Genomic DNA, 71,025 nt, shown 5'->3' on the forward strand with positions numbered 1-71,025 from the left:
TTGTAAACACATTGTACTGGCTGGTTTTGTGTGTCAGCTTGACACAGGCTGGAGTTATCACAGAGAAAGGAGCCTCCTTGAGAGAAGGCCTTCATGAGATCCAGCTGTAAGGCATTTTCTCAGTTGTTGATCAACAGGGGAGGGCCCCTTGTGGTTGGTGCCATCCCTGGGCTGGTAGTCTTGGGTTCTATACAAAATCAAGCTGAGCAAGGCAGGGGAAGCAAGTCAGTAAGAAACATCCCTCCATGGCCTCTACATCAGCTCCTGCTTCCTGACTTGCTTGAGTTCCAGTCCTGACTTCCTTTGGTGATAAATAGCAATGTGGAAGTGTGATCTGAATAAATCCTTTCCTCTCCAACTTGCCTCTTGGTCATGATGTTTGTGTGGACAGGAATAGAAGCCCTGACTGAGACACAGATGCATACAGCTCCAGGAGCAGAGGCCCAGCCTTTATTTGTCACATGGGCCTTTGCCAGATATCCAACATCTGGACTATAGCAACATCGCACTTCCTTCTGAAAAATGAATGAGTTTGCTTATCCACATGTTCATTCCGATATTCCTGTCTACAAACATGGTCTCTTCTGGATTTGCTTTTCAGCCTATTAAACATCTACCTGGTTCACTCATTTGCTAGTGAGAATCAAATAATAAATGGGAAGCATTGTAAAGTTCATGATTACTTTTTTGAGATAGGGTTGTATTATGTAGCCTTAGCTATGATCTTACCTCTAAATTTAAAAAAAAAATGTCTTTTGCTGGGTGTGATAGCACACGCCTTTAATCCCAGCACTTGGGAGGCAAAGGCAGGTGAATTTCTGAGTTCGAGGCCAGCCAGTTCCAGGCAAGTGAGTTCCAGGACAGCCAGGGCTACACAAAGAAAGCCTGTATTGAAAAAAAAAAATCTTACTCATCCCACCTCATCACATTTATGTTGCAGGGCCCTATGTTCACTGTGACTGTCAAAACTCTCACCCTACTAATGCCTCTTATAAAATTAATGTGTGCCTTTCATATATCAAAAATATACTTAGATGTGATGTAGTGGAGGCTCATTGGTTAAGAGCATGCTCTGCTCTTGTAGAGGACCAGAATTTGATTCTGAGCACTGATGTTAGCCAGACCATAATCACCTGTTAATTTGAGGGAGTCTGATGCTATGTTTTGACCTCTATGTGTACCTGCAATAAATAACCCATACCCGTTAAAAAAAAAAAATCTTTTAACATTAAACACTCATGAAAGTCTGGCATTCCAGAACTGAGAAGGCTTCTTCATTGAGACAGAAAACATGTGGCCTGGCTTCCTCTGGACTCTCCTGGAGATGTGTACTTCTGTGTTATGGTCCCCACAGAGAAACAGGTATGTGCCATGAAAACAAAGTTGTGACTTTTTCCATAAGTTTGAAGAAAGGTACACACACACACCACACACACACACACACACACACACACACACACACACACGGGGGCGGGGGGGGGGGGAGAAGAGATATCAATTTGACCAATTTGACCCCCGTATCTACACATTCACTTTCTTACTTCTTACTCTGGGATGGTGACAGTGGACACAGGGAAAGGTCTGCTTGGGTATCTGTTGGGGACAAACAATGCAATCACGGGTGGCTTAAAGACAACTGCCCATTACAGAAGGTTGTGAGCCACCATGTGGTTGCCGGGAATTGAACTCAGGACCTCTGGACCTCTGGAAGAGCAGTCAGTCCTCTTAACTTCTGAGCCATCTCTCCAGTCCTTGTGTTTCATACCTTATTGATGACATGTAATCATTTCATATTATTGCCAATAAGTTTGTGTTTCTTCTATGATTTTGATATTCATAACTTTCATGCAGTTTTCTATAAAAATATTTATTCTTTTTTTTGGTTTGAAAAAGCAGTTTTCAAGTTAGGAACTTGAACTCTTTTTCATTAAGGGGCCAAGTAGCTACTACCCCCACTCGGTTATCTAGCCTTTCCATCATGTAGGTGGCTCAGTGATTCTTCAAATGCTTTTGAAAACAATATCCTATCTTGCTTTCCACTGCTGTGATAAACACTGTGACTGTGGTGCTTTGAATGAGAATGGCCTCAGTAGGCTCGCATGTGCAGATGCTTGCTTCCTGGCTGGTGGAACTGTTTGAGAAGGATTAGGAGGCGTGGCCTTGTTGGAGGAGGTGTGTCACTGGAGGTGGGCTTTGATGTTTCAAAGCTCTTCTTCCTTTTCAGTTTCTCTCTCTTCTCTCTCTCTCTCTCTCTCTCTCTCTCTCTCTCTCTCTCTCTATTTCTCTCTCTCTCTCTGCCTTCTGGTTGTTGTCTCACCATGGCAGTGCTCAGTTACTACTTGAGCACCGTGTCTACCTAACCGCTACCATGCTCCCCATGTACCATGTTTACATAATGGTCACAGACTAACCCTTTGACTGTAAGCAAACCTCCAATTAAATGCTTTCTTTTAGAACTTGCCTTGATCGTGGCACTTTGTCACAGCAGTAGAAAATTAACTAAGACAATAAACGAAAGCAACTTGGGAAAGGAAAGGAAGGGAAGCCAGGGCAGGATCTCAAGGGAGGAGGTTAGCGGCTGGAACTGAAGCAGAAGCTGTGGAGGAGGGATGCTTACCAGCCTGCTTCCTCTGGCTTGCTCAGCTCCTTTTCTTTTCATTTCTTTTTTAAAGATTTATTAATTTTATGTATATAAATACACTGAAGCTGTCTTCAGTCACACCAGAATCGGGCATCAGATCCCATTACAGATGGTTGTGAGCCACCGTGTAGTTGCTAGGAATTGAACTCAGGGCCTCTGGAAGAGCAGTCAGTGCTCTTACAGCTAAGCCATCTCTCCAGCTCCCTTAGCTCCTTTTCTCATACAACCCATGCCCACCTGCAGAGAGAGAGCACCACCCACAGTGGGCTGGGTCCTCCTGCATCAGTGAGCACCACCCACAGTGGGCTGGGTCCTCCTGCATCAGTGAGCAACCAAGAAAACATGGCCACGGGGCAATCTCACTCGGACAATTCTTCAGCTGAGAGTTCCTTTACCCACGTGACTCTAGGTACGTGTCAGTTGGATAGCTGAAGCCACCTACTAAAACAGCCTGAAATCTATTAATATTTTCTTTCCTGGTTTTTTTATTTTGTAGCAAAATTTGAAGTCCTTCCCTTCTCTTGATTATTTTAAAAAGAAAATTACACATATTTTCTTCTAGTCTTTTCATTTCATTTGCATATGTATTTGCACATATATGTGAGCGTGAGTATGCACACTCTTGGGGAGCACGCACGTGCAAGCGTGTGGGTGTAGAGGTCAGACTCAGGTGGTGCCCCAGTAGCTGCCACCTCTTTTTAAGACAAGATCTCTCATTACAACCTGAGGCTCACCAATTAGTCTAGGATGGCAGGCTAGCAAGTTACAGAGATCCTAAGTCCCAAGAATCCTCCTGTCTCCACCTCCTTGGTGCTGGGGTTACAAGCGAGTACTGCCACACCTGGCTTTTCACAGGGATTTGAACTTGGATCCTCATCATTGCACGATCAATACTTACCTGACTAAGCCACCTCCCCCATCCCCCATAATTTTATATTTTTAAAGTCAAATCTTTTATTTATATGGAATGAGTTTCTCTGTGAGAACTTGCCCTACTATGTGCTGTGGTTTACGGTAGCAAAGTACATTATATAGAACTTTTGGGCCTCCACCCTCCAGAGAGCTTTCCCTCCGAAGGCATCAGCTGCCACCAAGAGGACTTCAATCCATGTCGCACACCACAAGACTTCGGCACCAGCAGTTTTGTGATTAGAAGGCATAAAACTGTGGAATGAGGAATGGACTAGAATCCTTCTGGGTGTCATCTAATCAGACAAGAAGTCTCTCATTCCTAGCTTTACATGCTTGTGTTTAGATATTTCCTTGGGAGATGACAGAGGGCTATGGTTTCTTAAGCAAACGTACCACATATGCCCACCAGAGGGCGCACTTCATCTCCCCATTCTCAGTTAATCTAGAGCCTTTGAGACATACATCCTTTAGCAGCAGAGATCTGCAGGTGGCATTTCAGAAGTGAAAAAAGAAGGCTAAGGATGGCTACTCTAATTTTCTGCCCTCTTCATGTGGTGTAAAGACAAGACGTAAAGTCAGGGGAAGTGGGAAGGTGGCATGGAAATGGGTAGGTCCAGATGCCCTGGGTAGGCTGTAGACTGCTCTTTGATATCCACCTGCCTAATAGTTCTAGCCTGGTCAACCATACAGTCTTCTGCTGTTCCATTTGGGATCTGTTTGACTCTGTGCTGTCCACCTCTTGAGCACCTTGAAGGCCTAGACCAAATGGTACCACTTAGATCTGTTCATCTCTGTCACCTGTTCCTGTCACCTGTCATCTGTTCATCTCTGTCACCTCTGTCACAGGTTCCATAAGCACCTATCCTTTAGGATAGTCATTACTTATAATCAGTTCCTAATGTCTTGCAAAACATGAGCTCCATCCAAGATCTGCTGGGCTGTGCATCCTCCCTGTGAGTGTGAAGCCTAGCACAAAGGGAAGACAGGTTTTGCCTGTGCGATGCCCTGTCTTCCCTTCCTACGTTCCTTAAAGGGACCCTCGTTACTGCCATTCTTGTTTGTTTCATTTTTGCAGGGCTGGGGATTGACTCCCGTGTCTTGATGTGCTAGGCCATCACCACGCCTCTGGGCTGCATCCCCAGACCCCAGCAACTCTCGATGGTGGGCTCTTCATCTGATTGTTGTCTCTAATCCTTGTACTGTCCAGCACCAGGCTGATGAAGTAAACCCTCACACTTCACATATTAAAATTGTGGCTTTTATATATGCTCAAGGCTGAGGCAGAAGGATAGGATTCTCAAGGCCTGCCTGAATTCACAAAGAGGTCAAAAACAGTCTGGACAAGTTTAATGACAAATCTGTCTCAAAGTAAAAAGTTATAGCTCAGTGGTGGACTATCTGCCTGACAGGAGCAATGCCCTCCCTGGGTTCAAACTCCAGGAACCTTCTGTACAACTTGAGTTTCAGAGAGTCTGCCTTAGGTTTCCTCACACAGAAAACGAGAGGGGAGCTGCAAGGAGGGCTCAGCAGTTAGGAGCGCCTGCTGCTCTTGCAAAGGCCCCAGATTTGGTTCCCAGCACCCACATCAGGTTGCTCATAGCAATTATAACACCACTCTGGAGAAGCCAATCCCTCGGCTGACCTCTAGGGGCATCTGCACACACGTGGCCTACTCAAATAGATATATACACATACTACGAAATGTTTAAAAATAAATCCTAATTTACTTTTGTGAACTGTGTCAAGTAGTAGATTTGTTCAGCTTGAGTGTGGCCGTCCTTCCACAGAGTATATGCATCAAGTCATACGTCACACTGTGTACCTTAAATACATGCCATTTTTATTTATCAAAAAGCAAAGGAGGGGGACAGAAGAAAGATCTCACAGCAGAGTCCCAAGGGCAACTTAATGTTCATCTGTTGAAAACTGATTTTACGGGCAACAGATCACAGCAGAAGGAAAGGGTTTAACTTGAAAGTCGATTGACAAATTGAGCTGGGAATTTTGATCTTCTGCCTTCTTGCTTCAGATGCGGTATACTTATAGAGTTTGCAATGTCACAGCTGAATTGGGGACCCCAAACAAAGCAAAACCACTGGATAAATCGAGCACAAGCCAAGAACCACAGCTCTGCTAGTCGAGGCTATGCTAGCCCCACAGGAGCTCTGGCTAACTTCTCAGAAGGTAATTTTAAATTTGCTGTTTGAAAGGTAGGGCTTTTGCATGTTTTGAGATAGGCTTTCACTACATAGCCCATACTGACCCTGAACTGGAAGCTATCCTCCTGCCTCTGCCTCCCCAGTGCTGGGATCATAGGCATGCACCACCATGCCTAGCTTAGGACAGCTTTTGAGCAACTAAGTTTCAGCTGAGTTGAGTAGGGAAGAGCACCGGATTTACCTGTGGACAGGTCTGCGTTGAAGGTCACCTCCCCAGCGTGGACAGCTGAGTCCATGGCAGAACTCCCGCAGGCTTCAGTATTCTAAGAAATGAAGGAAATAATCCAATGAAGTGACGATCTGTTGAGATAAGGAATGTGAAATGCTGGTAGAGTCCTAGCCCCCAATGCTCAACAATGACTGCTAACAACAATGCTGTTGGCCCAGAAGGCTTGGGAGAGAGAGCTGCCTGTGTGCACTTTCTCCCCAATTCCAAGTTCCCTTGATGTCATGCTATTTTGAAATTGGCCGGGGTAGGAATATTTACACCATAAACACCAGTGAATCCTACAGGTGGGCATCTCCTGGGCAGGTGGGGGAACCTTTCCGAGTCACTTCGGTTGTTATCATTGTTCCTGAGTACCAGAGAACCCCTCCCCTGGAGGTGGACGCGCTGCCCCGAAGTGACTGGTCATCTCAAGCAGGTGCTTCTGCAACGCAGGTAGTGTGTTTCCTCCCCCCAAACTTCCATTTTTAGAGGCTATGAGCGTCACTGGGAACTCTGTCTCACAGTGTGGTAGGAAATGACTCCATTCAATTAATACTGTCCACTCGCCAGGTGTGGCAGCCTGCTCCTGTAATCTGGTACTTGGGAGGCAGAAGTAGGACTATCACAAGTTCAAGAACAGCCTTGGCTATACTCTAGGCATCACCACCATGCTCTCTTAGAGACCAGCAGCGTCTCTCTGACTCCTCTGAACAGAACTTGGGCCAACGGGGTTCGAGAGCCACTCCTGTGGGATGGTGCATCTGTCTCCCATCTCCCACCATGCATCTCTGGGCGGACTCAGGGCCCCGTCTCTCTTCTTGAGTCCCACGCGACCATGCTCAGGAAAGTTCAAGGGAGACTTCCCTCTGGAGCCTGGTCCCGTCAGGACCTCCTTCCACACCACCACCAGCTAAAGGGCAATAGGAAGGTAGCTTTAAAAAAAAAAGAAAACTGGGGTAGTTAGCTTCAGTAGAACGGGGATAACTGCCATGGGCTGACCAGAAAGAGGAAGTGTGGTCAGGCTGGGGCCTGTTGCCTCCAAGGGTGAGTGAGGGTACGTGGGCGATGAAGCCTCTCCCCAGTTGTGCTTAAGGAACGCCCTCAGTCCACAGCTGTGTCCACAGCTGCTTCAGCGAGCACCCTGGCAGTCTAGGTAAGTGCTTCAACTTTCCTGAGAATGGTTTCTTACTTTTTCCACCACAGTCGTCTGTCTGTGTGGCTGTTAGACGTGTGGCCAAATAGGCAACCTCACAGGCACGGGCTGAGGACACTGTCACTTGAGGCTGTAGTACACAGCCTGGGTACAACTGGAGAAACAGAGGCCTTGAAGAGTCCATTTGACATTGCTGCTGAGCCACCTCAGTCATCTTCTTACTCCTCCAGTGTGTGTGCCAGACATGATAAGTTTACCTCCAAGGATGTAGTCACACTTGGGAGTGAGCTGTGTAAAGTGAATGTAAGGAATTGTCAGGGCTGAGTGATGTCTGTAATAGCTGGTATACAGTTGGTAGAGGACTCTCAACTGCTCTGTGCTTCAGAAACTCGGGCTGCCTCTCGGTGCTCTTGGACGAACGAATCAGAACAGCGTGGCTCTTGGGACCATTGTCGCTCAGTTTCTGGTATCTGGGGTTTATAAGGCGCCTGCCGACCTTCAGAAGTCTCACGACTCAGAGGTGCTCAGCTGGTGTGAGACCTTAACGAGCCTCTGGACAAGCAATTGCTTTTGACCTCTGGAAAATCAATTTTCTCAATTCTTTTTTATTTTTCCTTATAGAAAATGTTTTCTGTGTTTGGGAATTTTCCCTGCATGTATGTCTATCACATACAAGCCTGGTGTCTGTCTTTAGAGGTGAGATGAGAGCATCAGATTCTTGAAACTGAAGTTACAGATGGTTGTGAGCCACAGTGCGGCGTTGGGAAAGGAACTTGGGTATCCTTTCAAAGAGTAGTCATTGTTCTTAACCACTGAGCCATGGCTCTAGCCCTTCAAAAATCATTTTTTTTTAATCCATGTATTATGCCACAGACCATGTGGGACGGTCAGCCTCTCCAGAAGTTTGTCAGGATAGAGTTCCTCCTGCTTCTCCCTTATCTCCCCTCTCCCACCCTTCCTTCCTCTTCCCTCCTTCTTCTCCTCTCTTCTCCCTACATCTTTCTCTCCCTCCCCCTATTCCTCCCTTTTTCCCCCACTCCCGTTTCCCTTTTTCCTAGCAAATAGATGTATTTCCTAACTGTAGGCAGACAAATTTGCTAGGCAAGCAATAAGCTATGAGGACGGAGTGTGTATGAATAGAATTAAGTCCTTGATAAAATAAATCAGACTCAAGATTAATGTGTGTCTGTCCCGGCTTGATACGCTATCATGCTGAGACACACATGCAGCAGTGTGACGGTGTGGGAACTGCCAGTCAGTTATTGGCCCAAACGCTGTGTTAACAAGTGCAGCTATCACAGCTAGCCTATAACGAATTTAAATAATAATGCAGAAAGCCATTCATTATGCATAAGTACCCTCGCTTTGTTAGTTCTACAGGATCTGCATTCCGATCTGACATCTCCCCTCCCATCCCCCTACCCCTCACCTCCCCACCCCTCCACCCCCCACCCGCACCTCCCCAGACAGGGTTTCTCCGTGTAGCCCTGGCTGTTCTGTAGACCAGGCTTGCTTTGAACTCACAGAGATCCACCTACCTCTGCCTCTGTCCCAAGTGCTGAGTTTAAAGGCATGTGCCACCACTGCCCAGCCTGTCATTGTTTTTAATGTCATACTAACCATGATGTCCTCATTATATCGTGGGTGAGCAAGCTAGAACACAGAACAAAGGTATGATTACAGTATGTTCCCATACTTTAATGTAGCAGAATATAGACTTCCTCACAGGGCTTTCTATTCAAACATCATTTTATAGCCACATCTTTAATCAATCACTTTAATCAAGAGGCAGAGTCAAGTTGATCTCTGTGAGTTCAAGGCCATCCTCACCTACATAGTGACTTCCAGGGCATCCAAGGGTATGTAGAGAGACCCTGCCTCAACCCCCCACCAAAAATGTATAATTCTGTATCTAAAACAATGTCAGTACATTCATTTACAAGGACCTTAATTAACGCATTCACTTTAGTAAACTATTGCATATGACTTTAAGGAGGCATGGGCCAGACATGTAGCGTAGTGGTAAAATGCTTGCTGCGCATGTGCAAGGGCCGAGCTTTAATTCTCAACATAAACAAACAAGCCCACAAAAAATACAAAGGAAACATCACCCAAAACAAATACTTAAATATGTAACTCTATTTTACATAAATATGTCTTCTTTAGCAACAAGTTCAATGGTCAATGTTAAACAGCAATAAGTAAATATAAATTTACTGACGTCATTGACCCCATATATAGTGTTAGCATGTGTGTGTATCCTAGATACCCCATGATAAGTGTACTGATGAAGGAGCTCTATGAGTCATAATGCGTAATTACAAATCGCCTGAAATCCTTTGCTTGCTCTCCACATCCCTGCTGAAGCCCCCCACAGACTTCACGCTCTCTCTCCTTTCCTGGAAGCCCAAGGCCTTATTTATTAAGTTTGATGTAAGGTTCAGTCAACTTAGGCTTCTCATCTCATACCCTATGCGTATTAGACTAAAATAATTTTTTTTTATATATCAACCCAGATATGGTGGCACTGGAGAAATGGAGACAGGTAGATCTTTGTGAGTTTGAAGCCAGCCTACTCTTGATAATCTAAGCCTTAATAGAGAGAGTTCCAGAACAGCCAGGGCTACATAGAGAGACTCTGTCTCAAACAAAACCAAAAGTAACAAACAAAACCCCTGTCTTAACAGCTAACCTTAGTCCTGACTGTGCCCTTGCAGGCTGGCAGCGGGTCCTGCAGCTGGAAGGTCCTCACCTCTAAGAGCTGGCATGGTGACACTCCCAGAAGTCACAGTGTCTAGACTTTCTGGCAAAATATTATTTAGAGTCCTCAGCAAACTCTAGGAGCCAGATATTTTAGTTTAAGGACATCAACATCACATTTTAGTAGCTATTAATAATTTAAGAAGTTACCAGTACACAATGGCCCTTTCTTTTTATGTAAAAATGGAAGTTATACATTGTGTCCCATTTGACAGGAAAACCGAAGACTGACTCCAAGAAAAGACCCTCTTAAGCCCCTTCTGGAGGACCTGAGCCCTCTCAGCATTAGATAATGGGTTGGGGGGAAGGATTTAGTCAGGAGGAGGTGTCTTTACCTATCTCATCTTCAAGCCATCAGAATAAAAGGAGTTCCAGCTTTGGGGGTAGAGAGTTGACATTTTCTTCATTTTGTTTCAGTTTTACTCTAAACTGTAAACTATGCATTTACAGGAAGCGCTTCCATTTTTATTGATTTTTGCATAATATCTAAATAAAAAACACAATGCTTGGTAGGCAAATGGAGCCTCAAGATAGCCAGCAGACTGCTGTCCCCAGGGAGCTTCTGTAGATGAGCCCTGGGGCTGTCACCCCCTGGAGGCCCATTGGTGGGTCAGTTCAGGACTCCTGAGCTTTGTGGCTTTAAACCGACAGAGTGAGACCCAAGAGGGCCAGGGAGGATGCAGGGAGTCTGTGGAACTGCAGGTCCCTTGCAGAGCAAAACCTCAATGGGACTCAGAAATATCGGGGAGTCCCGAGGCTGTCGAGGTAGGCAGGTGCCAGTTGGGATTGATCTTGGCCATGCCAGGCAGGCTTTAGGGAGCTCATAATTTACTCTGCTTCCCTGGCACAGAACTATAGAAAAGCAACAAGGGGTCACATTTATATGTGGCAGCCAGCAGTGAGCCAAACAGCTAGAACAGGTCAGCAAAATGGCCCTTCGCACAGATGTCTAGAACCCCCGCTGGGGCACTGGAAGTGGAGATACAGGAGAGTATATGTAAAGACTGGGGAAGGAGGAGAAATGTGGAGGCTGAGCCTGCCAGCCTTTCACAGAAATGGAAAACCACAGAATGAGCAGACAGTGGACGCTTTCTGCAGCCCGCCCAGTCCACACTCAATTTTTAAGTCTCCCTGTGGCCAGTTCCAGCACACACAGCAGCAAGGTGGTCAGGTGGGAATATGGACATCTGTCCATCATCAGTGATAGACAGACAGGCAACTAGAGGGGAATCAGGCAAGAGCTGCTCACACAGACAGTCTTGATGAGTACTTAGATTCCTACGCCTTTGAAATCAGATCAAACCCTCATCCCATGCCCTGCTTTAGGACTAAGCCTGTGGATTAATTTAGGAGGTACCTCTTTCCTCCTGGTCAGCAGAGGCTCACAGCTTCTGTGCTTGAGACTGTACTGCACTGACTCATGAACCAAACCCCTTTCCTGGTTCTCACACCATCCAAACAAACCTGCTCAAGAAAGCAGTGGTAGATGTGGAGACCTTATCAAAGATTGGGCAGGAGACGACCAGAGGAGTGCACAGTGCATCTCTGAGCAACCACAGACTGAATGCAGTGCAGCTGTGCCTGCCGCCGCGTCCCTGGCCGGTTCTGTGGGTGGCTTCTTCAAGCTCTGGACCAGCCGCTGACTTGTGCTCGGCCTTCTCCTGGCCCTGTTCTCATCCTTGTCTCCCAAGGTTCCCATCTCTAATCATCCCCCTTTCCGACCCAGAGGAGAGCACTCCCAAGCCCCTACCAGCAGCAGCCCAGCCAATGGGCGGGTGCTCTGTAGCCTCCCAGGGAAGGGCAGTTCTCCTTCGCAAAGGTGACTGCAGTTGTAAATAGAGCATTTTTGGTTTGCTCTTGATACTGCCAATGTCTGGTGATCCTCAGAGCTCTTTCACATGCGTCACCTCTTGGAAAAGTTTCAGAGCCTGTATGGAGACCTTACGGATCTTGCTCCAGATGTAGAGGCTGGGCACCAGCTGGGGGAAACTTGCCCGTGCCCTGGGTTCCCAGTTCAACGCCCTGGAGCACTTCAGTTCTGTGAACATGTGTGTCCTTCCAGTGCAAACTGTCTTCTTCCCCAGGCCCGCCCTGCCTCTGTCTTCTTCTTTTTCTTCTTTCTTTTTTTTTCTTCTGTCTTTCTTTTCTGTCCATCTTTCCTTTTCCCTTTCTCTTTCTTTCTTTCTTCCTTTCTTTCATACAGGGTCTCAGTCAGTTGCCCTGGCTGGCCTGGAACTTGCTATGTTGTCTTAGGTGACTTGGCACTCACAGAGATCTGCCTGCCTCTGTCTCCCAAATGCTGGAGATTAGAGTCGTGAGTCACCAGTCTCAGGAATTCATGATAAAGAATAAAGTATTGATTGCCACTGTAGTGATTGCCCAGACACACTTTCTGAAGAGCACACTGAGGCTGGGCTAGCCACGGCTCCTTCCTTGCTTCCCGAACTTGCACCATCATCTGTGGAATGTCCTGCTCAGTCCTTCCCACCACACAGAATCATTGAGGTTCCTTAAAATGCCTTAGGCAACCTGAGGAATTCATGGCCTCCAGGGGTAGCTAGAATGCCCCTCCCTAATGCTTGCAATGGCCTCTGCTTCTCCACCCACCTCTGACCCCAGTGGTGGGTGGCAGATGGAAGGCAGGGGTCTCACCTGAGGTCATGTGTCCTAAAGAGGTAGCTCTGGAATAACACTACACAGGACAGGAATTTGAGACCTCATTCAAAACTCGGTAGTGTAGGAATAATACATGAATCTGACTGCTCACTGTGGAAAAGCCAAAACAGGATGCTGGTAGGAAAGAGATCAGCTCCGTTCAAGGAGTGGTGCTGAGAAGGTGCACGCTGGTGTCCGCGTGCTTCCTCCCAGAGAAGTTAGGAGCAGGAAAAGAAGGAAGGCTCCTGCTGAGCAGGTCTTCATCCTTCAGAGCATACACTTCCTTTCTTGTTTTTCTCTGGCTACAATGTAGCAGCCTCCTAGGGCTGGCTTCTGTCTGTAGACAGCTGTGTCTGTTTTCTACAAGTCAAGCCTTGTAGTACTGGACTCACTTTGTGTTAGCTATTGGACAGAAGGAAAAAAAAATAAGAATTATGACCTATTCTGGTATAAACCAAGATCAGCACATGTTCTGGTTTCTGTACATCTAAATAAAGATGATTAGTGATTATCATCTTTTTGATTTGTGGTGCTGGGAATCGATCTCTGAGCGTTTGCGTAAGAAGCGAGCAGTCAACCATGAAGCCACATCCTCAGCCCCAGTTACTGTCTTCCTCATGTAGGGGTAGTTTTATGTTTAGAACTTTGAGTGTCGGGCTAAGGCAAGAGAACTAACCTTGCAAAGGAAGAAAGGGGGAGAAACTACAAAGGGCATTTCACAAAGGCACGGCCACTGTTACGTCCCCGGGCTGCATGGCCACAGGGGATGTCTGCCCATAATGCAGAAAAGGGCTGTCACATCCTTTTCTCATCTATACATCCACAGACACACATGCTGCCCATATCTGCTGTGTCCCCGAGAACCTAGACACCAGGAGCATGGCAGTAAGAGAGGAGCCGGGGCCCTGCCGGCATGGTGCTTACACACCAGCATGAGGGAAGCAGTGACCAAAGGAACACTCGGCAGATGGGAAAGAGATGGCAGCTGTGTGGGTGGAGAAAGATGTGTACCATCTGTACTTCACAGAGTAACCCAGGTCTGAGGCGCCCCTTCCTGTAGCTGAGGGGCACTCATGGGGCTCAGGTGGAGGGAAAGAAGGCTCCAGAAGTAAGTGCCACACACAGGGAGCTGTAAGGTGGGAAAGATGAGCTAGGAAGAGGCGGAAGACCTTGGGGCTCACTAGGGAGCCTGCCTGCCTCCTGCCCCGGCCTACCCCGGTACCCAGGTTGTTGACTCTGCTTCCTACTTTGGAGAAAATGGACGTTTTTGGTGTGGTCTGCCATCTTCCTATCCCTGTGTCCTTATCTTTCCTCCCGTTCCAGTCAGCATCACTCCTCTCCCCTGATCACTCTTCCATTTTGAAAGCTCAGTCTACCACTGACTGGAGACAGTGTCTCCTGGCTCTGCTCTGACTCTTCTTCCTTCTCTCTCCTCCATCACTGAGTTTCCTTTTTCTCCTCCCTTCTGGAACCTTCGCAGACTTCAATAGGCTGAAGTTCCTCACATTATAAACAAACAGCTCCGGCCCTTGGATCCCTCCCTTCTTGAAATTCAGAGTTTCCTTTTCCGTGAAGTTACCCTCCCCCTTCCTTGTTCCTGTGGCAAACCCTCCTCCCTAGTTCTCCTTCCTCTTCCTTCCATCCCCCACCCGCCTCCCCAGAGCCACAGAGCTACTGACTCTGTAAATCTCTGAGGCTCCCTAGGATGATTGGGGAGAAAGGGAAGAGAGTTCGGCAGTTCTGAGAGCTAGGGAGGGGACACCAATCAGGGAGGACACAGGGGGCTTCCTGGGACCACTTCATGTTCCAGACACTGCATTTCTGCACCCTTACCACATCATCTATAACTGTCCTCCAAGGACCTCAGAGAGCCGAGTCCTGGAAAGAAAACCTGAGTGAGATACCAGGGAGTTAGTTTTTCTTCCTCAATGTGGAGGCAATGTGTGAGTTTAAATGGAAGTAGACAAAAGGTCAGCCTGGAGCCCTGCTGGTGAGAGGGAACCTGTTCGTTGGTGGTAACCCTCCTGGGGCCAGGACAAGCACAAGGGAAGGTGTTTGGGCTCGAGGAATCTTTTCAGTGTCTTTCATCCCACCTGGCTCCTGCTGCCACCATCTACTCCAAGGAATAGTCACACGGTCTCACCAACGCCACTTAGGAGTCCTACAGACCAGTGGAATGTGGGGTTCCTCACTCAGACCAGAGAACCTTCTAGATGGCTTGTTAAAAATGCTGATTCAGATTCTCATACCAAACCCACAAGAGTTGGAAGTTGGACTTTGAAGCAGAGTATGTGCACAAGACCTTGTATTTAAGTGCATCTTAGAACTCAGGAAATTGAACATTTTGGGGGGATACTCAGGCATAGGGTCAAAAGTTAAGGCCCTAGAGTCAGGCAAACTTTGCTTTCTGATTTTTTTTTTCAATTATTTGCTCTACAATCTTGTTAAGCTCTCCCAGGCCTCTATTTTCTAACCTATAAAATAGGATGATAACAATGACTATTTAGCTTATAGAGCTATTGTGGGGATTAAAAGATCTAGGGTATAGCCGGGCAGTGGTGGCACACGCCTGTAATCCCAGCACTTGGGAGACAGAGGTAGGTGGATTTCTGAGTTCGAGGCCAGCCTGGTCTACAGAGTGAGCTCCAGGACAGCCAGGGCTATACAGAGAAACCCTGTCTCAAAAAAAACCAAATCCAAAAAAAAAAGAAAAAAAGATCTAGGGTATATAGAGTAATTAACTCATGGAAAGTCAGCACACAGAACAAACTGCTGTTTTGTTGTTCTTGATATTTGTTTGTTTGTTTGTTTGTTTGTTTGTTTGTTTGTTTGAGACAAGTCTTACTATGTAGTCCCAGAACTTGATATGCAAAGCAGGCTGGTCTTAAGTTTTAAGAGCCCGCCTACCTCTGTCCCCCGAGAGCTAGGATGAAAGGCAAGTACCCCACGCCTGGCTACTTTTGGGTATTTTAAGTGTTTTCTTCACACTGAGGTTCCCTTTATGAGCAACAAGCTGACAGAGACACTGAAGTCTTGCGAATATTGGAAAGTTTTGAGTATGGTTCTGCTTTCGGTTCTGGTATGAAGATAAGGAATTTGTGGGTTTCATGTCAAGGTGGCAGAATAAGGAGACTCTGGTGTCTGAGCTGTAATCTCGGGTTGCCAATTACCATGGTTCTTAACCTGTCCAAGTTCTGCTTCCTCTTCTGAGAAACAGAAATGCCCGCCATCCCTCCACAGTCGGGTTCTACATTGTGGATTCAGCCAACAGAGGATGGAACACTCCAAAACACCAAGCGCCTCTCCACTGGCCCCGTGCACTCTTTTCCTCCTTGTCACTGTTCCTCAGTGACACACGGTAGCTGCTACCTATACAGCACTTACCACATAAGTGAGTAACAGGTGGTCTCAAGTGCGCAGCCGACTGTGCGCAGGCTTCTACAGAGACACCTTTGCTCATACACTGTTTTATGTTAGTAACTCACACCTGTGCATTCGGGCCAGGGCTAGACCGCAGGGTCCCACAGTTCTGCTGTCCTGGTCTAAGCTCATTCTTGGACACATGTTGGCTCTGAGGGCCCTGCATTATCCCAAGCATGAGTTAATGCCTCCTACCTCTTGATAACAAAGATTATTTCTGTGTGGCACCCCAAGTCTGCCTTGCAGCAAGGCAGCAAGACCCTGCTGCTGCATGACCAAAGTGGCGATTCCAGATACCATGTGACTGACTTCGGGTCAAAGAATGGAGTCATCACACTGTTTTCCTCTCCTTCTCAAACTATCACCAAAAAAGGCAAAATATTCTTTAAATTTATCAATGTAAGCCCATGGATCTGATTTAATCAGAGTGTCCTTCTGTTGAGGAACTATGGAGTCATTTGTATCAGAGCCCTTCTATTCCTCAAAACAGCCACAGCAAATCTCCAGAACTTGGATTGTGTCAGAGTTCATCGAAAAGGGGAGTCGAGGCTTCTAATCAGCTGACTGAGATGAGGAAACTCTCCCGAGTCAGTAGACGGACCCAGTGTAACCTTGAGAGTCCTTACACACTGGGAAGAAGGTCAGCAGAGGACAATCAGAGGCAGATATGACAACAGAAGAATGGTCAGAGCTGTGTATCAGGCCTGGCTTTGAAGACAGGAAACAGTCATGAGCCAAGGACTGTGAGTGACTTCTTGAAGCCAAAGAGATAAGAAAAGGGATTCTCCCCTGCAGTCCTTTGGTTTTAGCCTTACAAGTGAGATATTCATGAACTTCTGACCTCCAGAATTGTAAAATGATTTTTTAAAATTTTATTTTATGTGTGTGATGGTTTGCCAGCACTGTATATGTGCATCATGTGTGTGCAGTACCTACAGGGACCTGAAGAGGACATTGCATTCCCTGAAATTGGAACCAGCCATGCGAGTGCTAGAAATGGAGCAACCCAGGTCCTCTGGAAGAACAGCCAATGCTCTTAACCACTGAGTAATTTCTCCAGTCCTAATATAACATCTCTTAAAGATGCATAGCTTCATTATGTTGCCCAACCCGGCTCCAGACTTATGGGTTCAAGTCATCCTATTGACTCAGCCTTTCAAACAGCCATCTCCTAAGAAATCTGTTGTTCGCTGTAGCCCTCTGAGAGTTGTGGCTGATTCTCAGCATCCTGTCAGACAGGCATTTGCTTGCGCCATGCTCTGATGGCTTCCTGCAATCCTGCAACCTACAGTCTTGTCTACCAGCTTGGCCACAGGCCTAGGGCCAGAGTAAGATTCAGTTTCTGTATCTTTCCACAGCCTGTAATTGACCACGCCCTCCCCTGGCAAATATTCCCCACACCTTTCCCCTGAATACCTCTCCTGTCCAGAGCACCTTAACCATTGAGGTAGCTTGGTGGTCTCAGGTGACATCACACTGGAAATGGAACGTGATTCTCTTGGGCTCCCTCTCTTGGCTTCAGTCTCAGAAAGACAAGTTAGTCTGTTGCATTGAAAAAGCATCTCTCAGCAGTCCATAGAGGAGGTGACTTCAAGGCATTCTTCATGGTTGGCATTGAACATTCAGTTTAGGGGACTGCCATAGAAATGGCTCAGCTTTTTAACCAGCTGCTCTTCCAGAGGATCAGGGTTTGATTCCCAGCACCCACATGGTTGCACACAACTGTCCAAAACTCCGGTTCTAAAGGATCTGTCTCTCTCTTCTGATTCCATGGGCACCAGGAAGGCATGTGACACACAGACACACATGCAGCCAAAATACTCATACATATAAAATAATTTTTTATTAAAAAGAAACCCAGCCGAGCAGTGGTGGTGCACTATACAGAGAAATCCTGTCTCAGAAAAACCAAATCAAAAAAAAAAAAAACAAAAAAACAAAAAAACAAAAAAAATAACAAAAAAATAAAAATTAAAAAGAAACCCACCACTTCTCAGTACTGTGTCATGATGACCAAGCCTCAGCATGAGTTCTAGTGGAACACACCATATTCTAATCATAGCACCTAGCAAGGTACTTTGCCTAGCCTCACCCTCAAAACAAACAAAAACTCTCAAAATTCTCTCTCCACGGTCATAAAAAGTGTATCTTATGTTTGTGATATAAAGAACTGTAGCTGGGGGTTGCCTTCAGTGGCACGCCCCCCCTCTGCTATGTCTTGGCAGTGGAAGCCAGCCATGGTTGTGGCTTATTTCTGGAGGGTCCAGTGGTTACATGGCTCATAGCTAAACCTCCCAGACCCTTACAAAGTACTTTGCGGCATCGGCCCCATGTTACAGAAGGGACAGCATCTCAGAAGACGGTAAGTGACTTGCCTGTGGTCTGTCTGTGAGGTCTGACCGTGGGTTCCTAAGCATATGTGTCAGGAAGCATGGTGGACGATGTTGATGATGATGATGATGATGACGACGACGACGATGACAACAAGATGGTCCCAGCCTGCAAGCTTCTCACTCATGCCTCAGTCTCTCTTCTTCCTAGGCTCCCGCAGCAATGGGTTGGTGGAGGGACAATTTCTGGATCATCCTAGCTATGGCCATCATCTTCATCTCCTTGGTCCTGGGTCTCATCCTGTACTGTGTCTGCAGGTGGCAGCTTAGACAAGGTAATTATAGCCATCTTACCTGGCAGGGGTCAGGGTGGGGCAGGTGATGTCAGTGCAGCAAAACTCAGGATAAGCCTGGCCTGTATTGTATAGGCTTAGGTGGAGCATCGTGAGCCTTGGGTGTGAGTTCTAGCCTTGCCACAAACCTCTGTCCCTGGGCCTCAGATTCTCATGTGCATAGCAAAGGGGAGAAGATGGGTTCCAAAGTCAGAGGATATGGGTTAAAAACAAATGAAGGGAAGCCCTGTGTCTTCCAGACACCGATATCATCTCTTCTGTGGCTCTCGAAAGGGAAGAAGTCTGTAGAAAGCCAACTGTCTTGAGCATTAAAATACAGACTCGATCAATTACTAGGTGAAGTCTCTCTGGTCTCTTTGATGATGATTCTATGAGGCTCCAGCCCTAGAACATGCTACAGGCAGGACAAACTGTAGGTCAAAGGTTTTATGGCTGGGTTTGTGCCCCATTCCCTACACTTGAGGCCTTGCCTGGTTACAGAAGATGGCCAGTGCAGGCTCCGTGTCCCCTATTACTAGGAGTCTTTGCTAGGATTACTCTTGTAGACTCCATGGAATTTAAGTACCACAGCCAAACATTAGGCAGCGCTGGGGGAGTCCTAAAGAGGAGGGGAATCAGGGAAAGCAGAAGGGTCAGGGACACACCACAAGAACATGAGAACATGGCACACAGAATCAAGTGATGGGGACTCATGGGGAGTCACAGAGATCAGGGAGCCTGCAGGAGTCTGACTCAGATCCTCTGCATGTACATTATAGCTGAGTAGCTTGGTGGTCTTGTGGGAATCCTAACAGTAGGAGCATGGACTGTCCCCAACTCTTTTGCCTGTTTGTGGGACCCTTTTCCTCCTACTGGGTTGCCTCATCCAGCCTTGAAATGATAGCATGTGCTGGTTTTATTGTAGCTTGTGTTTGGTTGATGTCCCCAAGAGACCTGTTTGTTTTCTGATAGAAAACAGTGCAGGGGTGGATCTAGGGAAGAGGGGAGGGGAGGGAGAGACTGGGGGCCATGGCAGGAAGGGGAAACTGAGGTTGGTATGTAATATATGTGAGAATTAAAAAACAAACAAACAAGCTGGGCGGTGGTGGCACAGGCCTGTAATCCCAGCACTTGGGAGGCAGAGGCAGGCAGATTTCTGAGTTTGAGGCCAGCCTGGTCTACAGAGTAAGTTCCAGGACAGCCAGCGTTATATAGAGAAACCCTGTCTCAAAAAAACCAAATAAATAAATAAGAGCTGGGATTAAAGGTGTGTGTCGCCATGCCTGGCATCTTTTTTTTATTTTTTTTAATATATGATTTTTAGAAAGTGTGTTCTGGACTCATATACTTCTCTATCCATTGGCTGTCTTTTAAGTTTTTTCCCATTTATTTGTTTGTTTATTGCTGTTGTTGGGCAAGGGCTGCCTCCCAGCCTCTGTGGCTTTGTGGCAAGTATCCAAATGTCACTTGCAAGCTAGGTGTTCCTAAGTCTCTTTTCTCTTGGCAGTTCCCCTCCTAATGTTCTGGATCTGATTATTTTCCCAGGACTAGTAAATTCTGAAGTCACAACTTTCACTAATATGCCCTAATAAATATGGTTTCCCTCCCTTAGGTAGGAACTGGGAAATTGCCAAGCCCTCAAAACAGGATGGAAGAGATGAAGAAAAGATGTACGAGTAAGTGGGGGGAGGGGAGACCCCTGCAACCCAACCCTGAGAATCAACTGTTCACTGCCACCAGGGCCCTTCCGGTACTGTTCTGGAGTGGCTGCAAAGCCTCCTTCCCTATGGAGTTGGTGAGATGGATCTACCAACGTTCTCCATCTATCCTATCCAAGGCAGAAGGCCCAGGATATTGTGGGTGCAGGGCACCTCTGGCACCCTATTATGGGCTCCCTGGTTATATTTATTCCGACAGAGGTTACTGAGTAGGCTCTATGTTCCAGGCTCAGTCATACCTCTTTTCTTTAGGCAGATTACAAATGTGATCCTCTGAAAACATGGTATAAAAGTATAGTATTTGTTTACCCCTTTAAAGATTTATTTTTATTTTACATGTATGAGAGCTTTGCCTCTGTGCATGTCTGTGCACCATGCGTGTGCCTGATGCCCAAGAAGGGCATCTGGAGCTCCTGAACTGGAGTTATAGGCAGCTATAACCCTCTGTGTGGATGCTGGGAACCAAACCTGGCTCCTCTAGCCCTGAGCACTGGCTTTACATTTTGCTTTTTGTGATGTTTGGGACCCTTTTATGTATGTTGAAAGAGTCCCCAAGGCTACCCTTTAGGAGCAAGAATTCATGAGGGGACCTATGGGACCTGGAACTTATCTCACTCAGGCAGTTTTTTGTTTGTTTGTTTGGTTGGTTGGTTGGTTTAGACAGGATTCTAATATCTCTGGCTACACTTGCTATGTAGACTAGGCTGGCCTCACATTCACAGAGCTCCATCTGCCTCAGCCTCCTGAGTGCTGGGATCAGAGGTATGCACCACCATGCCCAGCACAGCTATAGTTTAATACAGCCAAAATTAGATAAAATCAGCAAAGGAAGAAAAGGCACATAAGATGGAGTCTAGGAGAAACCAGGTACAAGCCTCCAGCTGTCCTTCCCTGGTAATATTATGAGGACAGATCCCAGCACCCAAATATGTCAACACAGACCCAAGCAGCTCAGCTGAGCCTTGCTACCCAGGGACAGTGATAGAAAAGCCATCACTGACTTAAGCAACTCAGTCCCCAGCCCTTCCAGGAGTCAAATTGATATAACATGACTCAGGGGTTCAGATGAACAGAAGCAGGTATGTCCCTTAAAAGGGATCATGAGCATAGCCATCAGATGTATTAACATAGTGGTTAACAATGAGATATTCTAAAAGCTGAGAGGTGGTCACCCAGCTTCAGAACCCGGTGAAGGACCAGCCTTTGCCTATCTGCAAGAAAATCTACACTTTCCTAAATTGGATTTTATTGGGTTTCAAAGAGACCAACAAATATAGCCTTTCCTTGTCCGATCTGATCCCATTGATGAATAAGTCGATCAAGCATCGCAGAGCCAGAGGGCCAAGACCTTGTTACAATGTGAACACTTCCCACAGAAATGTGCTACTACCACGTGTACCCTCAGTTAGGGTTTCTATTCCTGCACAAAACATCATGACCAAGAAGCAAGTTGGGGAAGAAAAGGAAGCTTACACTTCCACATTACCGTTCATCACCAAAAGAAGTCAGGACTGGAACTCAAGCAGGTCAGGAAGCAGGAGCTGATGCAGAGACCATGGAGGGAAGTTACTTACTGGCTTGCTTCCCCTGCTTACTCAACTTTCTTTCTTTTTTTGTTTTTTATTTTTGTTTTGTTTTGAGACAGGGTTTCTCTGTATAGCCCTGGCTGTCCTGGAACTTACTCTGTAGACCAGGTTGGCCTCGAACTCAGAAATCCGCTTGCCTCTGCCTCCCAAGTGCCAGGATTAAAGGCATGCGCCACCACTGCCTGGCTCTCAGCTTGCTTTCTTATAGAAGCCAAGACTGCCAACCCAGGGATGGCACCACCCACAATGGGCTCTCCCACCCTTGATCACTAATTGAGAAAATGCCTTACAGCTGGATCTCATGGAGGCACTTCCTCACCTGAAGCTCCTTTCTCTGTGATAACTCCAGCTTGTGTCAAGTTGACATACAAAACCAGCCAGTACAGTACAGAAAAAAAATTTTCAGGAAGCACACAGCTCAACAAGTTGCTATGAATGAAGCAGACTTAGGTGGCAGATGCCCAGCTCAGGAGTAGATATTGCTATCGTCATAGGCATTTACTTCCAAGGCCCTCAGCCATGGCACCTCCAAATCCCTCCTAGCCAAAAGGAATCAGCCAGGCATTTGATTGTTTTGTGCTTCACCTGAGTGGAATAGCATGGGTATTTTGCATTTTTCCCCAATTTTTTTTTTTCAGTTCTAGGGGGTCAGTTCAATCCCAGGGCCTCGAATATCACATGTCAGGCTCCACTATTGAGCCACAAGCCCACATCAGTATTATTTAGTGAGATTCGTTGAGTGTCGTTGTAGACTGCTCATTCTGCTTGCTGTAGAGCATTCCACTGTGGGAGTGGGCCATGGTAAATCTGTCCCTTCTGCTGTGAATGGGCTTTTGGCCAGTGTGATGGTGACTTGTATGGGAGCTCCTGTTATTGTAACAAAGGCCTGAGAAGATCAGTTTATAAAGAGAAGAAGTTTCTTTTGGCTCACAGTTTGTGAGTTTCTAGTCCATGACCGGATGGTCCTGATGCTTTGGGCCTATCGTGAGGTATCACGGTGGGAGTGTACTGTAGAACAAAGCCAGGGACAAGAGGAGGGGGAACAGAGGCAGAGGGGACACAGTCCTCTTTGCACACATGCTTCCAGTCATTTAAAAACTTCAGGTTCCAACTCCTGAATTTTTCACCACTTCCCAACAGTGCTAAGCGGCCTTTGGGGACCATTTAGCATCTGTAACATGTTGTGAACAGCCCTGATTCCAACAGCTGGACACATCTGTGGTAAGTTCACAGAGGTGCTGCTGGTCACAGTGGTGTTGATTATTAACATCAGGAAAGAGTGTGTCTGCCTTGCAAATTGAAATACACCTGATATACCATTGGTTCACACAGGAGGTGGTGCTCTGTGCTCTGGACAGTCCCTGCCCATTATCTGTGTGGGCTGGAGGAAATGGTTGCTTTAGGGTGATGGAAATGAAATGCAGATTCTAGAAAGGTATGGAAATGCTTCCAACTTGTAGGAATCTAGATTTGAATTTTCAACCCATTTTCTTGCCCTGTTCTTTTATAAAGCAGCTGGCACAGGCTTGATCCAGACCAACCACTGACTCTCTTTCTTTCTCTGTGTTTCTGTGCCTGTCTGTCTGTGTCTCTCTATGTGTCTCTGTCTCTCTGTCTCTTTCTCCCTCTTTCTCTTCCTGTGTTGCTCTCTCTGATTCTGTGTGTGTGTGTGTGTGTGTGTGTGTGTGTCTCCCTCCTTCATGCCCTCCCTCCCTAGGAATGTTCTTAATTCTTCACCAGATCAGTTACCTGCCCTGCCACCCAGGAGTTCACCTTTCCCAGGAGACCTAGGTAAGTACAGTTTGCTGATAACAGTATCACTCTGGGTGGGATAAAGAATGTATGGCTGTATCTTTCTTAACTTACTAACAAAGTTCTATAGGCCAGATGGCTTACGCAGTGGGAAAATTACTTCTCCACAGTTTTGGAGGCTGAGAGTTTGAGATAAAGATGGTGACTGGTTTGGAATATGGAGAGGGCGCCTCTTGACTTGCAGATGATGGCTTTTTGAAAAAACTTGTGTGGATGTGTGTGCTTGTGTGTGAACTTGTGTTCATATGTGTACATGTGTGTACATGTGCTCGAGAATGAATGTGTGTATGTCTTTGAAAACTAGAGAACAGCCCTCAGCTGCAATTCCTCAGGCACCATCAAAAATTTTTTAATAGTCTCTCATTGGCTGGAACTCACCAAGAAGATGAGGCAAGCTGGCCAATGATTCCAAGGGATCTGCCCTGTGCTGAGATTACAAACATGCACCCCATGATAACAACACATATGAACATAGTAGATAGATGGATAGATAGATAGATAGACTGATAGACATATGATAGAAAGATGGATAGAAAGGTGATAGATAGATAGATGATAGATGTTTGACAGAGATAGAAAGATAGACAGGTACATGACAGATGGATGACCAACAGATAAATAGATAGATGATAGATAGATAATTGGCCTATGGATAGATGAATAGATAGATAGATTGGTTGAGAGATAGATAGATAGATAGATAGATATGGATTCTAGGAATCAAACTTGGGTCTGCATACTTGTGAGGCAAGTACTTCGCAGACTTTGTCTTCCCTCCCCCTTTTTTGAGACAGAGTCTCTGTAGCCCAGGCTGGCCTTAAGCTCTCTTAGCAGTCAGGGGTTATCTTGAACTCCTCGATCCTCCTCCCTTCATTTCCCAAGTGCAGTAGGAGCTCTTAACCATCGCCCCTTCCCACACGCAATGCTACCATATTGGTAACACACCAAGACTTCTACACAGGAACCGCAGGAGAATCGCTCTTAAGTCACAGACGAAAACCAGCAACCACTCTAGTTCCTGCTATAGGCCATTCTACACTGAGTCTATCTTTGAACACTTCCTCCCACACACACACACACATTTCCTTCCTTTTTAGCAGGCAAATTTTCAGGTAAGCAATATGGAACAGTCCTGGGAGCAGCCTACGGTACGGTACAGGGAGGGATACACCAACAAATCCATCAGATCCTTGTGATCTGGGATCTGTGGGCATAACTGTGGTCACCTAGCAACTGGCCTCGGTCTGCTTCCTGAGTGTCTGCATCATGGTTCCCTTGAAATGGGATCTTAGAGCAGAGATGTGGGAGGCAAGAGGTCTGCCCAACATTTGTCATTCATGCACTTGGGTGATCCTGAGACATGTGTCATGTCTGTGACTGGTTTTCCTCTGTGAAATGGGGAACTGACCACGCAGGAAGTGGGAATATCTGTGATGTGCTCAAAGCTCATGTTGAGCACTCAGTCAAAAATACATCAGCCTTTCATATAGTGACCTTTTTCTATCCTTTAGCCCCACAGGAAGCGCCAAGACAACCATCAGCTTGGTACTCATCAGTGAAGAAAGTTAGAAACAAGAAAGTCTTTACTATCTCAGGCTCCATGGAGCCAGAAAATGATTATGATGATGTTGAGATTCCATCGACCACTGCAATCCAGCACTCTAAAACCACGCCTTTTTGGCAAGTTGAAACAGGTTTACACAGTTCATTTTAGAATAATCTAGAATGGCTGAACTGTACCACAAGCACTTCTAATCCCTAGAGGAAGCCACCTCAGCCATGTGAAAGCCACAGCAGAAGATAGGACAGCTTGATGTTCCTGAGGCTCTAGATGAGGCTCCAGATGTTCCCAATGCTCCAGATGTTCCCGATGCTCCAGATGTTCCAGATGTTCCCAAATGCTACAGATGCTCCTGTTGCTACAGATGCTCCTGATGTTTCTGACACTGCAGAAGCTCTGCCCTGAGGCTCTGAAGGCATTGGCACCTCTGTGGAGGAAGTTTCCTTAGTGCAGACCACTGGCCCTGTGAGAATTGACTCATTTCTTGACACTCCCCTTCGTTCCCTTGGTGAATGTGGCTGCAAGGCAGTGACTCTCAACCTTCCTGATGCTGGGACCCTTCAATACAGTTCCGTAGGTTGTGTTGACCCCCATCCATACCATTATTGTTGCTACTTCATATCTGCAATTTTGCTACCTTTATGAATTATAATGTAAATATCTGATATTCAGGATATCTGATAGTCGATCCCTAAAGGGTTTGAGACCCATAGGTTGAGAGCCACTGCTAGGGATCACAGTCTTGATATTTGATTGGATGGAGCCTCCCAGATCCCATCCCTATGTAGGCCATAGCTTAAGGATGCCTGGCTCCCTTCTCTCAGGTCCCACCCACCCCAGATCCTCCTAGAAGCCACAACTTGTCACTATAGCTGAGTGTCCTTGTGATGCGCAGTCCACCACACTCTGAGAGTCAGTAAGGTGAGAAAGTGCCCTTTGTTCTTGTGAAGCCGCCCCACCCACTCACACCTCAACCCCAGTACATTTATAGAATGTGGACCAAACCCATCATAGAGTCAAGTTCTGACACAAGTTTATTTCCTGTGTTTATATACTAGTTCTAATGATCAACAGAGGACATAAGTGGCCTTCTGACTTCTGCCCCCAGCTGGCTTTTCTTTGCCAGTGGGTGTGCTGGCTATGCTGGGAAACGTAGGTTTCCCCAGGAGAGTCCAATCAGCACCACCCAGCAGCAGCTATTCAAGATGAGAGTTCAAGGCTTGATGCTATTACATCTTTAGTGGCCATTCATTACTTTTCCCTTGTCCTGCCTTTCCCGGAGTGCTGTTGCTCCTAATTCCCTCTCAGCATTGCTGAGTGATGTTGCCAGTGCCACAAGGCTCAGAGTCTCCTTTATCCTAGCAGCTTCCGAACCACAGGCTCCAGTTGAACCCCCTCTTTCCAGTTCTAGGGAGCCTGCAGGACATCTTCATCTGATGATCCCATAGGATCCTCAACATAGTCTATAGAGAACTGATGACCTGCCCCACCCCCACCCCCACCCCACCCCCGCTCCCATCCCACCCTCACCCCCCAGGCTTCTTATGCTGAATTACTTCCGTCCTTGCTGAGGGCAGATATTAGGTTCTTTCTCGAATCTTTTATGGGCAGTGTTCCCAGCTCCTATTGGCTGCGCCTCAATCAGATCAGCTCTGTCTCCATCACTCTGGGGTCAGCCCATGGCCAGCACTTCCCAAAGAGAACTTTAAGAACCTCTAATCAAGGCTGGAGAGATGGCTCAGTGGTTAAGAGCACTGACTGCTCTTTCAGAGGTTCTGAGTTCAATTCCCAGCAAGTACATGGTGGCTCACGGTCTCTTCTGGCGTGTCTGAAGAGAGCAATGGTGTTCTCATGTACATAAAATAAATAAATAAATCTTTATTAAAAAAAAAAGAGTAAAAGGATGAAACCATCCTAAGATTGGCAATGAGGATAAACAGAAATGAAACTTCGCAAATGTCAGGAAGAAAGAGAACTAAGGGGGTCATAGAGAAAGGGCCAAATATAAACAGTGGGCAGGAAGGAGCCAAGAGCCACACTCACACACACACACACACACACACACACACACACACACACAATGAAAACCGAAACAACGAGCACAACAAACTTAAAATCAAACCACTCAGGAAAACCTTTCTGAAGAAGTGTCACAAATGTACAAAAGTGCAGACAGAAAGTTAAAAAAAAAAGAAGAAGAAGAAGAAGAAAAGAAAAGAAAAGAAGAAAAGAAAAAAGAAAGAAAGAACCTACAATCATCTAATCAGCGTCCTGCCTCTGGCATCTCAGAGTCCAAAACACTGACTGGCAGCTGGTGATTTTCTAGTCATTTTTTTTTGTTTGTTTTTTTGTTTTTTGTTTTTGAGACAGGGTTTCTCTGTGTAGCCCTGGCTGTCCTGGAACTCACTCTGTAGACCAGACTGGCCTCAAACTCAGAAATCCACCTGTCTCTGCCTCCCAAGTGCTGGGATTAAAGGCGTGCACCACCACTGCCCGGCAGCTGGTGATTTTCTAACATCCTCCCACTGCTTAAAGCTCATCTTTACCTATTAGCCTCAGAAAGGGGCCAAACTCTTCGACATGGCTTACGAGATTTGTCAAGATTTTGTCACTGACTAACTTTTTGTGAACCTCTGCCTCCTGGCTACCTCTGTTCGACCCACTGTTTTTCCTCTACTTGAAAGTACCTTTGCTGTGGTCTCTCTCGTCTCTGCTATAAGCAATATTCCTCTTCTCCTTTGCATCTTAGGCACTGGGCTATCCTCACCACCCCGATGTGGTGGTGGCCTCCGTAGGGGCTTCCCCTTCGTAACTCTTGTATCTGGAACGATCTGCTCATGTGACTTTCATTTGCAGCTGAACACAGGTAGCACTAGCACAGAGATGGCCTTTTCTTCGTCCTCGTTTTCACTGTTCCTAGTGTGCTGAGGATGGTCAATAAGTATGGTGAATGATCAAATGAATGAATGAATGAACTCCAGGTCCTACTTTCTGTTCTCCTTATTCTGGGAGCCTGTTATGGTTTAAACATAAAGTGTCCCCCAGGCCCATGTGTTGACTATGTGTTGCCCAGCTGGTGCTTCTATTTTGGGAGGGTCTAGAAACATTAGGAGGTGAGGTCTAACTGGAAGAAGTAGGTAGCCAGGGGTGTGTTTTCAAGGGCTGTGTCCTGCCCTGGGGGTTCTGTTGTCTGTTTCTCTTTCCTTCTGCTTCCTAGCTACCCTGGGCTAAAGAAACTTCTCCCATGTGCTCACACCACCTCGGTGTTCTGCCCCACATCAGGCCCAGAAACACAAGCCAGGTAGCCATGGACTGAACTCACTGGAACCACAAGCCAAAATAGACCCTTTCTCAAGTTGTCCTCGCAAGTGTCTGGGTCACATCGGTGTGAATACGAGGCTCCTTGGGGGAGAACTTGTTAGGCTAATTTCTATTTTACAGTGTCCAGAATAAGCTCCAGCATATAGAAGGTACTTAATAAATATATTTTTGAATGTCACACACACAGGGAAATATAACAGCCAGTTTAATTGCCAGCAAAAAATAGAATAAAAGTTTTTGGACATTTATAAATTTGTTGAGAATTGAGCTAGGCACGTGTAATAAGACTGTTTTCTACTGCCAATCTGGATGACAAAATTAAACATATCAAGGCCTCACAGGACCTTAGTATATATTCCAGTCATACAGCAGAGCCAAAGCCAAAGGACCAGCTACATAGTCACTGCTTTAGAAGAGTCCAGATATAAGAAGGTAGGTTCCATCCTGAGCTCACTCCCTGGGTAACTATGGTAACTACAGTGATGCTGACATATCATTTTGAAACATCTCATGGTTGGCCACAACAGTTTTGAAAACTCATGCCACAAATCACAGGACCATAGTTCTCCCCTTTTTAAAAAAAAAATATCTATTTTGTGTGTATGGATGTTTTGCCTGCATGTATGACTGTGGACCATATGTGTGCAGTGTCCTCAGAAGACAGCGTTAGGTCCCTTGGGACTGGAGCTACAGACAGTTGTGAATCACCATGTGGCTGCTGGGGATTGAACTAGGGTCTCCTGGAAGAGCAGTCAGTGCTCTTAACTGCTGAGCCATCTCTCTGGAACCTCCATAGTTCCCTTGATAATAGTTACAGTCTGATTTTCTTTATAAAGCAAACAAAATTATGAGACTGGAGAGATGGCTCCGTGGTTGAGAGTTCTTCCTATTCTTCTAGGGCCACACGTCTCTGGCTTTGTAGGATAGATTGGTCTTTCAGGTACCCAGTGTTGTCTGTACATATCTGGAGTCTTGGGAAGGCCCCTCTTTCTACATGGCTTTGTCTGGATTTACCCTAGACAGGACTCTCTGAAGTCCCTTCCCTAACACATCTCCTCTTCCTGGCCTTGAGGATGTCTGGGGCACCTTTTAAAACTGAGGTGGACGTATCCTTGCCCACAGAGAATACACTTCCCTATTTGTGGGGATGACACTTTGCTGGCATCCACCGTGTATCTACCATTGGTGGCCAGAGCTATGCCTTGGACCACAGCTTGAACCACGGCTAGACGGCTGCAGAGACATGAATCATAATGCAAAGAAAGGAGTCCAGAAACCATTACAGCCCAGGGATTGACCGCTCTGGCCTGGGAAGGGCCCCAAGGTCTCTGAGATGCCTTCTTTGTTGTTTTCCCATGTCCTGAGCAGCTAGCCAAGTGAGTCTCCTATGAACAGTCCCTGGCTGTCTCTTTGGCATTTTCTAAACACGCCTTTTCATTCTTTACAATATGGGTCAGACTGAGAATGTTCCAGACTTTAAGTTCTGCTTCTGTTTTTGTTTTGTTTTATTTTGTTTTGTTTTACATTTTCTACAAGCAGTCATGACAGCGTGCCAAACACCCAGGACTAGGACTTTCCTCTCCATCTTCCATTTGGCCTCATCACTGCTCGGAACCCCTGAAACCACAAATGAGCTTTTATCACGAGCTTGCCCTTCCTCTGCTTCCCAGTCTCCTTGTTTCCAGTTTTCAGCTGATAACCCACCAGAACAACCTTCGATGTTCCTCTTTCCACAGCTGTCCTGCTCGCTGCCTCTCATGTGATCTCTGAGATTTCTCTGTAATGCGGCTCTTCTGAGTCCTTACAGGGAACTTCCCTTCAGGGTCTGTGAACAGTAATTCAGTTTTTGTTCAACATATATTTCAAAACACTTCCACATTCTTCAGTATTTCGTAACAGCATAGCTCACCATTTCTCAACACCATTTTTTGTTTGAGTCCCTGGACAGCCATAAGAGGGTAACTTATGTGTGTGTTACTTGGGTTTCTATCACCGTAACAAAATTCCTGAGCTAAATGCTTGTCAAAATGAAAAGTTTATTTTGGTTCTCAGTCATTAGAGGTTCCAGTTCATGACTGGTTTGACCCTGTTGCTTTAGACCTGTAGGAAAGTGAGCTTACATCATAGCAGAGGACTGCTGAAGCGAAATCATGCACTTCATGCCCAAGAGGCGAAGAAAAAACAAAGGAGTTAGAGTCTCCACAATCCATTGGAGGACACCCTCCCCCAAGCAACCTAAGGGGTTCCCGCTTGGGCTCCACCACTTAAAGACTACATCCCCTCCCAAAAGCATCAGCCTAGGGAGCAAGCCTTTAAGACAGAGACCTTTAGGGGACATTCAAAATATAGCCCCAGTTACTTTAGGAACAACAGACATCTACTGCTCAATAAGGAAACCAAGAGCAAGGTGTGTCAGACTCAAGTGTCTGCTTCAAAGATGGTTCCTGCCTGCCATGCCCTCACGTGCTGGGTGTGGAAGGGTTTCTAAGGGCATTAATCCCAGTCATAGGAACATAGGTTCTATGTCTTAACACTACCATGTGGAAGATGATATTTCAACACAAGCATTCTTGGGCATATAAACTGTAAGTGAGCGGGACCACTGAACTAGACCATCCCATGAACAGAAAGAAAAATTTATTGTGGAAACCAAACCTCAAGGGTTAGAGAATGTCCCCCAGTCAGAAAAGCCTCGTCAGTCTTAAGGGGACAGGTATCTCAGGAGGAGAGTTGCAGGCTGCGGAAGAGCTCGGGGTTAGGCACAGGGGCTTTAATGTGTAGCAAGGCTGTCCCAGAGCCAGCCGGTCCTGCCTGAGGTTGTTGACCCTGGGCTGGATAAGGGAAGTGAGTGGTGGCTTTCCTAGTAAAGTTTTGGTTTCTGTTTTCCCAGTAACAACCCTTGTGTTCACCCACTCAGGAGTCCCTTCTGTTAAGAACACTGATGACAGCACTGCCGTTTGGGGGCACCCTGCTTTGGACTTAACACAAACAAATATTCAGACAATGTCACTCACATACATCACACATGTCACAATGTGCTATAGGAGAGATGGGGTGAAAGTGCCACATCCTCCTTTTTTAGCTAGAGGTGGCTTTGCCACCAAGGGAACCGGAGGTTAGAACTGCAGACAGAAAAGCGGCTATCTCACAGGCCGTCATGCCACAAACACACTCTTGTCCTTTGCTCTGCTCTGCTACAGTTCTGGAGGTATTACAGTGTTGGGTTTAGGCATGGTGCCTGCATGCTGCAATTCCCCTTTCTCTTAGAGGGTTCTTGTTAATCCTGAGATTTGTAAGTCAAAAAAAAAGCAGTTCCTAAGATCCCTTAGTTCAAGGCCTAACTAGCCTACAGAGTGAGTTCCACGACAGCCAGGGTATATAGAAAAACCCTGTCTCAAAAATAAGCAAACAAAAACAAAAAAGAAGAAGAAGAAGAGAAGGAGGAGGAGGAGAGGAGGGGGAAGAGGGGAAGAGGAGGGGGAGGAAGAAGAGAGAAAGAAAAGAAGAAAGGAAGAAAGAAAGAAGAAAAAGAAAGAAAGAGAAGCCGGGCGGTGGTGACGCACACCTGTAATCCCAGCACTTGGGAGGCAGAGGCAGGCAGATTTCTGAGTTTGAGGCCAGCCTGGTCTACAGAGTGAGTTCCAGGACAGCCAGGGCTACACAGAGAAAACCTGTCTCGAAAAAGCCAAAAGAAAGAAAGAAAGAAAGAAAGAAAGAAAGAAAGAAAGAAAGAAAGAAAGAAAGAAAGAAAGAAAGAAAGAAAGAAAGAAAGAAGGAAGGAAGGAAGGAAAGAAGGAAAGAAGGAAGGAAGGAAAGAGAAAGAAAGAAAGAAAGAAAGAAAGGAAGGAAGGAAGGAAGGAAGGAAGAGGGAAGGGGGAGGGGAGGGGAAGGGAGGGGAGGGGAGAAAAAAGGAAAGAAATGAGAATCGAGCCAGGGCAACGGTGGTATGCATGCCTTTAATCCCAGAACTCTGGAGGCAAATGCAGACAGATCTCTGAGTTTGAGGTCAGCCTGGTCTGCAGAGTGAGTTCCAGGACAGCCAGAGCTACACAGAGACACCCTGTGTAAAAATAAATAAAAGCTAAATCTATCTAGTCCAGCACGATGGCTCACCAAGTGAAACACACTGGCTGGTAAGCCTGACAACCTGAGTCTGTCCGTGGGGCTTGCATGGTGGACAGAGAAAACTGATTCCGTGAAAACTGCCCTATCATCTCTACATATATGTGCACACACTCACACAAACACACACATAAAATGTAATAAAAACACATCTGTTTTCCAATAAATAAATAAGAGTCTCGCTGTGTGTGCTATATTTTTTTCCAATTCTCTTTCACTATAACTAAACAGAGAACATCCAGATTGCTGTCTGCTCCTACAGTCAGCCTGTCATGATACCCTGCCATGGTCTCTCTGCAAGTTCCTCTGTGCATTCATACAAGACCATGTAAACAGTGGAAATAACCTGTTATCGTTACAAAAATAGTTTTGGTCTTGTGACCCAGCTCACATTCTTAAGAACCAACGTCCTCGAGAAGTCCAAGAGCCTGTGTAACATGCCCCTTGTAGTATCATTTGCTATGGGAAAGTGGAGCCAGCACACCTGTCCATCAGCAAGGGACTTTCAGCTTAGTGGGAGCCACACGAACCGTCCATTCAGTCACTTAGCACAGGTGAACACACGATGCTCAGTAAGTTTTTGTGGGATGGGGGGGGGAGGGAAGAAAAGCAATAATAAGGGACAACTTGGACCTTGCCATTTTAATTTAACTCTTACCTTTCCACCAAACAAGAAGAGAATAACAAAGGTCTGCGTATCTAGAGAGTTGTGCTTGGTACATGCGAGTGTTGTGGTCAGCTATGCACGTTTGTGTGGAGGCCAGCGTCAGGTGTCTTCTTCTGGCATTTTCCACCTTAGTTTTTGAAGCAGGGTCTTTCTCTGGCCTGGGGCTTGTTGGCTTGGCTAGGCTGGCCAGTGAGCTCTGGGGATCACCTGTGTCTGCCCTTCAGTTAGGGCTACAGATATTTGAATGGGTTCTGAGGATACAAACTCAATTCCTCTTCTTTACACGTAACCTACTGAACCATCGACTTAGCTCTCCCCCACCCCCAACACACACACATACACACCCCTCTCTTGGAGACAGATGCTTGCTAGGTAATTCAAGCCAATGTCAAACTCGCTCTGTAGGCCCAAACTGCTCTCAAACTTTCAATTTTCCTGCCTCAATCTCCCAAGTATTTGGATTACGTGTGTAAGTCACCACACCTGCCTGGGGATTTATTTATTTGTCTATTCTAAATTGAAAGTTTATTTCCAACGGGCAGTGGTGGCACATGCCTGTAATCCCAGCACTTGGGAGGCAGAGGCAGGCGGATTTCTGAGTTCGAGGCCAGCCTGGTCTACAGAGTGAGTTCCAGGACAGCCAGGGCTACACAGAGACACCCTGTCTCGAAAAACCAAAAAAATAAAAAAAATAAAAAAATAAAAAAAATAAAAAAGCTTGAAAGTTTATTTCCAACGTCTTGACCTGAAGCTACGGTTTTAAACCACAGGTTGCAAACACTGCCACCTAGGGACCTTTACCGGTTTTTAAAAAATTATACAATGAGAACCTGTCTCAAGCAAACAAACAGAAATCTTTTGAAGAAAAATATATAAATAAAACATAAATTAATTTCATATTTAGATTTGGTTCCCATTACAAGATATAACATTAAGTGTGCTGGCTAGCATCCTATCAACTTGATACAAGCTAGAGTCCTCCGAGAGCAGGGAGCCTCAGTTGAGACCCACGGTAGAGCTGACCCCCTCGGTTGCCTCTGACTTCCATGACACATGTTCCCTTTCCTCATAAAACCCCCAACGACAAACTGGAGTATGAGTTCACCAAAGGTCACCTTGGGAAACTAATAGGTTGTCTTGTTGTTGTTTTGAGATGTATTTATTTTGTGTTTATGAATGTCTACCAGCGTGCATTTATGTACACTGTGTCTATTATGCCCAGATGTCAGAAGAGGGTCCTGGATTCCCTGGAACTGTAGTCATGGATGACTGTAAGCTACCCAGCGCAGTGCTAAGAATCAGACTTGGTTCTCTGTAGGAGCAGCAAGTGCTTTAACCTGCTGGGCTGTCTCTCTGGCCCTGGGAAACAATGAGTTGATTGAGCTTGCTTACAGGGTGTGAGTGAGGGCAGCAGTGGAGAATCCTCACCGGCCATGGGCCACAGCTTCTCCGTACACATGGACGAAGCTCTTCTTCAGTGTACTCCCTCCCATCCACAGCCTATACACTCCACCCGAGATGCCGAGGCCATGAGCGATCACAGCAGGACTGTGTAGACTGGGCTAGAAGCAGCAGGACTCTCAGGCGGACTCAACGATCAACAAACCCAGATCCTCAAAGTCTCTTGCAAACTGGCCCAGCTGAGCTAAGAAACATGGTGGCCATTTTGCTCAGAGAATCGCTCTCTAGCAAGTACCCCCCTCCCCATCACACAATCTTGACTTGACTGCTATAATGAGCTGAACCTTCAAACTACCAAAATAAATCCTTTTTTTTTTCATAACTCGTCTGTTACAGTTGTACACTGTATCTCATCTGGGAACAAGGGCTGGAGAGATGGCTCAGTGGTTAAGAGCACTGACTGCTCTTCCAGAGGTCCTGAGTTCAATTCCCAGCAACCACATGGTGGCTCACAACCATCTATAATGGGATCTGATGCCCTCTTCTGGTGTGTCTGAAGACAGCAACAGTGTACTCATATACATAAAATAAATCTTAAAAAAATAAAACAAAACAAAGGCACAACCAAAAAAGGAAGGAAGGGAGAGAGGGAGGGAGGGAGGAAGAAATGAAGAAAGGAAGAAAGGAAAAAAAGGAAAAAAAGGAAGGAAGGAAGGAAGAACAGCAGCAAGCCTAGAGCAATGACCCAGCGGTTAAGAGCACCTGCTGCTCTTCCAGAGGACTCAGGTTCTTTTCCCAGTGCACATGCCAAGTGGTTCAGGGAACACTGAGGTCTCTGAAGGCCCCTGCACTCAGGGACACACATCCATAGGCGTACACACATCCACATAGATGAACAGAAAGTAACAGATGCAGACAAGGGTGCTGAGACAAAGAGACCTTACACACTACTGGTCCAAACCCTGAAGACAGTAGGAGCAATCAGTGGAACACTACAAATTGACGTACCACAGGTCTGGTCTCAGCGCTCCTGGGTACTTACCCAAAGCTAACCTACTACAGAGACACTCAGAGACACGCCCATGTCTACTGCCACACAATTGACAATAGCTTAGTTATGAAGTCAGGTGACTCTGAACAGAGGAATGGATAGAAAAGTGGGGTATACATGTGTTGTGTGTATATATTTAATCAGTCTCAGAAAGACAAATATCACATTTTTTATGAATCCTGGATTTCACATAGATGTTATATGGCATGAAAGTAGAATGTTAGCGGTATAAAGAACAGACGGGTCTAATGAGAAGCAAAAAAGGGGAGAAGGATGGGGAGAGTATGCTCAGAGTACACTACATAGTCATACAACGAGGGGGAGGGGGTTTCCTTGAGGCGCTCTTGCTGCGGTGGTAGATGTTTCTGTGGACGCTAGAGGGCAGCCTCCACCCACCCAGCTCTATGCAACCGGAGCTCACAGACCCCAGTCCGCACCACGCAATACACTCCAGCTTGTAGGTAGGAGGCAGCTGAGGGCTCTGGGAAAACCACCACCCTCGACTTGAAGAGCACCCTGGAAGCAGAGGTTGACAGAGTATTGGGGTCATAGACTGGGCACTTCGAAGTGGTGTGCAATGCTGTTCCCTAATGGAGCTGGAAGCTGGGGTGGCCGGAAGTGATATTGCTGCATCAGCAGACATGGGAGCCCTAGGCCCCATTTCCTCTGTATGTAGAAAGGAAGACCCGACTTGGTGTCTTTAGATTAAGAGAGGCCAGAGGTCATGGGGACGGAGAGCAGAGGTGTGAGGTGCACGAGGATGCTCCCTGCACACCACCCAGGACCTTCACCCTGCTGCTTGCCTGTCCTTGTCTGTTACAGTTGTACACCGTACCTCATCTGGGTCCAAGGTCAACCAACAGGCATAGGTTGGCTCTCTTTGGTCCATGAATGGCTGAGGCTTGCTGAGACAAGTGTAAACCACACAGAGGAGCTATAGGACTCTTGTCTGTTTCAGAGGCAAACTAGAGCCAACGTATGGCCTTGCCAGAAGCCGATTTTGCACAATGCTTCCGACCTGCAGTGAAATCAGCTATGGTGGGGAATGGTAGCGAGCCATCTCTCCAGCCTGTTAGCCCTGGCTCGCTCTTTCTTTCTTTCTTTCTTTTTTTTTTTTTTTAAAGTAGAACCATAGTGGTAAGTCTTTATTTTAACATTAGCACGGGCGCCGGGACCAACGATCACCAGCAGCCCAAGTACCAAAAAATTATGCTTCCGAAATCTCTTGATGTCGATTCCGCACGCAGAGCAATCGAGTTGCCTTGCGTGTGCCACTCACGACAGAAGCCCTTTTTGGCTGTTTCTTTTTAATTATCGCCTCCGGCTGATATTTCACGGCTGCAGTGGCAATTGTCTACCACTCTGTTTTTGCAAGTATTTTAGTGACAGCAGGTCTCAGGCATGTCCCTAATACTCTAAACCAAGAAACTTGGATGGAGCTAGAGAGATGACTCAGCAGTTAAGAGGCAAGTGTAAGTAGAGAACTCACTGCTCTTTCAAAGATCTGGGGTTCGGGTTCAGTTCCCAACACCTACATGGTGGCTAACAACCCCATGCAACTCCAGTTCCAAGACATCCGATACCCATGTCTGGCCTCTACAAGTGCTGGTGTCCACAAGTACTTCGTGTACATACATACATGCACACACAATCTTGGGCACTGCATGGACACACACAGACACACACACAAAGCATTCAAAAGACAGCACCTTGTTATGAAAGAGAAAGACTGGCTGGGTGGTGGTGGCACACGCCTTTAAACCCAGCACTTGGGAGGCAGAGGCAGGCAGATTTCTGAGTTCAAGGCCAGCCTGGTCTACAGAGTGAGTTCCAGGACAGCCAGGGCCACACAGAGAAACCCTGTCTCGAAAAACCAACAAAAGAAAAAAAGAAAAAAGAAAGCGAAAGACCCTGAAGCAGCAAAGCAGAGGCAGGACAGAGGGAATACTGATGAGAAGTCACCCGAGAGCAAGGCTTGACGGTGCACTTGGGGAAAGGAGAGCCAAGCGGGGCACATGGAAGCAGTCCGAAGTCATGCTGAGACCATAAGGAAACACAACACAGCTTAGAGAAACACACAACAAAAAGGCATATTGAGACATCTGCAAAGACATTTTATTTGCTTAAAATGTTAGGGAAGGAAGAAAACAGGTGTTGACATGCCTTCAAAGATTCTGCAGTTTCTCTGGGCAGTTAATGGCTTTCAGACTGCGAGCCCTACTTTATTTCTTGAGCGTAACCCATGACTTGTCTCTGGCAGGACTCTCCTTGCATAGAATTATGACTGCTAGCCACGGCTATAGTGGGACATTTGACACCAGGGAGAGTCGAAGGAGAAGGAGAGCAAAGGAGGAGAAATCTCCCTGAAACAACCAAGTGACAGGTAGGGGGGTCAACACACGAGGACAGAGGATATACACATGACAAACATAGATGAAGACTATTTCATCAGCCACAATTTCTCTCAGGCAACACACACACAGATTCTTGTAGGGACATGAAGCCGTCATTCTCCTCCAAGCATGCAAGGCTTAACAAACACTTGTCTGAGAACGGGCTGAGTAAAGGGCCTTTTTTTTTTTTTTTTTTTGCTAAGCAGCGATGGATGGTTTGAGGAAGCAGAGTTGAGAACAGAGCCCAGCGGGTGCTTGCCTATCATGCCCAGAGCCCCGAGCTGCATCTCCAGCACACATGAACTGGGTATGATGGTGCACGACTGTGATCCCAGCACTCTGGAGGCAGGAGGTTCAGATGTCCAAGGCCATCCCCAGTCAGGCTGGGCTATCTGAGACATGTCTTAAAATGAGAAAAGAACGAGAAAGAGAGAGAGGAAGGGAAAAAGAAAGTAACTATGTGCTGAACTTGGGTGAAAGGATTTGGTTATCAAAAGCAAAAACCAAAACAACAGTAACAGCCCAAACTGACGGACACTGAAAAGGGCCAGGCATGATGGTTCATGTCTTTAATCCTACCATGAAGAGGCAGAGACAAGTGAATCTCCAATTTCAAGATCCGCCTGGTCTACACAGCAAACTTCAGGCTGGCCAAGAGTACATGGAGAGACTCTGTCTCAAAAAGAACAAAACAAACTCTGTACTGCCAGTTTCAACATGAAGGGACTTCTGAGGGTACTAACAGGAGGGGCCACCTGCAGAGAAGTCCTTAGTGCTCTCGAGTGGTCTGTGCAAGCTTCCTTTGTGGAGCCTGAGGAGCGCTGATGTCTTTTTCAGACGGGGTTTTCACTTGGCTTTTTAACTTTTATTGCAATTATTCAATCACATTATAAATGGGGCTTATAAGGTGCTGGTTCTATCTGAGGACGGGAAGGGATGAATCTGAAATTAAAATATGGCCAAACAGAAACCAGAAGTTAAAGCAGTGGGTCATGTGAGAAAGATGGTGTGAGCAGAACTCACTTCGAGCCTAAGCAAAACATCAGCAAAGAGTGAGGCCACACCCAGGGCAGCCAGAGAGCCTCCCCTGCCAGACACTGACCCAGTGGAGCTACCTGGGAAATGGAGTGACCTGAGAACTGCTATCAGGGTACTGAACAAGCCTGTTCTGCAGAACTGGGCTTTGGTGAGTTACATTTGCAAAAGTATGGTATAAATTCTTTATATTAAAATCTAGGTGGTGACTGGTAAGGAAAAAAGAAGGAGTGCAAAAGGTTTAGAATCAGGCAATAATGAATCAGCCTGTACACAGTACAGTGGTTAATAGAACAGTAGCCTATCGTCTTAGTTCTGCACTTAATACTATCACAGGTAAATCACCCAGCACTCCCTGTCCTGCCAAACTCATTCATCTTTAAGTTGACTCCAGAACACTTCATTGAGGAAAATATCGAAACTCTGTAATTTACTAAAAGTCACTCAACTGAACACTTAACATTGCAAACCCTATGATATGTAAACTGAACCTAAATAAAGCTATTTTTTAAGATTTATTTATTTATTATATGTAAGTACACTGTAGCTGTCTTCAGACACCAGAAGAGGGCGTCAGATCTCATCACGGATAGTTGTAAGCCACCATGTGGTTGGTGGGATTTGAACTCAGGACCGTCAGAAGAATAGTCAGTGCTCTTAACCTCGGAGCCAGCTCTCCGGCCCCTTAAATAAAGCTATTTTTTAAAGGTGTGCGCACACCGTAGACATATCATGAGAAATAAATGTAAGGGGACAGCACACTGCCTGGCACATAGTGAATAATAAATACTGATCATCAGAAGCCTGTCTGTGGGCAGACAAGGGTTTTTTGTTTTGTTTTGGTTTGGTTTTTTGGTTTTTTTTTCTGAGACAGGGTTTCTCTGTGTAGCCCTGGCTGTCCTGAAACTCACTCTTGTAGACCAGGCTGGCTTTGAACTCAGAAACCCACCTGCCTCTGCCTCCCAGAGTGCTGGGATTACAGGGGTGTGCCACCACCGCCGGGCAGACAAGTTTTAGTGATCCCAACTACTTAGGGAGCTGAGGCAGGAAGATCACAAATCTGAGGTCTGTCTGGGCTGCACAGTGAGTAATAGATTAACCTGGACAGAAGGACAGTAGGGTTAGAGCCATAGTTTATGGTAGAGTGCTTGCCTGACCCAAAGACTAGTTAAAGGCAAGTGCTGAAAGGAAGAGGATTAGTCTACTTTATTGAGGCCAGCTGAGACCTTGCTCTGCAGATGAGAGAATGGACAGCAGGGCCTGAGGGACCTTCCTGAAGGGACAGCTCTGAGAAGAGAGCCCAGGCTCCTAGGTTTTCTTTAGTGTCATCGCTGTTCCTACTACCTACCCCAAACATGGAAACGTGAGAAACGGAGGACACAGAAGACATGTAGAGATGTTGGAAAAAGAATTCTATGACCATCAGACAAGCCAAAAAGGCTGTCACCTACCATCTGTTCCCCAGCCCCCAGCTCTGGTCATGCGAGCTCAGTGCTGGAAGGGCCAGCCTGGTTAGTCAGGTTAGCCAGCTCACCACCATGGCCAGCAGCCTGGCAGAGGAAGGCCACAGGACCCTGCGTACTACTTCCTGACAGGATGGCTGCAACAGCAGGAGCGGGGACCAAGGGCATGTGGCAGGTGCCTGGGCAGTCTGCTCACAGTGCTGAGGCAAGGACAGCCACTACCAAGCCTCTTCCGCCCAGGCTCAGGAGCCTGCTTCCACTGATTCTCCACCCTCCTCTGGACTTTCAGGTCCCTGTCCTGTAAACTTTATCCTTTTCATAGAAAACTCTTCAGATAAGTAAGGAACCCATCAGGAAGTGTGGGAAGATGCAAGCTTCCTGCTTTTTCATTATGTTCATCATGGCTGGGAGATTTGAGGCTTAAAAAAAGAAAACAGAGGGAAAGTATTCCAAAGCTAAGCAGTGGACAGGATAGATTACAACTTTCTAACATTTCAGGAAACATTGAGTCAACTCTCGGGTTCTTAGGAATGGTGAATCCTGTCCCCACTTTTCATAAATAACAACAATTTAGGCTAGACACATGTATAGACCCCTGTGGAGACAGAAAGAAGGAAGGAAAGGCCAGAGGAGGATTAAGGCCTGAAACAACTTTTATGATTTAATTCAGTGCACTGAAACTTCTCAATAAATAGTTGATAAAACTGCCTCGTCACTTTCAGTGGACGACTGACACACACTCAGCAGACGGGCAGAGGGCAGGGAGGCCCTGTCCCTTCATCTGGGTACAGAGCTGTGGAGAAGCCTGCCTCCGGCCTCTCCACACCACCTTCCTGGGTTGCACATCACTCGCTACAGTGAACGCTCTGGTGCCGGAGGAGGTGGGAGCTCCGACTAAAGGTCTTCTGGCACTCTTGGCACTCGTATGGCTTCTCTCCAGTGTGAATCCTCTGGTGGATGGTGAGCTGGGAGTGCTGGCTGAACGTTTTCTCACATTCACTGCACTCATAAGGTTTCTCTCCGATGTGAATCTTCTGGTGAAGCAGCAGCTCAGAATTATCCCAGAAGGTTCTTGCACACTCATTACACTGATGGGGTTTCTCTCCAGTATGTATTCTCTGGTGCACAATCAGATGAGAGGTCCGTCTGAAGGCCTTCCCACACTCAAAGCATTCATAGGGTTTCTCCCCGGTGTGAATCCTCTCGTGCCGCAGGAGCTCCGAGTTGCCCCGGAAGGCCTTCCCACACTCTTTGCACACATAGGGCTTCTCCCCAGTGTGAATTCTGATATGTCTAATAATCTCTGAGTTCTGGCCAAAAGTTTTCCCACATTCACTGCATTCATAGGGCTTGTCCCCTGTGTGGATTCTTTGATGGCGGATAAGCTCTGAGCTCTGACCAAAGCCTTTCCCACATTCGTTACACAGGTAGGGCTTTTCTCCTGTGTGGATTTTCTGATGTCTGATGAGGCCGGAGCTGTGCTTGAAGGCCTTGCCGCACTCACTGCACTCGTGGTATCTTTCTTCTGTGTGAATTCTCTGATGCTGGATGAGCTGTGAGCTAACCCGAAAGGTCTTCCCGCACTCGTTACACTCATAAGGTTTCTCTCCCGTGTGGATTCTCTGGTGCAGAATGAGGGCTGAGTTCTGACTGAAGGCCTTCCCACACTCTTCACATTTATAAGGTCTTTCTCCGGTATGGATTCTGTGGTGGTGGATCAGATGTGAGCTCTGAATGAAGGCCTTGCCACACTCGGTACAAGCAAAGGGCTTCTCTCCGGCATGAATCCTCTGGTGCCTTCGAAGGCTGGAGTTGGTCCCGAAGGTCTTTCCACACTCCTTGCATTCGAACGGTTTTTCTCCACTATGGACTCTCATGTGCTGGATGAGATGTGAGTTCTGGTTAAAAGCTTTCCCACAGTCTTTACATGTGTGAGGCTTCTCTCCCACAGACAGCCCCTGTGTCTTAGTAAGCTCTATACTCTGCATCAAGCTGTGGCCAGAGGCAGCACACACGCTGTCCTCCTCAGCTGTAGCACCTCCATGACACATCAGTACACTCGGGTTAGGACTGAAGCCTCTCGGACTCTCACTGTTTTTCTGGTCTTTCTTACCTAAGGACGACTTCTTGAAGAGAAGTAACCCTGACGCAAAGCCTCTCTCCTGAGGATACGTTTGTTCTATAATCTCTTCTGAGGCCTCTCTCAAATGTCCCTCTAATATGTCTTCCTCACTTGCTGCTCCAAACTCATGGCCTTGGCAAACCTCCTGTGCAATCTTTTCTAATGTCGGCCCACGAGGCTCAGGATCTTCAGAAATTTCTTCCTTGGGAAGCACCTCCCTTTTCTCAGTCCCCATATCACCACCTGAAACGAGAGAGGGTGTTCATGTAAGGCTGCTCTTGTCCTACCTAAATGATATTGCAGGAGGGAACACAGGGCCTGGACATGAAACTGGTAAGACTCAAAGATAGTCCTGCCAATGAGGCAGTGACAGACCGCTGCTGTCCACATGGCGGATACTGCCTTGAAGAAGTGAGAGGCAGAACATTTGACAGCAACAGGAAGCGTGGTGCAGAGATACTGGCAGGAGTTGTGTGGCACTGAGAGTTACGGGAGAACTCAAAGTGATAAAGAAAGCACTGTGGGGAATTAATGGCCATATGAAAAGGGTTAGGAAGAGCAGCGTGATGACTTAGGACAGGTAGCTTCTGAGTGTGAGATGAAAGAGGCAGTGTTTAACAAGAGGATGCATTCCTATCTGTATTACCCAAAGCCCTAAAGAGCAGTGCACAGCGTAGGGGGGTTACCTACTCAAAGGGTTGATGCACCAGCCTATTGGCAGCACAAGAGTAACTTCTTAGCCCCTCACTTCTGGGTGAAGTGAGGGCACGTTTGCTGAATGGCACAGCAAGTTCTGATGGCCCAATGAGCCATTTTAGGATTATCGCTCCATTGTTTGCCAGCTGCACAAAGGCCAGGCTGACGTTCTTGTCATCTGGAACTCACGGCTGTGGCAGGGATAGTATAATCCCCAGGACTACTGTATTAGAAGCAGGCCTGACATCATATAATAATGTATAGATGCTTTCTTTTCTTTAAATAGAGTCCCACTGTGTCCAATTGAGGCTCAAACTCAGGATTATAAACACTATGCCTGAATATAATTTATTTTTTAAAACAGGGTCTCTCTGTTTAGTCCTGGCTATGCTGGAACTATGCAGACCAGGCTAGTTTTGAACTCAGAGCCCCTGCCTCCTGAGTGATGGTATTAGAGGTATGTGCCAACATGCCTGGCAATAATAGCCTTTTTAAGAACCATGCCTTAGCCAAGGCATTAACTTATTTCTGTATTGTATAAAAGAAGGGCAGAGGCAGGCATTGTGCAGTTGATATGCCGAGCAGTGAAGGCCTCTGGCTCTTCCCAGCTCAGATCCCCAGTCTTAGAGCATGCTGGTATATTCACAACCAAAGGTGATGCTCCAAGTGGCCCATCATGCCCCGGGAACAGCAGTGCAAAGGGAAGCAATAGCACCATGTACTTTCCTTGGCCCTTCACTATCTCATTGGCCATAGTTTGGTCAAATGACTAAATGTGTAATGGAAGATGAGGCGGGCACGCGCGCGCACACACACACACACACACACACACACACTCACACACAATCACTAAATCCAAAGGTGACCCTCATGGGGGAATGAGCATGGGCAAAGAACTTCATCCTTTTTTTTTTTTTTTTTTTTTTTTTTTGGTTTTTCAAGACAGGGTTTCTCTGTGTAGCCTTAGCTGTCCTGGAACCTGGCTGGCCTTAAAGAACTTCATCCCTGCTGGGCGGTGGTAGCGCACACCTGTAATCCCAGCACTCTGAGAGGCAGAAACAGTGGATTTCTGAGTTTGAGGCCATCCTGGTCTACAGAGTGAGTTCCAGGACAGCCAGGGCTATGCAGAGAAACCCTGTCTTGAAAAAACCAAATCCAAAAAAAAAAAAAAAACAAAACAAAAAAAGAACTTCATCCTTAAAAAACAGTAGATTTGGCTGAATGGTGGTGCACATCTTCAATTCCAGCACGTAGAAGGCAGAGTCAGGGAGAATCTCTGTGAGTTTGAGGCCAGCCTGGTCTACAGAGTGAGTTCCAGGACAGCCAGGGCTATACAGAGAAACCCTGTCTCAAACTGTCCCCACCAATAAAAATCTTTTTTTTTTTTTCAAAAAAGTAGACTTGTAGAATGATTTGAAGCTGAGGAGTGGTATAGTCTCTGTTCAAATCAGAATGTCAGGTAGCTGCATACTAGAGGCTATTTAATAGATGAACTAGAACCAGCAGCCATGATAGTTAGGTGGCTAGTGTAGTCATCCAAGATAAAAGAAATGAGGCCTAGGGCAGCAGTGGCAGTGGGAATGAAGAGGCAATAGACAGGAGGAATATTTGAAAGATCGAATTCCATAACACTTAGTATGCAATAGCAAAGTGTAAAGAAGAGCAGGCTGGAGAGATGGCTCAGTGCTTAAGAACACTGGCTGCTGTTCTTGCAGTGGGCCCAGACTCAGTTCCCAGCACCACAGGATGGCTCACATCTATAACTATCTATAATTCTAGTTCCAAGGCGTCTGGTGTCCTCTTCTGGTTTCCTTGGGCATTGTCAGGTACATGACACACGTATATGCATTTGTACAACCACTTATAGTTGTAAAACATTTTTTTTAATCTTAAAAGGGGGTAGGAATCAAAGAATGTGTCAGATTACATTTAATTTGTGGGACGGTAATGAGATGGATAATGATGTCCCAAGGTTTGGAATACTGAAGGGAGAGTTAGTTTAAGCAGGAAGGTGAATGAATTCTGTTTTGGACAAGAGGGGTTTTGAGATACCCATATAGAGTCCATTTTCAGACTGATCTAAAAGCTTAAAATAGTCAATACTCACACAGATTTGAGAGGACTAAGCATGCATGTGATGTGAGAACCATCAGGCACGGAGACAGAAATCTAGAATCCAAAATTAATGGTGAGAGTGCTGCCCTATCAACTCCTCCTCCCGCACCCCTCAGCATCTTTCTACCTCTTTCCACCTGTTCTCTGGCCAAGAACATTAGCTTGTATGGCACACAGCAGGTCCTCTGGCTTCCAGAGGAGTGCCAACAGACGACCAGAGAGCGGGTGGTCAGAGGATTCGTTCTCTTGATCCCTTCCTGTGATACTGCTGTGAGCTGTTGCTGTCCCTCAAGTAAAAGTCCTCTCAGGGAGTCTATTATACCCAATTCTTCAACATTTTGCTCAGTCCTGTCCCATACAATTAACCTCTTGGCAACTAAATTTAACCTAACTTGAGTAGATTATATGGTTCTTATTTATCATCTGAGAATAAAGAGGTAGGTGGAGAAGAGAATCTGCCACCAAGAGAAAAAATGGTTAGTGAAGAGCCACAATAGTGTCACAGAAGTCATCAAGGTCATGAAAGGGAACTGAAAAGCATCTCGTGTTACCAGGTATGGTGGCATATGCCAGGAATCCCAGTTACTCTGAAAGCTGTGGGGGACGGTGAATTGGAGGCCAGCCTGGACGACTTAACAAGACCCACACCTCCCTCATTTAAAAAAAAGAAAACAAAACCTGGGAATGCAGCCCAGTGATATAACATTTACCAGGGCACGCAGGACCCAGAATGGGTTCAGTAGTTTACAGACAGGAAACTGCAATTGAAATGATAAAGGAGCCACAGATGAAACAGAAGCATAGTGTGCAAATGTTTTGTTTATTCTCCCGATGCAACTGTCATCTCCGAGGCCTCACTCTGCTACCTTAGGCCTAGCCCTGGAAGCTTCTAGCCTCCATATAATCTTATCTAGACCTACAATGTTTGCAGCCTCTGAGACTGATTGCTGACTGAGCTCACCCTTTGCAGTTCTTTCTGAGCTCTGGCTGGCTGGTTTAACTCAACTGTTCTGGCTCAAACTCCCCTCCAAGCTGACTGACTCGAACTGACTTCTCTCTTAACCTTTGACTGACTTACTCTATTTGGCCTCATACTAACTTTGGCAATATCTTCTAATCTTTTGGCTCCTTCTCATTCTCTGGCTTGTTCTGTCTTCTCTGTCTGCTTCTAGCTTGTTCTTTCTCTCATCAACCTGTCTCTCTATAACTGTCCTGATAAAACTGCCTTTTTTGTATCTGCACTGCCCCTCAAGTAGCTTTCTTTCCTTCTCCTCACGAGAGTTGGGCAGATCCTATTCTGTCGAATCATTCTCTGATTCGTCACTCTGTCACCCAGTTAGCCACCACTTTCAAACATGGGTGCTTCCTTCTACAAACTACCTTTACCTTCACTGTTTGGGATTAAAAGTGTGTGCTAAAGGTGGATCTGTATTCCAGCCATAGGGATTAAAGGTGGGTGCTAAGGGCTGAGTGATATCACAACTAGAAACAGTTTTTTTCAGCAAATAACACAATCTTGGGGTTCACAGTGTCATCAAATATCCTGCAACATTAGTGACAGTGACTGAGAAATCAATTTGCTGCAATATGAAGGGGTCATGGATTTTCTCTGTTGATGTAAATATGTTCCTATTAGAGGGGGTGGTGTGAGCACAAAGGCAGGGCTTACAGAGTAAGAAAACACAGGAGCAGTGAGGAACAAAGAGCCCAAGAGACAGGGAAACTGCAGGGTGATGAGTCATGCGATGACAGAAGGAAGTGATTTGCAGGTGACCTCTATCCTGCCCTTTTTTTCTGTCTAGCTTCCGGTTTAGCCACAAGAGGTTGGTGACCACCCACCTACCTGGGGAGATGTCCACCACAAGAACTGATCTCTACCGGAAATCCTTAAGCCTAGGAAGTTCTTTGATATCTATCTCAAAGTGAGTTAGAAGGCCCCAGCATTTTCTTATATTTTCCCACAGAGCAAGGAAAGACCCCAAAGCTAAGATTTCTCCTTTTTTTTTTTTTTTTTTTTTTTTGGTCAAAATCTGTGTAACTGTAAGGATATATTATGAAGTGGTAACTATCTTTTTTTTGGAACTATGTAAGTTGTAAGTCTGGCTGGCTTAGAACTCACTCACAAGATTGCTTCAATTCTACAGAGATCTCCTGTCTCTGCCTCCCAAGCACTGGGGTTAAAGGCACACACCACCATGCCAAGCTGTTAGCTATCTTCTCTATCCACAGCATCATTTCATTTAGGAAGTACTCTTGCATAAATTCCTTTACAGTGTCTTTAATCTCAGCACTTAAGAGGATGAGGCAGAAGGATCATGAATTGAAGCCAGTCTGGATTACATACAGGATGCTGTGTAAAATAAAAATAGAAAAGAATTATTTCCACAAGTAAATGTCTCTCAAATACCCACCAAGAACAGTTTTCAGGAGTGGGTATTGCAGTATCTATGTATCTCCCCTCCCTCTGGCCTTCCTTTTCAAATCTTCATGTCTTCTATAGTTGCTTATCTCATAGTTTTGGTCTTGATGGATTTTTCCCCTCAGAGTTCTAAAGATTAAATCCAAGACTCAACAATTAAGGTGTACTTCCAGCCCTTCCTTTTTTTTTTTTTTTTTTTTTTTTTTTTTTTTTTTTTTTTTTTGAGACAGGGTCTCACTCTGTAGACCAAGCTGGCCTGGAACTCATAAAGATCTACCTGCCTCTGCCTCCCAAGTATTGGGATTAAATACAAGTGTCATCACATGCTGGTTATTTCTTATTGTATTTGAGACAGGCTCCCACTAAGTTTCCAAAGCTGGCCTCCAACTCACAATGCTGCTGCTTCAGCCCCAGAGTACCTGGGATCACAGACAATCAGTGTCATGCCTGGCTCACCACCTGGGTCACAGACAATCAGTGTCACACCTGGCTCACCACCCTCACAGACAATCAGTGTCATGCCTGGCTCACCACTTTCTGGGGTTTGCTTTCCTTTAAAGGAAGTCCACATTTGGAAAATCTACACTTGTACAAGATAATGGAAAATCACTTGATCGAAGTAAAACAAGGCAGAATAAAAGTTAGATATGGGAGTTGGGTGTGGTACCCCATATCTGTAATCCTAGAACTCAGGAGGCTAAGACAGGAAGATCACAAATTTGAGGCTGGCCTGGGCTACAATAAGCCCCTATCACAAACAAACAAAACTAACAAATAAAAGGGGACTCAAAGTCACCAAGTAGTCCACATTATATTTACTTTGAATTCTGCCAGTGACATAAATGAGAGTGTTATTATTTCTAAGTGTCCTCTCCCACAGACATCAGAGCCACCCTCCACTTAGCTTTCTCAGAAACAAAGCCACACAGGAACCCTCATTCTCTACAGAAAAGGCCCCAGAGCCTAAGTGCACATTCCCAAGCATTTCCTATCTCTGTGTCTCCCCTCTTAATCTACAAGGAGCTATCCCTGAAGATGGAGGCTACCATCTGAGGAGGGAGGCTGAACACAGTTGGTTTTCATGTTGGGGATGACAGGCAGATGTCCACCCAGTCTCTACAGCTTAGAATAGGGTCCTTAACTCTGCAAACCTGGACTTGTCTTTGCAACGCATGGTAGGAGAAAAGTCTCAGAAACCTCATTCAGAAAGTTCTGGTGAACACACATATTAACTAGTGGCAACTAATGAAAACTGCATATTTTTGAGCCAGGATGAGCTGAATTCCATTACTCATCAGGCACAAGGCCCACCTCCCCCGGAAGTCCTCACTAACATCTGCAAGGAGTCCTCCGTCCTCTAAAGCCGGTTTTCCCCTAGCCCCTTTCTCACCTTTCCTTAACTACAGTTTCCATGTTACTTCCTGTTTGTTACTCTTTTGAGGCCTCCAGAATGACTACTTCCTACGCTCACAATACTCTCCTAATCAAGGCTGCTTCCTTTCCCCACATCCTACCTCACATTTTTTAACGACTACCGGCAGCTGCAGGTGTGCTCAGCGTCTGCAGGCCAAACACGGTCCATTCTTTAAAGTTTCTCTGCCTTGGGAAACAAACCATTCTCACTTCCTGGAATACTGCTGCTCACCTGTGCACTTCGCAAACATCCTTCAGAGGCAGCTGATGTGGATAGTCCCCTCCCCTCTTTCTGATCTGCAGGCCCCAACAAGCGTTACTATTTCATGTAGACATCTGTAGACATCATGCCACCATATTATGCATTTGCGTTTCTCTAGAGCAGCCGTTCTCAACCTTCCTAGTGATGCTTCAACCCTATAGTACACATGTTGTGGTGACCCCCCATCATAAAATTATTGTCATCGCTACTTCATAACTATAATTTTTGCCATTATGAATGATAAAATATATATCTGTGTTTTCCAAAGGTCTTAGGCAACCCTGTAATGGGGACATTCAACTCTCAGAGGGGTTGCACCCCACAGGTCGAGAACCACTGCTCTAGACTATGACCAAGGATAATAGTCATGACATAACAAGATGATATCTCCTCAGCTTGTTAATCTCAGTGCTTAGCACATTTCTGGTACCTGGTAAATAGTGAGGTTTGTGTGCTATCTGGGTGAATATTCGCAGTTGTTTTGAAGGTCAGTTGGAGATTCTATTCATCACTGTCCCTAAAGAGATCCAAGCAGTGTCTGACAGATAACTGGTATCAGTTTTTTATAAAAAGAAGTTCTTAGCCAGGCATGGTGACACATACCTTTAATGCCAACACAAGAAAGACAGAAGCAGATGGATCTCTGAAAGTCTGAGGCCAACCTGACTTACATAGTGGGTTCAGGACTATAGTGAGACCCTGTCTCAAAGAAATCAGACTGAAACAAAAACAAAAAAAAGTTCTTTCTCCCAAGACACTATTATCTTCCTCCTCTGGTACCCAGGATCAAGGGAACTCTGTCAAATCTGTGCTCAATTCAGTCTTCTTTATGATTATGATTGTGATTATTATTATTACTCTTAATTATTTATAGATGTGTTTTTGCTACATGAGTTTTAGATGTGTGTGCACATGAGTTACAGATGATATGAGGCACCTGATTTGAGTTTTGAGAACCAAACTAGGGTCCTCTGGAAGAGTACTGCTGAGTCTTCTCTTTAGTCCCAGTTCTATCATCTTTCTTTAACCGTAATAAGCCAGTGTCCTGCCTGCCTGCACAGGTCACAACATGCTACGGTCCATTCTTTAAAGTTTCTCTGCCTTCGGAAACAAACCATTCTCAATTTTGCCTGCTATTCGTTCTAGCAGTATACGTAGGAAATGGAATACCAAAGAAAGAAAGAAAAAAGAAAAATAGGCATAGGTCCTAGGCATGCCCATGTCGGAGCCTGCTTCTCTAGTTTCCCTGGCTGACAAGGCCTGGAAGCAGAGTTAGGATCCGTCCCTGACAGAGCCCAGGCTCCACCCTCTCGGTGTGCAAATGATGCCATAAAGTCCAAGGTCACACAGCAAACCCGAGTCAGGGGCGGGCCTACAGTCAGGACTCCGGCTCCAGGCCGGGAGCCCCGCGCCCTCCTCCCCCGGGCATGACGGAACCAGAGAGGCCTCACCGCTGGCGGATGCCGCCCACGCTCACTCCGCCGGGCCCGGGGCGCTGCACCGCGGCGCGCACAGAACCGCAGCTGTTGTCTGGTGTCACGGGCGACCCACACCGGCCACTTCCGGTGCCGGGCCGCACTACGGCCAATCCGCGCGAGCCGCACTCGCGGGAGGAACAGGTGGCCAGCGGGCCCACGCCCCCATGCCGGTCCCAGCTTCCCCGTCTGCTGTTCTCGCACTAATTCACCCCATCTTCGCCAGGCTGGGGCAGGGCCGGTCGGTTTGCTGGAATGTCCCAGTGCACCTCGCGAAACCCACTGTGTCCCTGACCACTGACGCGCAGGGTCCTCCCGCTTTCCTAGACCGGCTCCGGGGATGCACTTCCGCCCCGCAGCAGCCGCTCTGCGCGCCCCTGACGTTTCCGTGGAAAACTTGAAGCTCTGCAACTCTTCCCGCGGGGACGTGTTGAACATCCGCTTTTCTCCCTCACCTCCCGCTTTCCGAGAGTCTGTCAACCCAGGCTCCTAGATTTAGCGTGTGCTTGTCGTCTTCTAGGAGCTAGGGGGTAGACCCGCTTTGAGGTCAGGAAGGTTTCAGGGGGTGATGCTTTGACAAAAAACTCAAGGTTGAGTGTGATTTCCTTCGCCTGTTTCAGGCAGTGGGAATTGCATTATGTGCTGGCCTTCCTCTCTTCTTGAATAAGTTTGTGACTGGTGTCTCAGCCTTCCAAGTGTAGGAATGAGCAACCATGCCCAGTGAAATAGACCTCTGTGGGGAACGGGGGGGGGGGGGGGGGGTTGAGGCAGTGTCCTATTCTGCAGCTAGGATTGGCCTTGAATTACCTATGCATTAATAGTTCAGGCTAGCCTCAAATTTAAGGCAATCCCCCTGCCTCTACTCCCTAGTGTTGAGATTAGAGGCCTGAAACAATATTCTTTGTGGTGGTTTAAATAAAAATAGCCTCCATAGGCCCATAGGGAGTGGCATTATTAGGAGGTGTTGGAGTAGGTGTGGCCTAGTTGGAGAAAATGTGTTGCTGGGAGCAGGCTTTGAGGTCTCAGAAGCTCAAACCTGGGCGGTGTGTCAGTCTCTTCCTACTGCCTGTTGATCTACATATAGAAAAGTCTTATCCACCTCTCCAGCACCATGTCTACCTACATGTCACCATGTTCCCCACCACAGTCATAATGGACTATACCTCTGAACTCTAAGACAGCCCTCATGAAATGTCTTCCTTTTTAAGAGTTGCTATGGTCATAGTGTCTATTCACAGCATAATACCCTAACTTAACACCCAACTTTAAGCATTTAAACAGAATCGGCTAAAAGTATGGGTAGTTGCAGATAGTAGGGCAGCTTAAAGGTATTGGTGTAAGAATGGCTAACATGAGGGACTCTGAACCCTAGTACCTTATCCTGATGCTGAACTCAAGGTGACTGTTTTCCTTTTTGTTGGGCCATGTACTGGATATATATCACAATAGTCTTTTCTATTTCACGGGGTTGAGTTAGACAAACACAGAAGTCAGCTCCCCATCTTTGGGGCACAGTGGTGGCCCTGGCTTGACTAATCACATTATCTTCTTCCTTCTAACTGGTTCAGAGGTGAACATACAAATAGGACTGAACAGTCCTTCCTCACAGCTGGTGTCTGTGAAGAGCGGTGCAGTTTGGAGCAACATTTGTGAGAAATCAGGTCTCTGAAGTAGTGGTCTTTGAACTAGGCCTGAACAAGGAGATCTGAACAAAGCAAAGGCAGAGGAGGCTGGGTGTGCGGCTCAGAGGTAGAGCACCTGCCTAGAATGTGCTAGGTAAGCCCTAAATTCAACCCCCAGTAATGTCAAGATAAATAAATGAAATAAAAACAAGACATTTGAAGAAAAGACAGAGAGAGTAACTAGTTTTGAGCAACTAGTTCTGAGGTAAGGGCTGGGGAGATGGCTCAAGGAGTTAAAGCACTTGCTATGCAGTAGAAGGACCTGAGTTCGAATCCCCAGAACCCATGAGCAACTGTAATCCCAAAGCTCCAACATATAATAGTGCAGAATACACACGACTATTCCCAAAGGGAGAGATGGGGGCACAGGGAGGGAATAACTGAACCAAAGCAAGAAAACACCAATGTCTTTAACTCTGTTTCTGCTGCTGGCTGCAGGATGCAGTTCTCTCTGCCTGGTTCTCTTTCGCATGGCCTCCTGGGACCCCCAACTGCGTGGGGTTCACTTCCATAGCTTCACACAGTGGGCTTCGGGGCCTACACACAGGGAATGTTCTGCCTCACACCAGCCTCAGCAGCTCTCTGAAACCACAGAGGGAGACCCCGTGGCTGCCTTACTCGTGTCTTCTTCATGACTCTAAAGCTAGCACCACGCGGATGGCCTGCCGAGCTCAGCTGCCAGCTCGGGATGGGCCGTGGCCTGCTTAAGTCACGTCTGCAGCAAAATTTGTTTGCTGTTCCTTTCTAGGAATAGAAAAAAATCCTCAGATCTTTTCCATTCACAAATCAGAAGCCTCACTGGAAGGGGTCTTGCCCAGTGCAGCTGAGGCCTCTCCATAATCTCATTACTTCAGCACCCTATTTACCGGTTTTCATTAGTGAGCCACATAAAAGTTATTTCTAACCACAGGACAGAGCCAAGGTTAGGCTGCCTTGAGACCGCCTCTGCCCTGGGCAGAAAGCAGCAACATTATTTTTTTTAACCAAAAAATATTGTAACAGTCTCTTGCCCATTTGCTTAAGATTGTTGCTCTCTGAAATCGCTCGAGCTGGGCCTCTACAGTCTGAAGAGTTAGTTAGAGTTACAACTGTCCCTAACTCCAGTCCCAGAGGCTCCAGCAACTTCTCTGGCCCCTCTAGGCACTGCATGTATACTGTGCTCTTAACAAATACACAGATAACTGGGCAGTGGTGGCGCATGCCTGTAATCCCAGCACTCTGGGAGGCAGAGGCAGGCGGATTTCTGAGTTCGAGGCCAGCCTGGTCTACAGAGTGAGTTCCAGGACAGCCAGGGCTACACAGAGAAACCCTGTCTCGAAAAAACCAAATCCAAAAACAAACAAACAAAAAACAAAACAAAAACAAAACAAATACACAGATAAAACAAAATACACATTTTAAAGAATAGAGGCCAGAGAGATGGCTCAGTAGTCAAGAACACTGGCTGCTCCTCCAGAGGACCAGAGTTCGATTCCCAACGACCGCATGATTGCTCACAACCATCTGTCACTCCAGTTCCAGGGGATTCAATACACTCTTCTGGCCTTTTCAAGCACCAGGTACACATGTAGTACCCAGACATACATTCAGGCAAAATACCCATGTGCATAAAATAAAATAATGTAAAAATAATAAAAAATAGCAAAAGTTTATTTGAGGCCAGAAAGTTTGATATTTTGAGTTTACTGAATGAGTACTCTTTTCTCATCTCTAAATCTAAGCAATACACCTCATAAAACTACCTTTACTTACAAAAGGAAATTCTTTTTTGTTGCTGTTTTTTGTTTGTTTGGTTGGTTGGTTGGTTGTTTTGTTGTTGTTGTTGGTGGTGGTGGTGGTTTTTTTTAGACAGGGTTTCTCTGTGTAGCCCTGGATGTCCTGGAACTCATTCTGTAGACCAGGCTGGCCTCAAACTCAGAAATCTGCCTGCCTCTACCTCTCAAGTGCTGGGATTAAAGGCGTGTGCCACCACTGCTGGGCTAGGAACTTCTTTAAGATAAGAAAAGCAAATGAACCAGAGCATATATTTTATTTAACTTTTAAGAATATTTATTTTTATTATTGTGAAATTCTCTGTATGGGTCCCTTGGGTCTGTGAATACATCTACACTCGAGGACAGGCGCCAGAGCAGGCCTGAGCCAAGGGGTCCTTCCAAAGTTAGGGGTACAACATTTAGTGTTTAAACTTTACTTAAATCTTAAGCTTTGCTGAATTTTAAACCTTATTTGCCGGAAGTGGTGGTACATTCCTTTAATCCCCAAACTCAGGAGATAGAGGGGAAAGGATGTCTTGAGTTTGAGGTTAGCCTGATCTACATAGGGAGTTCCAGAAGATAGGGCTACCCAGTGAGACCCCTATCTCCAAAAAACAAACAAACAAACAAACACTCCACCTTATTGCAAGTTATATCTTTGAAGATTGTAACTTGGGAAGCAACCGGACCATAGATGCACCTCTAATAACACCTAAGTGTAGCTCTCCCTGGAGAAGCCTTGGGGTTGCACACTGTCCTTTCTCCTGATAACTATTTCTGTGTTTGTTTGCTTTCTATTGCTGTGATAGCATGACCAAAAGCAATATGGTGAGGACAGAGTTTATTTGGCTTATTCATCTCAGTCACAGGTCACAGTGAAGGAAGCCAGGACAGGAGCTCAAGGCAGGAACTGCAGCAGAGCCACGGAGGAATGGTGCTCACTGCCTTTTTAGACTCCTATTCATCGGAGTCACGTATACAACCCAGGACCACCAGCCTGGGGCGGCACCACCCACAGTGCCTTGGTCCCCCACATCAATCGCTAATCAAGAAAATGTTCCACAGACTTGCCCCACAGGCCAGTCCAATGGGAGCATTCTCTTGATTGAAGTTTTGTCTTCCCAGCTGGCCCTGGCTTCTGACATAAAAACTAACCAGGACAGTGTCTGAACAGTGGAGCTAATCCCTTTGTTTTACGTCGGAGCATCCTGAAATTCTTTTCCGTGCTGGAGTCACGATTCTGGCTTCACCTGAGTAGGGGTCCCTCAGGAGGAAAGGGACAGTGAGGGCTGTTGCTGGCTGTACCAGGGCTGTGTCTCCCTGCAGCTGCTGACCCCAGCAGACTCAGGATCCTCACAGGATCGAGTTTATAGGTAAGGGCTCTCTCTCTGTTTTTTAATATTTATTTTATTTATGAGTACACTGTAGCTGTTTCCAGATACACCAGAAGAGGGCATCAGGACCTTCAGAAGAACAGTCAGTACTCTTAACCACTGAGCCATCTGTCCAGCCCCAAGGGTTCTTGAAAAATAAAATTGTAGGACTAAAACCTTAAGCATACTTCTAGATTCTCAGAGGACAGGTACAAAATAAAATAAAATAAAATGCTGGGCAGTGGTGGCGCAAACCTTTAATCCCAGCACTCGAGAGGTAGAGGCAGGCAGATTTCTGAGTTCGAGGTCAGCCTGGTCTACAGAGTGAGTTCCAGGACAGCCGGGGCTATACAGAGAAACCCTGTCTCAAAAAAAAAAAAAAAAAACCCAAAATAATAATAATAATAATAATAAAATATCAACTGCTTTGCTCCCCGTTCCCCCTCTTATCTGTGAAACATCTGGGACAGAGAGTTTCAAGCCTAGGCTGCCTCTCTTGAGTTTTTAGATTAGATCTATGCAGCCTGGGCCGGCCCAGAACTCCTGGTCCTGCTGCAGCAGCTGATAGTGCAGGGATTACAGTGCCACCACACCTGTCTCCTCACATTTTAAAATCACATTTCTCAAATTAGTTGATGGCTGTTTCAGATTTAGTCCTATTGTAGTGTCAGTCACCTGTGGGCCATATCCTTCCCCGCCCCTTGCTTATTTCCCTTCAGTGGCTTCTTGGGCTTAAAAGGCATTGTGTTGCGATGCTGTAAGGAATGATCTTAAGATTTGCATGGCCTTGTGACTCTGGTTGTTTGCTATGTCTCCCACAGGTATAGCCACAGTTAGGGGATGCTCTAACAGAAAGGCCCCAGCGCAGACAGCTCTCTCTTCCTCTTAGTGCCTCTCTTGTTCCCACTACCTGTACGCACTTCTTGTCCCTGTCCATCTGATGTCTCCATACACTGAGTCTCTCCTCTCAGCCAGGCTGACCTCAGAATAGCCTCCACTCCCAACGTTACATGATGCAACACAAAACATATCTGGCTTTAAGTGATGTGACCATCTCCTAAGGACAAAGAGCACCAGAAAACAGGTGGCTTCCCTTGCACATCCCTCTCAATGTCACCCAGATCCCTCCTGAGCCATTGGCAGGGTTGGATCCTAAAGTGTTGAATGAAACACTCCTGTCTCACCTTTGCACTCTAGGGTCACTGCAGGTACTGCTGAATCAGGCTTAATGGAATCTGTGGTATCCGCCCCTCCCGCCCCCCCCCCTCCCCCCCGGCAGTGAAGATGTAAAGAATTCAAGTCAAAGGGCAATTCCTTCTCCATGTGTAACTGTCACACCAGGGAGACCCGAGGGACCAGTTCTGAGCCTCACCCAGAAAACTTATGTCTTTGCTGAGCTTAGATAATCAGGTTCTCTGGCTTGAGAGGCAGTTTGAAGGAATGTTCCTTGTCATCCTGGTACACTGTGCCTGTGCCTTACAGGTAGGACCAGGGCCACTCCAGCTGAGGGGAGTTGGAACCACCTAGGAAGAGTTACAGTTCTGAGCCACCTTGTGGGTTCAGAGAAATGACCTTGTCTTGGAAAGGGGAGGGGGAGGATGTTAAGGGAGGAAGGAGGGGAGAGGGGGAGAGTGACGGTTTCTCCTCCCGAAAAGTAGTAAGAATGAGAAAGAAGTAGAATGCCGCCGAACTAGGCTGTGTATAATGGCGGTTGCCCCTGAAGTGCGCCACCCCAGAAGGACACAGATCTCCTGGAGGCAGAAGGCAAGGGTTTGAAGAAACATGTAGCAGGGATAATGATGTTGTGTGAAAAAGATTAGCTGGTATGGAATTCAGAAAACACGCCTGAAAGAGGAAGATACACACTGAGGTGTTTCCTCCTTGTGCCTCAACACTGAGACAGTTCCCTGGCTGGGCGCCAGGGGGCACCAGGAGACTGTGAACAAGAATCACTCCGCCTGTGTGGCTGGAGAAGTGGATTAAAAGGGAACAAACTGCATTTTGGGGGCATTTGTCAATCTGATGCAGCCGCTGTTTTCTACAGATGAAATGTTTTCAGTCAAGGGTTTAGCCTATCAATGTGTGTATAAAATCCAGGATATAAGCCAGGCACAGTGGTACCCCTGCTTCCTGTTCCTCAGGAAGATAGCTGGAGTTCAAGAGTTCAAGACCAGCCTTAGCAACAGCTCAGCTATAACAATGGTAAACTGAATACCACACCTCTGTCTGAGAGACTGTTTTATAAGTAGTGTTGGGGCATAAACCCCAGGCCCTGCAAGTGCTAGGCAAGCAGGCTACCACTACAATCTCAGCCCTCTAAAGTGTTTCCTTGTGTCCATTGACATGTTAAAGTATTTGTGCACTGTGTTGTAACAGTATGTATGTGTGTTGCCCATAATAAACACAATCATAACTGACATCCAAAAACGTGACAGACCATCCTGCCAGCAGACAGCAGACAGTATGGGTTCCATGAACAGCAGGGGTAAGACCTGGGAATTGTCCATCCCTCCCCGACACACCATAAAGAATACACCTCCCAGAGGCTAGAGGGGTGACTCGGCATTTAGAGTGCTTGCTCCTCTGGCAGAGGCCAGCGTTCAGTTTCCAGCACACACATCCACACATCCATGGCTCACAATTGCCTGGAACTTCAGCTTTAGGAGATCCAGTGCCCTCTTCTGGCTTCCCCAGGCACTGCATGCACATGGTTCGCCTACATACATCCAGCCTCAAAATATATATACATTGAATGCATAGATCTTTTTTAAAGAGTATGAGTCCCATAGTATCCACAATGAAACAGTGGTACCACACTTTAAATGATGGTGTCCCATACAGCTTCCAACCATCATGACCCCAGACCAAAAGGGACAGAGCGTGAGAACCGAGATGTGAACGAGGCCTTGCTGGTCCCAAGTCTGTTAGAAGTCACCTCCAGTCCCAGCCTGGCCCGGGGGAGCCTGTGAGGACTCACAGCTGCTCCCTAAATAGGAATTTGAACTGAGCAACAAAGTTGAACCCCTTCTCCATTAACTGGAAAGGTAGTAACAATTTTCAAGCTGGAGTCAATGGAGTTAAAAGTTGTCTTAAGAAGACTCTTCCTGTGGACATATGGTAGCTTCATCTTGGCTGCTGTCCATCTCAGAGTGTGGTGGGTATTTGTGTTAATCAAAATGACACAATGGACAGAGAAGTTATGAGAATGGGAAGGTGACAGGTCACAGGTTCTGCCACCTGCTGGGCTTGCTGGAGATGGAACGGAAGTTAGGAACTGAACCACATGGTAGTACTTGTCACCTTCACAGAATTTCTACAAAAGTCACCAATTTCCCCCAGCAGATTGGCGTTTGCTTTGTGTATAGAGATGCCTTCCGATGGCACCTGGCTCGGTGCCCCTGGTGGGAACATAACATTGATTCTACAGAATCAGGTGATGAGGTTTGGACTGTTCATCTGGTTTTGTTTTAAATAACCAAATGTTCTGTGGCCACGTTTCCCACACTTTACAAGTTTTTCAGACCAATGTTTAATTCTTAAGTTGCTGTGTTCTCTCCTGTTCCTTATTCTGATTTTCAAGGATTGCATTTGTATTCTCCAAAGAAGGGGAAATGCATTTGAACTTAGCTTAAAATGAAAAGCACAGTTCCCAGGCTTCTGTGGGCTGAGGGTGGCCATGTGACTTTTGGAACCTGAATGAGACAACCCTTTAGGGGATTTCCTGGAGAGCCAAGGGACAAAGACCTTCCTTTACTTCCTGCCAGAAGGTGGTTGTGAAACAGATGCTCCTCACTGGACCCAAAGACAGGGCTAGAACTCTAAGTGTGTCAGCCCGGCCGGCCGGCAGCATATCCGGGCTTCCTGGGAACCTGAACTCTCTGCTGCAGCTTCTCAGAAGAGAGAAACACAAACCTTACAACTGTCACTTCCGGTTTCCTCTACTTGATATCAAACAATCAAACTACTGCAGTGTGCTAAAAACTCCCGTTTAGCTTTTAAAAAATACTTTCGTAGAGACAGGCATAGAGACACAGGCCTGTAATACCAGCACCTGGGAGATACCATGGAAAGATTAGGTTTTCAAGGCCATCCTTATCTATATACCGAGTTTGAGACCAGCCTGCAATTCATGAGATCTTCTCTCCAAAATCAGGCCACAAAAAAGATTTGTAGAAAAAAAATGTAGTTGAAAAGAATTGAAGACTAAATAGGGAAGAGACCACCAAATATAAAAATGACTTTAAATTTTTTAACTTAGTATTATTTTATTTTTGAAACAATGTAGCCTTGGCTGGTCTGGAATTCAGTAAGTAGAGCAGGCTGGCTTCCTCTGCCTCCTGGGTGCTGGGATTAAAGGTACGTGCCACAAGACCCCTCCCCTTTCAATTATTTTAAATACAGGCTAAATACTTTAAAATACAGGTTAATATTTTAAATATTATTAATTATTAATAATTTAAATATTATTTTAAATATTTTAAATACAGGTTAATATTTTAAAATACAGGTTAAATCGCAAATAGAAGGGGAAGACCAACAAGATGGCGCTGTAGGTTAAACCGATTGCAGGGCAAGCCTAGTGACCTGAATTCAACTTCCAGAACCCACAGTGGCTTCCAAAAGTTGTCCCCTGGCCTCTCTGCTCAGACTTCTGTGGCACACATGAGCCTGCAGACACATATCATATACTCAATAAAAAAGGAAAGAAAGAAACCCTGACAATAGTGTAAAAAAGTATACATTTTGGTTTTTAAAACAAGGTCTCATCACATAGGCCAGGCTGGCCACCCTTGAGTGCTGAAATTCCAGAGCTGTGCCACCACACACATATACCTACAAGTTCTTATGGTTGACACCCTTTGAACTATGGCAGATCTAGAGTCTGTCTGTCTGTACAGCTCATCCTGGGCTCCTCAGAATGATTACGTGTAACGAGGGTTCCAAGACCAACCCTCAGGCTCTGGGGTTCCCGGAACTCAAAGTACTTTCATGATTATATTACATTGCCCCTGAATCATCAAAGGCCTTGTCTGCATGGTACAGTCCAAGTCCCAGCATCCGGTTGTTTTTTCCCAAGACAATCACACGAACATCATCTCTTCCCCCAGCAGCTGTGTGTGACAATGCAGACAAAATATTACCAGCCAAGAAAACTCACCCAAGCCTTGGCACTCAGTCTTTGTTTGTTTGGTTTGGTTTGATTTTTTTGGTTTTTCGAGACAGGGTTTCTCTGTGTAGTCCTGGCTGTCCTGGAACTCATTCCGTAGACCAGGCTGGCCTCGAACTCAGAAATCTACCTGCCTCTGCCTCCCAAGTGCTGGGATTAAAGGCGTGCGCCACCACCGCCCGGCAGCACTCAGTCTTTGCTTTCTGTTTTGCATTTTTAGAGGAGAGGTCATGGTTTGCTACATAAGCATAGAAACTTCAAGAAACAACCCTTTGGCTCTTCAGTCCCCAGACTTGTCACAAAAAAAAAATCAACTGTACAACCTGTCCCCCAATCCCTGGTCATATTCAAACAACCATTTATGATATAGTACACTGTTTTCATAAAGGTCTTTATCAGGCATACAAAGTCTCTCTTATCAGGCAGAACTTTGCAAGGCCTTAGGGGTTATCTCCCAGGAACCAACCAGGGGCTGGTTCTGAAGACCTTTGGACTAGGCAGTGTAGACCTGCTGGGGTAGTCCTCTACTGCAAACCCCATAAACTGTGACACTTCTGGAGGCCTCCTCTCCCCAGATAGAGTCCAACCGAACCACATTCCTAACACCTAGCACTTGTCTAGTAGCATCATGGGTATCTGGTCGTGAACGAATGCATGGAGACCTGAAGACAGAGGGGTGTGTTAGAGATGCCCAGCTTCCCCTCTGCGGACCGTGACTGAGCCAGTTCCTGCAGCTCTCGCTCTCCCTTGGTTAGCCCCCTCCCAAGCATTTTTGCCTCCCGACCTCCTTCCAGCCATTTCTGTCTGATCCAGCTTTTCCAGAATTTCCAAGTACCAGAGCCCATTTCTAACAAGTCCCTCCCAAACAGGTGGTGGAGGCTGCTGGGCTTCTTTCTGTCCTCGCAGAAGGCAAGGCACAGCTGAGACACGGGAATACAACCCTGGGGTGACATTCCCTCTCAGAGTCACCTCTGGAAGACTGCACTTGTGACACTGTCCTCTGCGGCTCCAGTGCTGCTCATGTTGTCTGGAGTCAGCGTGTCAGGGTGGGAACTCACCGTCCTCATTTGTGTGCAAGGTGAGAGGGAGGGGAAGGTGAGGAGAGCTCACAGGGGCTTGCTTTAGAATGGAGCTGAGTATTAACTCAGGCAACAATGGCGTGTCTGTACAAACCGTCTGACATGTTTCATCCTAAAGTGTAGGTGACCCAATCCACTTCCAAATATGAGGACATGTTGGAAATGGGCCCCAAGAGTCAGTTTTCACTTCTCAGATTTGATCCAATATCAGAGGCAGGAGGGCTCTTTAGCCCAGCGTCGCAGACTCCATCTTCCCACTTACAAGCCATGCCTTAGTTGTAGCAAATTTACTAGTGCCCTAGATAGAGCTGGAAAACTTACAGTTTCCTTGCACTTCCTTTGTAGAGAGTAAAAGGTGACTTTAAGAGGTACAAGGATCTCAGAGTCTCACAGAACAAACATTTAAACTATTTATGATCTATGCAAGTGCTTTGTATTCAACTTGGCATGACTGCTGCCATTTTGAGTTGTAGCCACCATGAGTGCCCCAGAGTAACCCCACTCAGCTTTTCCTGCCTTTTCCCAGCAAAGAACAATGATGAATTGTTGAACACAAAGAACATTAGTGTGGCAAATAGAGACTTACAACAAGACCCCGAACTAGGAAGCATCTGGCATTTTGATAGCATTCTAGATAAACCAGGTATATTGTGACTATGATGAAGTCACTTTTTGTTGTTGTTTATGTGAATGAGTGTGTATTCTCTTTCTGTTTGTCTGTGTACCACACACATGCCTGGTGCCCTGAAGAATCCAGAAAAGGGCATTAGATCCTCTGGAACTGGAGGTATGAATGGTTGTGAGCTGCCATGTGGTTGCTGGGAATTGAACCTGGGTCCCCTGGAGGAGCAGTCACTGCTCTTAACTGCTAAGCCATCTCTCCAGACCTGAACTAATGTTTGACCTGACCAATAATTACCCTTTTTCTGACCCAAATTGTGGGGATCCAAAAGATCTTGCTGCCAACCAGGACCATGCATCATGGTCAGTAAGTCCCCTAGTACAGAGAATTCTGTGTCATCCTGGATCTGTCTGCCTCTGGCTTTAGTTTTGCTGTGAGGTTGCCAGTCCTAAAACCAAAGCTGGATTGTTCCAGAACAGATACAAGAAGCCTTTGCCATCTCTTTCTAAGAATTTCATTTATTGCTTTTCTATCTAGAATGAGGTGTGTGTGTGTGTGTGTGTTTGTTTGTATATGAGAGTATGTATATGTTTGTGTGTGTTTGCGTGTATGTTCCTATGTGTGTATGTGGGTGCATGTGTGTTTGTGTGTGTGTGTGAGTATATATGTGTGTGTGAGTGAGTGAGTGAGTGTGTATTGGGGAGTGTCTATGTATATGTATGTATGTGTATGTGTGGTGTATATGTATGTATGTGTATGTGTGGTGCATATGTATGTGTGTGCATGGTGTGTATTTGTGGTGTGTATGTGAATGTGGGCATGTGTATGTGGGAGGGTGAGTGTATGTGTGTGTATGTGTATATGTGTGTGATGTGTGAAGGTATCTACAGAGTATCAGATTCCCTGGAGCTGAAGTCACAGCTGGTTGTAAGCCACCTAACTTGGGTGTTGGGATCCAAATTCTGGTCCTCTGGAAAACCAGCAAGTTTTCTTAACCCCCTGAGTCCTCTCTATGGCCCATCACAACAATAATCTCTCTATATATTTGAGTCACTTGAGTTGATATCATTCATATATATAATCAAAGTACATTCTCAAAAGGAGTTTGGCTAAAGCATCCTCACTTTCATTACATTTCTAACATTCTTTTCTGAAACGAATTCTTCAGTGTTATCATACATCTTGACCTAGGCCAGGCAGCATTCCCGTTCATTAAAGAATTTCTTAACAACACAGGTTCTCTGGGGTGGAAACAAAGTGTGAACTACAGCTGACAGGTTTCCAGCATTTGTGACACTGAGTGCTTAACCTAGATGGTTGTTCCCTGAGGTGGAGCAAGAGCCACGTTCTGCTGGAAGGCTCGCCACAGTCGTACATGATGGGGCTTCTCTCCCGAGGACGCGGTGGTGTGGAAGAAGGCAGGAGCTCTGAGCAAGTCTTTCTGGTGGTCAATAAAGTCAGAGTTCCTCTTCTAACATGAGGTCCCAACAAGACGAGCAAGGCTGAACTCTGCTTAGGTTCACAGAGATTTCCCCAGGTGTGTTTGCTGACACTGAAGAAGATCAAATCCATAGCTAAAGAGTCCCCCACACTCAGTGTGCGCCCACGGTTCCTCCCTAATGAGCCCTCTGCGGTTGAACATGCATAAGCCTCCCCCGAAGGTTTCCTACACTCATTCCTAGTCACCACTGTGATTCTCTGACACCGTCTGAAACCGACACTCAAAGTGTGTTCCACTTTCTTCATAGTCACAGTAAGTTCAACAATATCTAATGAGCTCTAAATTCCCATTATGAATCATTCTTTTTTTCTTCCTGAGACAGAGTCGCACCATATAACTCAAGCAGACTGAGAACTTAGTATACAGACCAGGCTGGCCTTGAACTCACAGAGATCTGCCTGCTCTTGCCTCTGAGTGCTGGGATTAAAGATGTATGCTATCACCTGGCAGTGCTAGCACATGCCTTTAATCCCAGCACTTGGGAGGCAGAGGCAGGCAGGTTTCTGAATTCGAGGCCAGCTATACAGAGAAACCCTGTTTCTAAAAACCAAGAAAAAAAAGATGTATGCTATCACAAGTGGCCCTAAATTTTATTTTCTTTCTTTTCTTTTTTCTCTTTCTTTCTTTTTCTTTCTTTCTTTCTTTCTTTCTTTCTTTCTTTCTTTCTTTCTTTCTTTCTTTCTTTCTTTCTTTCTTTCTTTTAGACAAAAAAGGTTTACTTTGATTCATGCTTTGAGGTATGGCACCATGGTTGGGAAGACATGGCAGCAGAAGTGCCCTCAGCCTGGCGGCAGGACACATGAACCAATTAGCTCACGTTTCCAATGCACAATGGGGTAGACATTCCCAAAGGGAAGAATGCTGGCATGTGCTCTCTCTCTCTCTCTCTCCCTCTCCTCTCTCCTCTTTCTCCCTCTCCTCTCTCCTCTCTCTCCTTTCTCTCTCTCTCTTCTCTCTCTCTCACACACACACATACACAAACATGCTCACACTCTCACAAACATACACATGCGCGCACACACACACACACACACACACACACACTAAAGTAAAAATAAGAAAAGCCAATCAAAGCACCGTGATACCATTTATCATCTGCAATAAGGAAGTGAAGCACTTGACAGACACTTCAGTTAGAACTCCGTGCGTCTCAAGTCTTCTGGTACAAGTTGTAAAAGCAAGTACTGAGCACTGCTGTTGGAGAGGCTCCAAGTTCTGTCCCCAGCACCCACTTCGGGTGGCTCACAACTGCCTGAACCTTCCGTTCCAGTGGGAGTCTGTTGTCTCTGGCATCCATTGGCTCCCTCTATAATTAAAAAATAAGCCTTTTTTTTTTAACGTAAAAAGAGGGCAGGAGTTATAACTCAGTGACAGAACATTTGCCTAGTGTGTGTGAAATTCTAGATTCAGTCCTTGTGCATCTAAATAAATAAATAAACAAATAAAGGGAAAAGAAGGAAGGAACAAAGTCAGATGCCCTCCAGAAGGCACAGGGAAAGAACACCAGGGCCCCCTGAGGCTTGGGCTAAGGCTGTGGAAGCGCTCTCTCATAGAGCCCAGGAGGTTACCCCGAGACCCCAAGGGCCCCAAGCCAAGCTCCATCACCTGGACTGTATCACTTATCCTAAGCTTGGGAGAAGACCCCACATTCTCATGGCCGGGCTCCGCACCCAATGCTGGTTCTGGAGTAGGTTCACCATGGCACTGGGCTCACAGAAGACCCCAAAATGTCCTTTCTCCGTTGCTTTCCCCTTCCCTCCCCATATCTCCTTCCACCCCAAAACTTTCTCTACCTAAATGTTTGTGGTGAAATAAGTAAAAAACAACAACTGTTTGGATTAGGAAAAAACTAAGAAATTGAATCCCGGACTGAAGTTTCCGTTCAATGGGTGGATTGCCCTCATGGCCACGCCCTGTTCCTGTGATGACAAGCTTGCCTGTCCCAGCTCACCTGTCTGTCTGGGATCATCTCACAGGCCTTTCCAGTAAGAACAGATAAGATGGGGGAAAGATAGAGCCCAGGCACCTACCTAGAAGTGTGGAGGTGGTAAAGGTCACTGCACAGCACAATGAGGCTGTGTGTGTGCACGCCTAGGGAAGGTTTACTTAATAAATAAGCGTTCGTGGGAATACATGTGCCTGATAAACACACGGAGAAGTGCTCTCCCTGACATGTGACCAAAGAAAGGCAAATCAGGACCACCAAGATCAAATCAGCAGGTAAAGGCACTTAGGAACTGAGTTCTAGTTCCAGAACCCACATGGTGGAAAAAGCAAATGAACTTTTTCAAGTTGTCCTCTGACTTCTACATGCACACACACACACACACACACACACACACACACTTAAAAATGAAATCAAGGGCTGGAGAGATGGCTCAGCAGTTAAGAGCACCGACTGCTCTTCCAGGGGTCCTGAGTTCAATTTCCATCAACCACATGGTGGCTCACAACCATCTGTAATAGGATCTGATGCCCTCTTCTGCTGTGTCTGAAGAGAGGAATGCTGTACTCATATACATAATAAAATAAGAAAATAAACCTTAAAGAAATAAAAATGAAATAAAAACACTGATGTGATACCATGCATTGGCTACAATGAAGAAAAAAGTATTTGACAAATATTTTAGTTGGCTCAGTGACTCTAATTCTGCTGATCCATGTGGTGGATGACAGAAGGCTACAGGAAGAACAAGACAAAGTCCTCTTACAAAACTGTTTTGATACCGGCTGTTTTCTTCCTTGGGTAATAGGAGCTCAGTTTCTCTGCAAGAACAGCTAGTGCTCTGAACCACTGAGCTAGCTCTCTAGCCTCTCTCTCTTTCTTAAATTTTTATTTTTAGTGGGCTGAAGAGGGGCTCAGGAGTTGAGAGCACAGGTTGCTCTTCTAGAGAATCTGAGTTTGATTCCTGTGACCCACGTGGTGGCTGACAACCATCTTTAACTCCAGTTCTAGAAGACTCAGTTTCCTGACTTCCTGGGCACCAGGCAAGTGAGTGGTACACAGACACACACGCAAACAAAAGGCCCATAACCATAAAATTATATATATAGTATAGATGTTTGTGCAGGCTACAGTGTACATGTGGTCAGAGAACAAGTTTCAGGAGTTGGTTCTCTCTCTCTCTCTCTCTCTCTCTCTCTCTCTCTCTCTCTCTCTCGTTTGTTGAGACACAGTTTCTGAGTGCTGGGATTGAAGTGCCCCCCTTGCCCCCGCCCTCTCTTATTCTTTCTTCTGTTGTGCTATATAAAGCAAGCTAGCCGCCCTGTGAGCTTCTGGGTCGCTCTCACGGCTCCGCCTCTCCTCTTGTACTGGATTACATCTGAGTAAGGGATTACAGATGCACCCACCACATCCAGCTTCGTCAGGTTCATACCACTAGCGCCTCTACTGCCTGAGCTCAGATTGACTTATTTTTAACAGATGACATTTACTGCATGTGCGGGTGGGTGCTGTGCCTCAGACCCGAGGCTTCACTCCCGGGGCAACGTTAACAGCAGCATTAGTACTTTATAATTTTATAATGAGAGCTTCTCTATAGCCTTAAAAAGTTTGGGGCATTTATTGTAAGACTAATAGTTGGCAATCATCTGTTACCAGGAACCAGGACAAGTTAGAACCAACCCTAAGACAGGAGTCTGGAGGAGGAAAAAAAATGCAGAAAACAGTGTGAATGAGCCCACAGCCAGCCAGAGTTGTTCATTAATACATGTGCAATATCCTTTGGTGACTCATAAAACTACTCGGGGATGGCCTTGCCTGGATCTGGAGATCTTTGACCTACATTGGATCTTGCCAGCCAGGGCTGAGCCATTGACTTGTGGGACAGGAGTCAGGGAAACACAGGTTATGTCAACATGCCCAGCTGAAATCTTCTCACCTAGCCTGCCCTTTTCCACCTATCAATGGTATCACCAACCTTGGCCTCAGCCTTAGTGTCCTTTTGATCTCTTGCCTCCTCTACCTGGCTATAGCAGCCCAAGCAACCCCTTACAGCCTGCTGAGTAAGGACTTGACAGATGTTCTCTGTGCCTGTTCCCACTAAACCATCAGTAGGCTCAACTTAGCATTGGTTTCTGTAGAAAGGATCTTTATGTACTGTGTGGAACTGTCACTTGCCAATAAAAAGCCTATGGCCAATGAGTTGAGTCAGGATTAGAAGGTGGGACATCTGACAGAGAGAGAGAGAGAGAGAGAGAGAGAGAGAGAGAGAATGAGGATATGAGGATTCTGGGAAATAGTTAGGCCAGGGAGATGTGCCCTGAATGCTGAAGGAGATAGTTGCATGAAACCGAGGAGAGGTAACCAACCACACGGTGGGACTTAGGAAAGAATAAACAGATTAATAAGTCATGAGCTAGTCAGGGAACAAGCCAGAGCTTTTGGCTTAGGCATTTATTCATGAAATATTAAGGCTCAGAGTCATTGTTTTGGGGAACAAAGAGGCTGGGTGGAAAAGCCCTGTGGTTACAGACTGCACTGCCCATTGGACATGGGTGCGCCTATCTTAACTAGTGAGTGGTTTCTCTAGGCAAAGATACCATCTCCTACCCGGTTAAGTCCTCCCAAGTACCTCCCTCCTTACAGCCCCGTGAGTCACCAGATGCCCTGAGTATGTGTAATTAAGTGTATCTAGATGATACTGTGGTGCTTTGGCTGAGAATGTGCCCCACAGGCTGAGCTGTTTGAACACTTGAGCTTCAGTTGGAGGTGCTGTTTGGGAAGGTTTGGGAGGTGTGGTCTTGTTGAAGGAATTATGTCACTGGGGAAGACTTTGAGGTTCCAAAAGCCACAAGTCATTTCAAGTTCATTGTCTCTCTTCAGTCCTGCAGCTCAAGCTGTGAGCCCAGGGTCCTGCTCCCAGGCTTTGCTCCTCCAGCAGGCACTCCAACCCTCTGGGACTCTAAGCCAAAGAAACTCTTCTTTTTGTAAGTTTCCTTGGTCTTGGTGTTTTGTTACAGCAAGTAGCTACTGCAATACTGTTCTAGTTTCTAGGGGAAGAATGGTACAAAAGAATAGACAATGGTTGGTCAGGAAGTACACGGCTGTGCCAGACAAGGCGCCAAAGGGTACCTGTTGTGTCCTTTAGGTTTCAGCTTGATTTGAAAGGGTCTTTTTACCCTTTGCCACTGCAGTGTATCTCTCCCTGGACAGATGGCCCGCAAGCTTCTGGGAAGTTCTCTCCCGTCTGCCCTCCAGCCTGCCACAGACACTCACCACACCATCTGGCTTGTATCCCAGAGGTCCTGGAGCTCTGAGCTCAGGCCTTCAAGCTTGCACAGCTAGAGTCTTACCCGCCAAGCCCTCTCGCTGACCTTAGGCAAGCAAAGCATCGCAGAGGCTGGAAAGATCAGCTGTGGATGGTCCAGATTCCTCTGAATTGCTGGTCCAGCTCTAAACACCCTAAACCAGACCGGCCCTTTGCACGTGCTCCTGCAACAGGGCCCCTGCTCTGATGGAATGGCTGAAGTTGCTTCAGCTTTTGCTATTGTCTATTTTCTGTCCTCACGTGTGTTTTAGGCTTGGTTTTGTTTGTTTGTTTTGTTTTTAAAACCCACTTAGCTTGTTATTATGGGAAATGTTGAAGGTATTTTCAAACTAGAGAGGAATTTGGCCACACCCATGCCCATCACCTGCATTTTTTAATAAGTCAAACCCTTCCAGTCTTTTCTCCACCCATCCTCTGGGGGAGAATTCTCCTCCTTGATTACACTTCTTGCTCCACTTCAGAAGGGAGCTTTTATGTTTCAAACACTTCTCACTCCTTGAGAATGGTACAATCACTACTGTATTCTATTATTCCTATATATATTATTCCTGTATATAATCACTATTCTTGTCATTGCCTGGAGAAACCAAACCCAGCTTTAGTCACTGTCCACCCTGACCTCGCTCTACCTTCAGACTGAAGACTGAAAAATCTCTAGATTTCTCCTAAAATATAGGTTACACAATCTATTGGAATTGTTTCTTTCTTTATTAGACTTATTAATTTGATTTTATGCATGAGTGTTTTGCTGGCATGTATGTTTGTGTACCCACTGAGGTCAGAAGAGGATGTCAGATCCCCTAGAACATGAGTTACAGATCTTTGTGAGCCACCATGTGGGTGCTGGGAATCCAACCCAGGTCCTCAGCAAGAGCGGCAAGCGCTCTGACTCACTGAGTCACGCCCCCAGCTGCCCCTTCCTTGGTTTGAGACTGGCTCTGGCTTACCTACACTGACCTCAGATTCACTAATGTACTAGGATGGCTTTGGATTTGTCATTGTCCTTCTACCCTGGACTCCTAAATTCTGGGTCTAAGCAGGTGTCACCATGCCCGGCTCAGAAAAGGTCCTTCGGTGTCTTTTCAATGATTTAGTCCAGTGCCCTGATGTGAAAAGCAGCCTAAGCTCTGAATCCCAAGCTGTCTGGCTGTCTTCTGCCCGACTCCCCATGTGGCTCAGCATTGCCACAGGTGAGGTGTGTGGCTTTGAGGGGTGAGATACCATCTGCACACAGTCTCCGTGGTTACTGTTTGGAATGGATGTTCATCTGCAGCGCATACTGCGTGTGCCAAGGATGCAGTGCACCGTGAGACCA

At 46.3% G+C, this 71,025-nt stretch overlaps 2 protein-coding genes, 2 long non-coding RNA genes and 1 other non-coding gene across 5 annotated transcripts; 2 read left to right on the top strand and 3 right to left on the bottom strand.

Moving 5' to 3' along the window:
- Positions 1-5,393: 5,393 nt before the first annotated feature.
- LOC127693862 (uncharacterized) lies at positions 5,394-10,443 on the bottom strand. The gene is made up of 3 exons (XR_007979760.1): positions 10,229-10,443; positions 8,672-8,786; positions 5,394-6,035 (listed from the first exon to the last, which is right to left on the bottom strand). It is a non-coding gene; the product is annotated as an uncharacterized LOC127693862 (long non-coding RNA).
- On the top strand, positions 6,963-25,981 carry Scimp (SLP adaptor and CSK interacting membrane protein). The gene is made up of 5 exons (XM_052195081.1): positions 6,963-7,133; positions 18,510-18,633; positions 20,243-20,306; positions 23,652-23,725; positions 25,258-25,981. Exons 2-5 carry the CDS (start codon positions 18,522-18,524, stop codon positions 25,458-25,460), a joined length of 453 nt encoding a protein of 150 aa, XP_052051041.1. The 5' UTR covers positions 6,963-7,133; positions 18,510-18,521; the 3' UTR covers positions 25,461-25,981.
- A 6,554-nt stretch (positions 25,982-32,535) lies between these two features.
- Positions 32,536-35,194, top strand: LOC127694174 (uncharacterized). The gene is made up of 2 exons (XR_007979802.1): positions 32,536-33,322; positions 34,640-35,194. It is a non-coding gene; the product is annotated as an uncharacterized LOC127694174 (long non-coding RNA).
- A 1,836-nt stretch (positions 35,195-37,030) lies between these two features.
- On the bottom strand, positions 37,031-37,164 carry LOC127695696 (U11 spliceosomal RNA). Its single transcript, XR_007980066.1, has one exon. It is a non-coding gene; the product is annotated as a U11 spliceosomal RNA (small nuclear RNA).
- Positions 37,165-37,821: 657 nt separating this feature from the next.
- On the bottom strand, positions 37,822-51,629 carry Zfp3 (ZFP3 zinc finger protein). Its single transcript, XM_052196375.1, has 2 exons — positions 51,239-51,629; positions 37,822-43,125 (listed from the first exon to the last, which is right to left on the bottom strand). The coding sequence occupies exon 2, from the start codon at positions 43,115-43,117 to the stop codon at positions 41,606-41,608; it is 1,512 nt and encodes a 503-aa protein (XP_052052335.1). The 5' UTR covers positions 43,118-43,125; positions 51,239-51,629; the 3' UTR covers positions 37,822-41,605.
- Between the last annotated feature and the right edge of the window lie 19,396 nt (positions 51,630-71,025).

This window comes from Apodemus sylvaticus, chromosome 10 (genome assembly GCF_947179515.1).
Source record: "Apodemus sylvaticus chromosome 10, mApoSyl1.1, whole genome shotgun sequence".
Lineage (NCBI taxonomy): Eukaryota > Metazoa > Chordata > Mammalia > Rodentia > Muridae > Apodemus > Apodemus sylvaticus.

Bases quoted from the DNA above. Each gene is read 5' to 3' on its own strand.
- Zfp3 (XM_052196375.1), bottom strand. From the start codon at position 43,117: ATGGGGACTGAGAAAAGGGAGGTGCTTCCCAAGGAAGAAATTTCTGAA.
- Scimp (XM_052195081.1), top strand. From the start codon at position 18,522: ATGGGTTGGTGGAGGGACAATTTCTGGATCATCCTAGCTATGGCCATC. The intron at 20,307-23,651 runs GTAAGTGGGGGG...CTCCCTCCCTAG, and splicing joins GATGAAGAAAAGATGTACGA to GAATGTTCTTAATTCTTCAC. The intron at 23,726-25,257 runs GTAAGTACAGTT...TCTATCCTTTAG, and splicing joins ACCTTTCCCAGGAGACCTAG to CCCCACAGGAAGCGCCAAGA.